Source organism: Cebidichthys violaceus, unplaced genomic scaffold, assembly GCF_023349555.1.
Source record: "Cebidichthys violaceus isolate CVI_PGR_0920_01 unplaced genomic scaffold, fCebVio1.0.p SCAF_12, whole genome shotgun sequence".
NCBI lineage: Eukaryota > Metazoa > Chordata > Actinopteri > Perciformes > Stichaeidae > Cebidichthys > Cebidichthys violaceus.
This window is the reverse complement of record NW_027176285.1, coordinates 4,158,787-4,230,875: the sequence shown is the minus strand read 5'-3', so window position 1 is coordinate 4,230,875 and position 72,089 is coordinate 4,158,787. Positions and strand designations below refer to the sequence as shown.

At 46.3% G+C, this 72,089-nt stretch overlaps 1 protein-coding gene across 1 annotated transcript; it reads left to right on the top strand.

Moving 5' to 3' along the window:
* The first annotated feature begins 14,404 nt into the window (after positions 1-14,404).
* LOC137868735 (retinoic acid receptor RXR-alpha-like) lies at positions 14,405-70,726 on the top strand. Its single transcript, XM_068705633.1, has 3 exons — positions 14,405-14,752; positions 38,706-38,819; positions 70,458-70,726. The coding sequence occupies exons 1-3, from the start codon at positions 14,725-14,727 to the stop codon at positions 70,724-70,726; spliced, it is 411 nt and encodes a 136-aa protein (XP_068561734.1). The 5' UTR covers positions 14,405-14,724.
* Positions 70,727-72,089: the final 1,363 nt, after the last annotated feature.

Below are 72,089 nucleotides of genomic sequence, written 5' to 3'. Positions count from 1 at the left end.
GTGCAATTGTGCAAATGCAGATCCCACTGCTCTGACTGCATTAAAACAAATACAGTGTGTTCTTTATACGATGACCTAAAATTAGGTTTTTAAAAAAATCACAATATAAGGCCTCGCTCAAAGAATCAGCAGATTTGGGTTGATGGGTTTAAAAAAAGTTGCTTTTAAAGTTCTTCATCCACGTTCACTGAGGATGTTTTTTTTTAAAAAAAAAAAGCTTAGAATTTTTACAAAAAAGGATTGACTTTACTCAAAATCTTAAAAAAGAAAAGTAATTCACGACATAATCACTTCTCTATTGCATACTTGTTTTGATTCATTGATATGTGATGCTACAGGAAAATATGTCAGAGAAAAATAAAACATGCTGTTTGATAAACAAAGCATGAAGTTCACGCTGCATACTGTATTTTTTTTTTTGTTTTAATGGGGGGGCGGGGGGGCCCCAACTGTGGACAACTTTGTCCTCTGGCAGCCCTTGTTTGCTTACTATTAAAACTCCTGCATCTAAAGAGTTGGGGATGACCTATCGCATTCCATAATTCATGCATGGAGCTTGTGAATAATTGATGTTTCTGCCCCAGTTGACGTGGTGCCAGAGGTGGAAGAGAGCACCGCTCTGTGTATCTCCGCAAGCCAAACGCCGATGCCACAGGTAGTCACAAACGCTAAATAATGAGCCATTGGCGCGACGGATTGCTGTTTTTCATCAATGTCTTGTCACTTTTCCCTGTGAAGACCTTTTTTTTTTTCATCATGTGGATCAAATTTGCCTCGATTGAAAAAAAACTGAGTCATCGTTTAATCTGGGCTGCTCTTCCCATTGGACCAACTGTCCATGTTAATGTTTTATCGGGCCTTTCGGGCTCATTCATCCCCCTCCTTTGTGTGGATGCCAATGAGGCATCAGGCCATGGGAACCCAGTGTTTCTATAAAGCCAGCGGCTACTTGCTGCTGCTTGTGAGTGCGTGAACATGAGCTTTATTAATAAACAAAAGCTGACGTGCTTGTGGCCTGAGAGCCTACGAGTGATGAGACCCGCCTTACAAAACATACCAAGGCAGGAGTCGTTGCCACAGTTGGTGTCATTAGCAAAGAAGCATCGAAGCCCGAACCGGCCTGGGGCTGCTCATCAGTACTTGTCACCGGGCTGGCTTCATTAGTCACCGTCCAGATGACAGGGAGGGGCTCTTGTAAAGGATATCTCACCCCCCCGTGGAGAGCCAAGTGTCCTCGCAAATAGGCTGCTGACCTCCAGAGCGTCTCTGGTCTTGAGGGGGCAGAATGGGATGAGGGGCTCGCGGACTGCAGGGCATAGCCAGTCCAGGGCCTCTCCTCTCTGGAGAGTCCTGAGAGTTGACCCGCCCCTGACCCCCATCCGCTCGATGAAGTTAGCCGACTAGTGACTCCTGCACACTCCGATGAAATGGTAGATTCCCCAGAAGGAGAGAGAGAGAGAGAGAGAGAGAGAGAGAGAGAGAAAAAAAATAGTCCGGAGTCCCTCTGAAGGAGAATGGGATACCCAGCAGTGACATGCTAATCCGCTTGGTTAAAAATTCGGAGTTGAGGGGGGGATGGAGAGGTTTGAAAGGCAGAAATGAAATGCAAAAAAAAAAAGAAATCTTGGCAGCTTTTTGATGCCTCTGCCTTTTGATTCCGTCTCTCCGCCGCTCTATGTAAATGACAGCAGCCCTCTCAGAGCCGAGGTTTCCCGTCCAACGCGCGGACGTGTGATGGGTGATTGCGCTTTGATGTTGCGGTTCTGAACCGATCGTCAGCGAGACGCAATATACACACAGGCGCTTTTTTTTTTGATATTCATTTAATACACCTCAGTATCCGCACATTCACTGACACCGAATTAGAAAGACTTTGATGATTAGATATAATCAACAGCTTTTGAAAATAAATGGGTTGGCGGATGCTGACTTATAAATTATAAATTCAATAGCCATTCATAACATGGCTCATTTTTTACACATTGTATGTTGACCTGTGTCTGAGGTTGTAGAATGTATTTTGTTGTTTGGTTAAATGGTTTGTTATGTATGAGAAACATACTTAAATAATAGAAACAGTATTATTAGAAAGGGCTGGGTATTAAACCTCAATGCTTTCTGGGCGCTGATAAAAATGTTTCCTTGGAACAAAACTTTGACAGAAACAAAGAATGCTTCGCCAGATTCAGATGCCAGGATCAGACGCCATTGCCTTTCCAGATGGTTAGGTGATTATCTCAAACTAGAGTGGGGAACGTATCTTTGAAACCTTAGTTGTTTTGTTTGTGGAAATTCTCTTTACAACCAATAAATCAAATGCTTTGACAAAAAAAATAAAAAAATCTGGGATCTGTGGCTGTTGCAGGACTGTAATAGGCCTGACCAATCATTTCACTCTTTGACAAGCTGAGAGACACACACCATCATGATGTGCAAAGGTGATTGGACAGAAGGAGACGAGAGACACACTTCTTAGATCTGGAATCAGTGACACAGAGAACATTGTCAAACCAGAGGCGTATTATTATTATTATTGGCTAATATGACTAATTAAATGGGACTGTTAATCCAGCATGATCCTGGCATTAGTAGCATTGACGGATTATTTTGTGATTAGATATTTTATATCCTATTAAGTCTGTATTACAAAATTAAGGAAATAAAGGTTCCAAACAGGTACTTACTGATGGGCTGAGGTTCTACCAAAGACCATTTGCTTCTGAAGAACCCTTTTATTTGAAGAGAGGTTTTTTTTTCAAGGGTTCTTTATAAGTCCATGGGTTCCATTAAGAACCTTTTTCATCCAAAGAATTCTACTGGAGGAAAGAGTTCTTCAAGTTCATGTTGTTAAAAGGGATCGCTCACAATCCAGCCCATAAACCCCCAAAATGTGATTGTGAATCACGATTGTTTTGGGTTGCTGTGCTCCACATCAGCCCATGCCCCTTGGGTTTCAAGATGAAACCTTTGCAATGTGAAACAGTTCTTGGTAAACCCCCTGGTTGGGTTCTAAATGAAACCCTTGAAATGCAAAAAAGTCCTCGGGCAGAACCCCCTGAGTGGGTCCTTGTCAGCACCCTTTGAGGGTGGAAAGGTTCAGAATAGAACCACGAGAGAAGGTTCTGGTTGGAACCATTACACCATAGAGGGGTTCTCAATAGAACCTATCATCAGGTCAGATGGTTCAAGGTATTAACCCTTTGAGTTGAATTCTCTGTAGAACTGTCTCACCGTTATAGCTGCAACCTTCACAAAAAGTCCTACCAGGAACTAAATGATGTCTAGTCCAAATAGTAAATGCTAAAGTATTTGTTTGGGAGACAGAGTAAGACTAACTTTAATTAAGGACAAATTGATGAAACCCCACAGGAATTCTGAGATGCATGGGAAGCTGTGATGGTTTGTGATTCAAAAAGAAGATATGTGAACCATGTGCTTTAATGTGACATTTAAAATGTTTCTAATGTGTCCACACTCACCAGATGTTCAAAAGCCAAAAAGGAGGGGGAGGCAAACAATGGCGAGTGAGAGCCAGAGTGACACAACATTTACAACGAACACCACATGTTGACAGCAATCCATCAGATACACTCATGCATCCCTGCAGCACAATGGCTGACTTCACTCACTGAAGACTTCCATATGGTGTGTGATCCATTCACACACACACAGCAGACTGCACTCTGCCCAAGAGGTACAATACGCTTTAATGTACGAGAGCCTTGGGTGAAGAAGGCTGGTCGCCCCTGATCGTTCACACTTTAACACCAAACCTTCTCTCATTCATTTCCGCCTTTGTGCTCGCCACAAACAGTGCGCTCAATCGCATTATCATTACAGAGCAAATCAGTCACATTAAGCCTCGCCGCTGTCAATTGCCTCAGCTGTGCACTGCCAAGAAAGCGTGGCAGGACATAAGACGCATGTGAAATGAGATTTGCATAAACAGTGTTGCTCCATCACTTATTTATTTTCTCCCCCCAGCTTATTCCAAAAAAAAAAAAAGATGCTGACTGCTTCCTGTATGCATCCCTGTGGGTGTATCAAACAGGTGTTGGTACCGCGGTCAGGGCTTCATTAATGGGAATGTTGTGATGATGACATAATGACCTCATCATGCTTTCAGAGGTAGGTGTGGAGGCAGGGGGATCGGGGGCAAAGAGGAGCATATTGGAGCAGGTGGCGCCTCCTTCACAGGTCTTTCCAGTGTAAATCATTACATGGCTAATGGGCTCATGACATCAGTGTTTTTTCTATTAGCGAAGGAAAGGTGGTGAAGATCGGAGGAAGTGAGTCTCAGTTGAATCATTTCTGATCACTTGGAGCCAACGGAGGAGCATGTCTCTGCCACACACAAGAAAATAACACGTATTTACAAAGAAAACAGGACATGAGGATTGGTCTGTAACACACAGAGTTATTATTTGCTTTTACCATCCTCATGTTTGTTTTGCTTTCTTTTTTGGCATGCTTCTTTAAACCTGGAATATTGGATTTGCTGGAGTACAGTCATTAGGGCTCTGCAGCTGTTTTTCAATGTGCTGTTGAAGTGCTGGAGAGCCAATAGAAACACACTCTGTTGTTTTGACAACGGTACATGTCGCACTTTATAATGGGGTTCATTCTAGTCAGTGCATTAACTCCTTTTGAACCAGTACCCAGGTAGAGTATACAAATATATTTAGCCAGTTGTGTCAACCACGTGTGTTTGTTTGTTCTGATTGAATGCCGTCATCATGTTACATAAGCCTTGTTATTTTACAATAAAGTAAAAGTGAAGATTCTCAGTGGGACTGGGACACAAAACAGGTTCTTTTCTGAAGGGCTGATGTTCTACCAAGGACCATTTGCTTCTGAAGAACACTTTTTTGAAGGAGGGTTTTTTCAAGGGTTCTTTTGTAGGAATACGAGTTCCTTTAAGAACCGTGTTCATCCAAAGAACCCCACTGGAGGATTGTTGAAAGCATGGATGTTAAAAGTGATCGTCCGCAATCCAGCCCACAACCCCAAAATAATTGTGATCGTGAACCATGATTGTTGTGGGTTGCACTGCACCACATAACCCCAGGCCCTTTGGGGTTGTAGATGAAACCTTTGGAGTATAAAAAAAGTCCCCAGTAGAAACCCCTGGTTGGGTTCTAGATGAAATCCTTGGACTATAAAAATGTTCTCGGCAGAACATGCTGAGTTGGTTCTTGTCAGCACACTTAGAAGGTGGAAAGGTTCAGGATAAAAGCACCAGAGAGGGTTCTGGTTGGAACCAAAACACCATAGAAGGGTTCTCAATAGAACCTCTCATAGGTCTCCCTGCAAGGTCGAACCTTGCACTTTAAGATATGATGTAGGTAAGGCAAGTTGGGATACCTGTAAAACCCTCTCAAAGGGTTCTGGGTGCAACCTTTACAAAAGGTTCTACTAGAAACCAAAGAAGTATTCTCCTATGAGGACAAGCCAAAGAACCCTATATTGTTTTAGAAGCACCTTGAGTATCAGCATTTCCTACACATTGCTGATGCAGTATTGTGTACAAAAATATCGATACAGTTAGATATATACTAAACATATTACCAAAATCTTTAGTATTTTTGATGATATGTCAAAAAACCCTTGACGTGGTCATTGTGAACTTTGGTAATGAACAAAATATTTGGTTCATTTTAATAGTAGTTCTTTAGGCCATGTTTTTTGTTTTGTTGGGTTGTATTAACATACTGTTTCTGTCCATCTCTTGTTTGTATGAATCAGGTTAGCCGAAATACTATTTGAAAGACTCTTAACATTTACGAGTGCTGTGCCAATTGTACACATCCCTGTGCCATCTCACAGTATATACAGGATTTCCCGTGTTGATGCAGGTTGCTAATGCATTGTCGTTTAGCAGTCACGTACACACAACTGTCATTACAGCTGCAGCTTCACAGCTGCTTCACATTTAGAATGCAATCCCTCAGATTCTTCCACACCATGCATTACTGTAATCTCACAAGTGTATTCAATACACCACTGACTTGGAGGCAAGACATTGGGTGAAATCAGACCGTCAACATATACAGGAAATGGCACCGACAATGCTTTATTTAGGCACTGTTGTGAAATGAATGAAATTATGAATCAGGTCTAAAGTTCAAAATTAAGTAATTTTCAATGTCAGATGACAAATTATATCTTTGAAATCAAAGGACCATATGGCATAGTCCTCATCTGACTTCACCGGTCATGACATCAGATTAAAAGCCTTCAATGTACTTTCAGAAACCTCATCACATAATTTAAAGTAAACGTGAATACAATGTTCAGTTTGCTTTTGTCCTGTTATGCTAACAACTAACAAATTTAACAGCCAACCAGGCGTGCCACTTGGAATAGTTTACCACTCGGCATAAAAAGTCAAAAGTCTTTATTTTTATTCATTTTTGCATCAACGCTCCAAAAAATGTTACATCAGTGTCCCCGGCTGGAACTCAGAAAAAGAGCCTGACTGTGTGTGTGTGTGTGTGTGTGTGTGTGTGTGTGTGTGTGTGTGTGTGTGTGTGTGTGTGTGTGCAGGCTTTTTTATGCACATGCTGGTGTGTGCACTTGTGTCTGTCGATACATGGTGGCTGGGGAACATGAGGTAGTGTGTCCTTTTGCATGCAGGTGGGCGATGATGAGTGTGTGTGTGTGTGTGTGTGTGTGTGTGTGTGTGTGTGTGTGTGTGTGTGTGTGTGTGTGTGTGTTTTTGCACTGGGCAGGAGCAGACTTCACAGGCATGGGGCTGCAGGCTGAAGGCTCATGTTATAGTCTGCTGTCACAGTTCACTGAAGGACCCGCTATCCTCTGTCAGCACACACACACACATGTGCACACACACACACACACACACACACACACACACACACACACACACACACACACACACACACACACACTTTCATCTGAAATTTCATAGATGCATTCGGGCAGCTCAATGACAACACGTCTCTATTCCTGCTCTAAACCTCCCAGCACTGAGCAAACTTCCTTACTAAGCTGCAAATTGGCATTCTGGGACTATCGCTTCACTCATCTCGAACGAGTCTTTTGTGGTTTGAAAGCCTTTTGAAAACTTTTTTTTTTCTCTTCTGTCTGTGTGTCATTGGGAGACGCGAAGCACTTTCATAAAGAAAAAATGTAAAAAACTTCAAGAAAAAAAAGCGTTGCCTTTTATACTAGCACAATTTTTTAACTCGATGAACGGCTTTGTTTACATTGTTTGTAACTTTTTTATTTATGTGCAGTCTGCATAGCTCCAATACAAAGTCGAGGGTATAGTTTATTAGTTATTTTCTGTGTTGGGAAGGAATGGCAAATCTGGAGGGTTCCAATGCCTCTGAGGTGTGAAGGAGGCCCTGTGTTTTGTTTTTTTTCCCTGCAGCGTGGCCTCTTCTTGGGGGATGGAGGATGGAGGCTGTGTGCAGAGGGTTTGTGGACAGAGAGGAAGAGGGTCAATCATGTTTGCAACAGGACAGGCTTCCCCCCTTGAAGTGGGAGACAGTGGTAGGAAGTGTCCAGATTTATGGCTCTCCATAGCCGGCTCATTGTAGTCGCCTTCACCGTGGCAGTTGACCGGCGAGCAGCAACAGAAGGAGAGCGAGAGAGAGAGAGAGAGAGAGAGAGAGAGAGAGAGAGAGAGAGAGAGAGAGAGAGAGAGAGAGAGGAGCTGTAAATCACAGTGAGAGTGTGGCTCAGACACACACACACACACACACACACACACACACACACACACCCGCATACACAGACACATCCAGCCCTATGCTCACAGTTCACAGGCGGATAATGTGTGAAGGAAAAGGGACGGCTCTCCGGCAGCCCGCTGACTAGATAGAGCTGTTCTGGCACGGAAGGTTTATTTTTCTTGCATGACTTCAACATTAAACCATTAACATATAAAATAAAAATAAGGGGTACCCTGTGTCTATTCTGCTTAGGCCGCACAACTTTTGAATGGGATTATTGGAAAATGACTGATTTTACTCTCTGGTACTACCTGGATCCAGAACTGCATCAAAATACACATAATGACATATATGGTTGCCATGTTTTTTTGGAGAATAACTAAATCCTGTCTGGGAAAATTTGGATGATTTGTGCAAAATTTTAGGTGATGATCTGGAACGTTTATATGTGCACATGTTATCAATATTTGCATTTAGCGATGACACACAGCAAAAAACATTGGACTTGAAACAACCAACAGTCAACATGATGACTACAATCGTCCCCTAACCACGCTCGTTATTGTAACCATGACAACAAAACATGACTCCCTTAACCTAGTAATTGCTTGACCCAAATCATTAAACATCATCTTTGTTTTTTGTCTGATTTCTAACAGTTTTGGAAGATGCAGACAAATGATGTTCAAGATCAAAAAAACACTTCCCGGGAGGGCAAATGGTGTATTTTTACCATTTCATTTGAATGACTCGTTGTTTTTTCAGCTTACTTCACGTACCGAAAGATGGTTTTGTTACGATTGGATGAATATTGTTAGAGTGGTGAGAAAATTGCTTTGCCAAAAGTCAAAGTGGCAGCTCATCAGTTTTGGCAGGAACGGGCTTGGCGTGTAACGTCTTTCTGGTGCCAAGATACCAAAAAAACAAATCTTTTTCTTCAGTGCAACGTTCCACCGAATTTCGCTGGCATCTCCCAAGTACTTTTTGATACTCAAGCTGAGACCGACAAACACAGGGCTGAGTCCTATAAAAGATGGTATGTGTGGGATGTCTCACTGGCAGCAACATGAGGTCCGGTGAGGAGGGGTTAATGCAGACAAATAGCGTCACTGTTCCTCTCTGCAGCCTGTGGGCTAACTGGGCCTCGCGCACACACACACACACACACACACACACATATGTCTATCCCCGATATATATCCACAGGCCTCCTTTCAAATACAATCAAAAATGACTTTGATTTCAGCAAAGGAAAATGTATTATCTCACTCACATCCGCCATGTCTGACTCACAGAGGTCTACTATTAGCTTATGTTCTCGCGTGTACATGTGTGTGTGTGTGTGATTGTCACTGCTGATCTGAAGGTGTCCCGTTTACTCCACTTCACTCTAAAAACGGCCCTCGGTCTCTTATGATCACCATTGGGTCCATCTCCTTCACTGAGGGTTGCTGGACATCTTCACGAAACGCGTGTACGGACGGCGAGAGGCGGCCCACAGCCCGCAATCCGCTCATCGGAGCTCAATGGCTTCAGCAGATTGGGGGTGGTCTCGTCATATTCCGACCGCTGTGCCCACATGGACTCTGGCCCGGTTAGACCATCCATCCTTGTGGCGGCTGTGAGCCCCCCCCCCCCCTTGCTTAACGTGCGCTGTGCCCTGTGTGTACACAAGATCTCTGGCCTCGGCGGGGGGAATGTTTACCCAGCTGAAGTCCAACAGAGTTGCACTCTCTCCCAGCTGTACTGTACTGACTGCAGTGGAAGTCACTTAGGACACATCTATTGACCAATATCAGACACGTGCAGGCTTCTCTGGGGTTTCATAGCTTCATTAAACATCTTCATGTGTCCAGTGTTAGAGTTGTTTATTTTGGCATTTTTCTGCCTCGATGTAATTGTAATGCCTGCTGTAATGTTTCCAACCCATACTGCACATGTGCATTTGCTGGAGCAAATTAAAGCACATAAGGGGAAGATTAAAAAAAACAGACACACCCAAATACAAAAATAGACATTTTACCCCACCTCCAAATCTTTCAGCCTATAGGAGTCAACCGTTGTGTTGCAAAGATGCGCTCCGATTGCAAGTCCCAATGCTGCACTGGATTAGGAAGCAGGATCAGCAGCAATGCAACGCAAAGCAGCTGAGCTTTGCAAAGGCAAAACTGCGAGCCGAAAAAAAATAAAAAGCTCTCTGTTAAATGTAAATCAGTGACTCAGGTGGAACTAGTCAGTGACGAATAACCACTGTGAGTGGTGGTTTCAAGCACACGTTGGCGAGGTATGGAGGTACAGAAATGCAAAACGTTCTGCACACAATGGAGAGAAACAATAGAATTGGTTGTTCAGCTGTCAAAGCAGACCTGGCTGCTTGGGATAAGACAAATCTTATGTAATGTGCTGCAGACCTGCCTACTTCAACTGCAATGGTATTGCACGAGTGTGATAATAAAAACCTGTTTTCTGAGTTTCTGCACACGGCAGTCTCGCTGGTGACAGGTCGGCTAGAAATAAAAAGATAAAAAGGTAATTCTGAAGGTGGCACTTAACAGAGGGGAGCGTTTCTATTACGTTCTCTCAATGGAAATTCAGATTTTTTTTCTGCAGACTTCAGGTGTCCCTCACCTTCCAATGTGAACTTCCATCGCCTGTCCTCTTTCAACCACCAGACCAAAAATAAAATAAAAAAAAACCAAGGGAAATGTTTGACTACACCTTCAACCCTTCGCACAGCCATAATTCAGCCTCTCAATCTGTCGGCTGCAGCGGCGCAGCAGCTCCATCATCGCGCAATAATGCCGGACTCGGTCGTGGGCGAGGAGATGATGCTCTGCAGGGGACGGTGATTCTCCCCATCCCCGCGACACGAGACCAGCCTCTGCCAAGTGCCGGCGAGATTTATCGCCGCGTCTCTTTGAATGTAGCCAATTTCGCTTTAATATGATATTAAAGAATGATGCATGCCTGAGCGTCGGATGTTCCCGCTGAGGGAGTCGCGCCTGCACCGTGGCGGCGTTCAAAAACCCGGCAGATACAGCTGATGTAATGTTCAATATTGATAACAGCCCTGAGTGGAATGGGCTCTGATCATTTAGGGAAAAATATTCTGCGTTTTCTTTTTTTTTTAAAACTACCATTTCCTGGCCCCGGGCCTGGATTCGTGTCATCCATCAGTTGGGTTTGATGGGCAGATATCCACAAAGCTCTTATCACCGCCGCTGAAATGAACTCTGTCTGTGAAAACAGAGCAGAGCAATGATGTGAAATGTGCTTCAGGGGCGCTTCATTTGAAACCGGGAATTGTGTCTGAGATCTTTGTATAATAGGTTTTCATTTTTTAAATGAAAATGAAAGATGGAGTCTAAAACATGGCTGCTGTCACTGAGTTGTGTTTTAGTGGACCATACCGATGGTTCTGCATGTTTTAGCCCATTTCACCGTTTCAATTATTTTAAAATCGGATGTATTTTTTCTACGATTACGCAGTCATTGCATGGTAACACTGCACTGAAATTAATGGAAACCTAGCCTAGAACGGATGGAAAAAAACAACCAAAACAGTTTTCTCTATTTTTAGATGAAAAATAGCCACGTTTATGGCCGTGTCTGCGTGTGGTGGTCCCTCTTCCTGCCTCCGTGTGCGTCTCCAGCGTTCAGTGTGTCAGCTCTTGTTGATTTCCGCAGGGGAAGTTGCCTCAGTGCTATCCTCAGACAAAGCCCTGACCCAGGGGTTAAGGAATGTGAACCCGGGGCCGTGACGATCAAGACTCTCCCTCGGGGGGCGGACAATGCTGAACACCTCAGCAAACGCCCTAATGATCTCACATGCTTTTGTGTTCCTCGTAGAACGCTTTTTTCTTCTTCTTTTTCTCAGAAAAACAAACAAAACAAATGTCAGGCATGTCCTCTTAATAGAAACCAAATCAACTATTCGCCTGATTACTTGCCTTGAGTAGTTTCCTCTATTTGGTTTATAGAGGATTATCTTAATTTGAGATTTAAAAAGAAAATTGGATTCCAGTAGTGCTACAACTGTATGTCGACTTATCCAAAACAGTTTTGATAATCAATCGAATCAATCGCGTTGCCCGTTCGAAGCGGGCCGATTGCTTGCTTTGCCCGGCCGGAAGTGCTTCTCGAGAACCGCTCGCAGCTCGTCGACTCCAGGGAAGTGATGAAGAGTTCGCCTGTGAGTTTATCCGGCAGCAGTCGACTGCTTTCAACTGCCCGCTCTATGGTCCCAAGCAATACACCTGCCAAGTGTGGAGTAGATTGGATGAACGGTCCTCGAGATGAACGAGGACCGACAGAATGAGACTGCTTGCTGTTTGTTTGTTGAATTCCATTGGGCTTTGGACCAATGGTTGGACAAAACAAGCTGTTTGAAGGCATCACCTAAGACTATCACTATCTTCTGACATTGCATTGGATGAATAATTGACTGCGATGAAATGCGGTGTATATTTATCCGAACATTCCTCAGGATTGGACGCCATTGTCATTGCCGCTGAAAGAGGCCATATTCACTTTTACGGATGAGCTTGTCGTGAATGGTCCAAGTACAAAGGCGACCAAAAGGCCTCTTGTCTCATTTATCACCCACTTTAAGAGAGGGCGAAAGAGGAGGAGGAGGAGGAGGTTGGCTGTCAAAGCAACCATAGCCAAGTGTATCCTAATGGTGGTCTCCCACCCCCTGAGGCCCAAAACACGTCGCTTAAAGTGGAGGGAAACACGGCGCAAGAGGAAGAAAGAAAGAACCGAGCAAAGAGCTATCGCGATTAAAGAGGTAGGTTTAGACTCCACGCCTCCTCCTGCAGAGGTGTGAGTCGTTGAGGAGAGCCAACGACGGCTTCCAGAGGATTTATGCGGGTGGAGGTGAAGGGGTCGGAACGCTATTAATCACGGCCCAAAAGTCGAGGATTAAATAGCTCGTTGTAGATCGGGCAGATGAGGGAACGCGGCCCCGTGGAGGTGTTTGAAAAGGCCGTGTTGAGTCTGTCTTCTATTACAGAGCAGAGGCCCCAGGGGGCCAAAACAGCCTCGGGAACCGACGACTAATGGGATGTCCAATCGCTCCTCTTCCCTCCCTCCCTCCCTCGCTAATGAGCATTCACCCCGCCGATTATGTCGCTTAACATCGCCGCGCCAACGCGACACCCTTCGACGACTGACAATTGTTTACTCGGAAAGATAGATGAAGGACGCGTTCACACAACAGCGAGGCCTTGAGTGGAATTATCACTCCTCACACATCTGCACACTGACACATAAAAAAAGCACGCACACACAAACACACCTTTGAACAGTGCCCAATCAGATTTAACTTTTATCTTTTTCCTTTTTTTTTTTTTTTTTTGTGCAACTGCCTTTGATCTTTGATGTGCCGTGCATTGCATTAATTATGCATCTCGCCCTCGGTGCAAATGTGGTGAACACCTTCGAATGCTTATCAGGAGCGGGCTCATCGCGGGGGCCTGGAGGATGGCTGCAGGAGGAGTATGCATACCCTACATCACGCTCCCATATAGTGCACTGCATAAGGGATTTTACAGTGTGTGTGTGTGTGTGTGTGTGTGTGTGTGTGTGTGTGGGGGGGGGTATGTAAACCCTGCATCTGTGGTGCTCTCCTTCGATCCGGGCCAAAGAAGGGACATTTTTCACTCTCCTGGAACACGCGCCTGCCTCTGTGCAGAGGGCCTGAGTGTCGAAGGGGAGGAGGCGCGCATAAGACGGATGTGGCTTGAATTAGGGCATAAACTGTCATGTCCAGAACAGATACAGCAGCTTTTCTCTTTTTTTTTTTAAATTTATTGTTGGCCATGTTGGCAGATCACACAGTATGAATCAAGCAAGCATTAGCAGATGTAGAATGGGGGACTTTTGAGACAAATATAAATATTGTAACTGTGAAAAGATGTTTAGCTTGCACAACTTTATTGGTCTGGATTTTTTGGGGGGTTTTGTGCAAAAGATTTACAATAGCGTATCGTTAAGAATGGATTATGATAATTAGTTTAAAATGTTTATTTGGTAACAATATTTTCAATCTTGGTTGTTTCAAGGGCAACGTTTTTTACTTGGAGACACAAGAAAAGAAAACAGGCATGCTTTGTAATGAAAACAGTACATCTTAATCTCAATGCACAAAAACATTCTTTTAACACTAAATTGCAAATATGCATTGCAGAACTTTGAACGTCAGTCCTGGATTTTGAGGTCATTATTTACAAAAAAATCAATAGATCAAACTGTGTAGGCGAGTGTAGCTGAGAGAGAGAGAGAGAGAGAGAGAGAGAGAGAGAGAGAGAGAGAGAGAGAGAGAGAGAGAGAGATAGATAGATAGATAGATAGATAGATATGTGCTAATTCCTATAGGCACATGCAGTTCTAACATCTATCTACCGGAGCCAACGGCTCTGATTCAACAGATGTGACCAGGTTATAATAACAGCAGATACGCAACGGAAAAAGAAGAAGGAGCTGCTGCTCAGCTGGAAAAGTGGCTCCGCGTGATTTTGGAAAACCTCCGCCGTCCTCGAAGGCTATCTGCAGACTGTACATGCGCTGCGTGTTTACTTTCTTCATGTGTTGCTAATTTCAAAGTTCACGATAAGACTGCCCCGGCCTCGCATATCTGCCGTGTCGCTGCAGCTCGGCTCCACGTCGGTGGGAGTACCCCCTGCACGGGTCCCTTTTTTTTTTTTTTGCAGCGCACATCCAGTAGTTGGAGTTGTTACCACGGCGAGCGCGAGAGGGAGAGGAGAGCGCGAGCGCAGCAGCTGAGTGAGCAAACAAGAGGGCAGAAACATTTCGGTTATCTTTCCGAGACTTATCACGCGTCGACCTGTCACTTTTACCGCTTCGTGCCGAGTCTTAACTTGAAAGAGGACCGCACCAGCAGCAGCAGCAGCAGCGCCCTGGTCTGGTGGTCTGGTCTGCCCGGGCAGTCCGCCTGCGAAAAAAAAAAAAAAACCTCCCCGAAACGCGGTCGTCTCAGCGGGCATGAGCTAACCTATCAGACAGTCATGGAAACCAAACCGTTCCTGTCATTGGGTAAGTTTGTTTGTTTAATGACTGAGACATTTTTAATGTGTTGGTTATGATGGGACTTTTCTTTTTTTATCGGCGGATTAGTGATAACGTGTCCTCGCGCTGTGCCCCCTTTTCTTGACAGCGCGTGCCAGACGCATCAACATGTTCGGAGCTCTTGCCGAGCGGACGTTGTCTTCTTTTCGCTCGTAACTTAAAGTAAAAGCAGACATGCCCTCTCCGTGTTGCATATCTAAACGTTGCCGTGCGAGCCGATGACATTTCGCATTGATACGGAGTGACATCTCGCTCGGGAGGAAGCTGCGCGCATACCTCGCGCGCGCTGCAATTAAATGCAGGCTGGATTTTTTTTTTAACTTTGCTCACAACTTTTGTTCTAATGAATGTCGGGAGATGGGTCAACGTATTTTAGCGTTTGCTGTGCGCGTTAAAGAGAAGGACTGAATTGTAACATGACTGCATGAATAGAGGGGTTTGAACTTGCACGAGCGGTTTCTTTTTCTTGTTGTTACCCTTTTAGCTCGCGTTGTCTGATTTTAGATAGCTTGAATGTTGCGTTTACGTTCTTTGCGTGCTTTATGTCGTCTTTCATGTGACTCGGTTCAACGTGCTTCCGTTTGACTTTGAAGGTGCAGGCTGGCATGTGGTTTTAAAAATGAACCCAAAAAGCATACGAATTGGGATTTTTAAACTTGGCCCTTGTGCTCAAACAAAGTTGCTCGACTTATTGGGGAACAGCCTGAGTTTGTCTCTTCGAACTAAATATTAGCTCAGGTACAAACAGGTGACACGTGCAGGTGTGGGATAACTGCACCAGGACCTCAGCAGTCTGTCTTGTGTGGATTAAAAAAAAATGCTTATTAAATCTGCAAAAAGGATCATAAACTATGCAGAGGTTAAATGTACTGAATTTGGGAGTATTTGTTGAGGGAGTGCAACTGTCACATTTATATGTTTCCCTCGCCAAGTGTCACAGGAAAGTACTTCAAGGAATAACGAGGGCCTTTTACGCAGCTGTCATCATTTCAATTAGTGACATTTGAGTTTCCAGAAAAATGTTTGAATACATCTATGAATTGATTTGAAAACCATTAATTCAAGTCATCAAGGGCTCCTTATTTTTTCGAAAGATTCCTCTTCACACACACACACACACACACACACACACACACACACACACACACACACACACACACACACACACACACACACACACACACACACATACTGTCACACACACGCCACACTGTAAATAATTAATGCTGAGCTGCTACTGTGAGTTTGTCAAAGTGAACAGAGCAGACCCTTGTCCCCCCCCACACACACACAGCAGAGACACAGCACAGAGCTGTGGGCCAGACCTGTTATTGTGTCTGCCGCTCTTTTCATGAGGGCGTCACGTTACAACCTCGACACGGTATATCCTCGGCCTCGCCTGGATGCACCGAAGGAGATTTAAGGGGGGGGGGTGCACTTCTGAGATGCCAGGGCGGCTTTCTTCTGTTTCAAAAGGGGGGGGGTGCGTGTGCGCCGACACTGTCGCCCGCAGCGGCCCTTTTTATGTGGCTGTACAGAAACACTCTCAACCCGCCAGCGTTTGCACACACACCGACGACGGGTGCTGTTATTGCAGGTGCACCGTATCGCGTGTCCATGCTGAAAGTGCTTCAAGTTTCAGTGTGTCTGAATGTACACCAGAGTAGCTCATGCCAGACACTTCCTGATCCGGAAGGCTCGACGCTGTAATTGTTCAGATGATTAGGAACGCTCCTCCGCGTGTGCTGCATCAGCAGCTCTTCCGTGGTCCTAATCTTCGGGCCTCGCCGTTTTATATTTAAAACCTGCTCCCATCAAAAGGTCCACTTGAGTGCCGATTTGTAATTGGCCACTTCAAGGACGCCAGCCGCTATCTGCGAAAGTCCTTGGAACGTATCGATTAGCCCGGTGTAATTATCTGTCGGGCCGCATTAGACGACCTGACGTGGGTATACATCTCTACAGTTATGGATCGGTTGTCGGCTGTGATGACCACAGCCCCCCCCCCCCCCCTCCCTTTGGCACCTTGTGCTTGGTGCTCTGATATCTGACAAAGCTGTGAAGACTGAGGGGACGACGTTGAGAGGAGACTGTGTCCTTTTTAGTCGGAGCAATGTGAGGCTGGTCGTGACGGTCTGTCGGGGAAATATAAACGGAGAGCGATTGAGCTCTTTAACTTTAAGGCCAGTCAGATCCATAATCTTTTAAAAATGTGGGTGATTATTTTAAAGGCTAATATGTGGGCCCCTTAGGTAGTTCTCCAAAAGCAGGTTTCACCGGCTCAATGTTTGTACATTCTGGGCTGGCTTTATTCTTAGTTTTTATCCTCGTCTGAATCGGCGGATCTGAGGATGTTACAAAGTGTCTTGTTCGGATTGTAAAGCCCTCAAGAGACAAATTGTGGCGATTTAGATCCAATGAACTTGAAGACTATTAGACGAGCGTGTGAGATGTACAGCCAACATTCATATGTAGAGAAAGATTAAAGAAGACAAAAACACGTCAGACCCCCCCAAAAACTTAAAACACATTAAATTAGCTGTTTTTAATCAAACACTTATATATTGAATTTAAAAAAAAAAAAAAAAAAGAGCTCAAAGCTACAAAATTTCCTCTTTTGACAGACGATTGGCCACATTGTTGAAAAGTGCACACTCACTCCAAAAGCTTGTATTTATCACCTGCTTCAGAGGTGTGTGTTGTCTTTCCTGAATCCGGTGGAGCTAAACTCTTTGGTGCTTTCGGTTTAGGGGAGCATGAGGTAACACACACACACACACACACACACACACACACACACACACACACACACACACACACACACACACAGAAACCAATGAAGTTCATGGTCTTTGATGAGAAAGTGAGAATCATGATGATGGTGTGTGTGTGGGAGAGACCGACATTCCTTTTCTGGCAGTAACTCAGGAACAAAGGTAACACAGGGAGAGTGTGTGTGTGTGTGTGTGTGTGTGTGTGTGTGTGTGTGTGTGTGTGTGTGTGTGTGTGTGTGTGTGTGTGTGTGTGTGTGTGTGTGTGTGTGTGTGTGTGTGTGTGTGTAAGAGAGAGAGAGAGGTGGGAGTGGGCTGGTGGAATTACATTGCCAAAAGCATTTGGCCAAGTTTGTCTTTTTACTGCCGTCCAGTTTTGTGTTCCTGATGTGACGCTTTTGCTCCCCTTTTGAGAAAAGGGGCTGCAGCTGTCATTTTTATTGGAGGAGTTTTATAGCGAGACTTAATGGCTTAAAGTGACAGCTCTCTCTCTCCCCCCTCCCCTTTCTCTTTTTTTTCTTCTCTCTCAATCTCACCCACGAGGCCTTTTACTGAAGCAAATCAAAGAAAAACTTTATTCCTGCCCACCCTCCACCACTTTCCCACCCCTCACCCCTGCCAACATCCAAACCGAACTGTACAAGCTTTACGCTCCAATTACAAACACAGCGAGAGTGTGTGTTTTTTTTTATAATTACACTAAACCGTAGACGAGTTGTTGTTTTTTTCTGCCGATCATTACAAAGCATGAGTCGTTGGCTTCAGATAAAACGGGAGCACATTTTGGCCCATCATGCTCTTCCCCTCCGCAGCCCCTCGCTTGTTTACGTTCTAAACATAGCACGAATCAGAAACTTCTGAGAGGCCTCTCGACGCACAGAACGGCGGGATGACTCGGATGGCTCGTTAATTATTTGTAAAAGGAGCTGCTCGCTCGCAGGAGGTCTTTATTGATACCGGCCCATGCTGAACTTTGCACCCCGAACCTTGACCTCTGCTCCTCGCGTGCTCGATCATTCCAGGAATTCCCCTTCGGCGTTCAATCTGTTGTTGGAAGTGTCTAAAGACAGTAGCATGACGATCGTTCTTTGTTTGTCTTACTGTCTGTGTTCCTTTTGACTTTTTTTTTTCATCCTGTGTGTTAGGTTCCAGGATTTGTGGAGATAAAAATTGGTGATGCAACTAAGAATTATTTTATTTATATTCTTAAGAAATGTGGAAACCGGCCTTGATTTCATGCCAGGTTCATCTTGCCAATACTTGCTTTTTATTGGCTAATAGGTACGCTTTTTTTTTTTTTTTTTTTTTTAATATTACTATCACCACATCTGCAGGTTGCCTGAGAATGTGTGTAGTATAAAAACATTGGCTATTATAAGCTACTTTGAGTCCAAGGTGACATCCTCTAAAATATTTAGTGTACACAGAAAAGCAGCAAATAAACACATTTTAAAAGCTAGAACCAGGGCATTTTTTGCGTGTTTGCTAAATTTGAAATGATGATAAACCAATTTTTTTTCGGCGTTTACACTCACAGTTTGGATTTGTCACTACTCAGCGTTGGGGTCATCCAAGCACCTTTGTTGTCGGCGTTTTATTGCGGGTCCTCCGAGGGTCTGAATGGCTTTTTTTTCCTTCTGCGGGCGGGTAGTATTCAGGCTGCTGTACGCCGCTCTTTGGAAGTGGAAGTGTAGATTGCTCTCGTAATTCGCATCGAGCGGAAAGGTGGGTTCACCGCGCCACAGCTCTCCTCTCTGTGCTCCGCGTGCATCACGGCGACCCTGAGACGGAAAGGATCTGTATGACGTGTTGTGACGTTTCAAAACCCTGCCAAAAAAGCCAACACAGAAAAAGGAAACTGTGGCTGTCAGAGGCTGACTCCTCAAGTTGGCGCGTTTTCAATAATAAAAACAACCGCCGCCTCTTCTTCTGTGATCGCCGCAATGCATGAAAATATCTCGGCTGTTATGATGTGTTTTGTAATTAAGCTATGAGCACATAGGCTTTGATGGGTATTCACTGGAGAGGGATGACGAATGGAGTGAATCCCAGCTATGTTATGCTCCTCCGTGTCATTATATTTCCGTTATGCCCACTTTTTTTTTTTTATCCACGCTAATTATAATTGGCCCCGATGAGAACCACAGATGTAGTAAAAAATAAAGTGTTGATTTATTTCCCTTTAAAGTAGTTGTGTAGAGCATTGCAATAGGAGTGAATAGAATAATTTTATTTCCCGCATGCAGATGACGGGGTCGCGGAAGTGGAATTAAACTGCAGCGGATCATTGCTTTACATGTTGTAATAATATGTGTCAGTGTGCTGCGTGATCAAAAGCTGGAAGGATGCGTTTGATGTTGCTTCACAGAAAGAAACGGACTCCAACTGTGAATTTTTTTTAATTTTTTATTTAAACTGTATATTCAGGTGTCTACACACAGAACCCCCCACTGTCTTTTTCACACACGTGCTGACAATAGCCAACACACACACACACACACACACACACACACACACACACGTGTGTATGTACATGTAAACACTAGCGAGGTAATTAAGACGGTGTCTGTGGCTGCTCCATGGTGGTTTTCTTTTTGAGGTCACATGGAACCAGAGGAGGTGTCCCAGTGTGTCCTGCCGTTATGTTTGTCTGTCACCTTGCCAGATGATGGGGGGGGATTCCACGCACTGCTAGACACGGGGCCACGGAAATCCCACAGCATGCAAAACACACCTCGGCCGTGTGTGTGTGTGTGTGTGTGTGTGTGTGTGTGTGTGTGTGTGTGTGTGGGCGACAGTGTAAGCAGGAGGCAGCCGTTTTGAGAGGACAGGGTAGAGGTCATGTGCATTTACACCTGCATGCCAACAAATGCATATCTGGACTCTATATCTTTGCATATCAGATGAATTGCTAGCTATCTTTTTTTTGTATGTTTTTAAGATTTAGGTAAAGAGCTCGATGAAGAGCGTTTCCACTAATGCTCTGGCTTTCACAGTTAAAAAGGTTTGCCATTATCATCATGGCGAAAGTTAAAGTCAATCTTGAATGTTTTTGTATTTACAGAGGGAAGAAGATTCTTTCTTTTTTTTTCTTTTTTTTTGCCAAGAAACACTCAAAGCTTGCTAATGATAGCCCCCATATTTCTTTCCCCAGTCAGGTGGAGGTTTACACTGGCAATGAGAATGAGATCGGACCCCAATGAGCCCGCCTCAGACTGCCAAATGTAGTTGCTAGTTGAGAGAGATCCGCTCGATTCCAACGCACTGAAAAGGCTTTTATTCCCAGAATAATGACTTCTTTGGGAACAGCCATAATTTAATTTAGAATTTGATGGAATAAGGCACAGTGCCCTGTGGGCACGAAACACAAGTAGCTTATAATAGCCAATGTTTTTATACTACACACATTCTCAGGCAACCTGCAGATGTGGTGATAGTAATATTTATAAAAAAAAATAAAAATTAGCCAATAAAAAGCCAGTATTGGCTGGATGAACCTGGCATGATCATGGGCCTGTGATGCTCCCAAAATGAACATGACTTCTCTGAGGCGTTCTCTAGGGATGCAACGATCAGATATTGAATATTGCTTGCTTGCTTTGAATGATAAGTAGCCATTCAGTCAATTTACATTTCTGTATTCTGTTCCATTTTGTTTTCGTTGCCTGCCCTTCCTTTTCCCCTCCCTCGGAGTCAGCCCTGCAATGATCGAGCGCCGTTGAAGCCGTTCAAAAAGATATCAGCTCGAGGATTTCCAGATCCCGTAAGAGCGAGAACGTTTCTTTTTCCGACTTTCACGTCCTCCTCGCATTAAAAAACAACTCGGGATTCGGGTTCAAACTTCGGGGAAGCGGCCTTTCAAACCGGTCCGTGAGATTAAAGGCCACGGCCGCAATTACGATACGCAGAAGATCCATTACAGGAGCTACCGAACAACTCTTGATTACGGATACCGAGGGACGTTGGCGAAGACACAAAAGCACTGGCACAGGTCACCTCAGAAATGAGTGCGAGGCATAGATACGTGCAGGGTTGCAACTTTTGCCTTATTTTCACAGGCTGCTGTGCATGAGAGAGAACAAAGATAACATGTGAGATAACAGGGTTCCTCTGTGGGTTTTCTCTCTCCGCCTGCAGTAGAGAGAGAGAGAGAGAGAGAGAGAGAGAGAGAGTGATTAACTTTTTGTTGACGCCTGCAGGCCTAGCACGTTCGTACATCCGCCCAGACTGTGGCCTCAAACCACACACACACACACACACACACACACACACACACACACACACACACCCCCACAGCTATATGTGTGTGCACGCACAGGCTGACATGTGCAGCACATGCAGAAAGTCTGCACAGAAGTGTATAAGTGTGTAGGGCTCTGTCACCCATGCTTAGACACCTCATTGCTGGCCGTCTGGTTTCAGGAATGTTCCCGACGACAGGAAGGGTGTTCTTTTAAGAACGGAGGGGAGCGGAGCTTACGATATGCAAAAAAACAACAACAATAACGCCGGCTACTAGATATGGTATGTTGAACACACCCGTAACAAGCAGTGCTGCAAACGACTGAAAGGAAAAGTTCCATTTCTTGCGTAAGTGTCCGTCCCCCCCCTTCCTCTGCCCACAGCGTTCAGTCTATTTGAGTTGGATTTATTGCCCCGTGAGGGAAACTTGCTTTGCAGACGGGGTTTTTGCAGTAAAATCACAGAGTAGAGCCATGTAATACAAAAACAATGAGGCCATGTGATATTAAGACAAGAGTTTAAACACATAATAAGTGGCCCATCTTCGACCACGGTAAAACCAGAATGCAGATCTTTTTGTTTATTTAACTGAGCTCCACTACTTAGTCACTGAAAGTAGGAAGACTGAATGAATGCAGAAAGCTCATTAAGTGGTGACTGAGTTCATATTAGGTGTAGTTTTTATTTAACCTGCTTATTAGAGTGAGAAAACCCTCCGAGGAAAACGTTATCCGAGTCCCGTTTGGATTTCTCTCTCACTCTCTCTCTCTCTCTCTCTCTCTCTCTGTGTGTGTGTGTGTGTGTGTGTGTGTGTGTGTGTGTGTGTGTGTGTGTGTGTGTGTGTGTGTGTGTGTGTGTGTGTGTGTGTGTGTGCTATCAGAATTTAGCGCAGACGCAACCCTCACCTTGTATATAAATCTGCCGTTTAGGGGGGAAGCGTTGAGCAACCAGGTTCACTTGACAGACGGGAGGGAGGTGCAGGTGGCGGCCGTGCCTTTGTCGTTGGCGTTGTGCATACCAGAGCGCTGACAGTTACTCGCGCAAAACAAAAAATCCTGTCTCTGACAAGTTCAAGTGTCACACTTTGGACGCTTTCTTCTGTTTCAGTGCGGACCGGGGGGGAAACGGGAGAAGGCTGCAGATTAAACCGGACAGATAGAGGGAGCGTAGAGGGCCCTTTATTGTCAGGGCCGTGTGTGTGTGTGTGTGTGTGTGTGTGTGTGTGTGTGTGTGTGTGTGAAGGCGCACACACAAGGGCTGCATTTCACCTTTAATTTTATTATTGTTTAATGTGTTTTTTTTCTGTTTTGTTTTTTTTAACCAGTTTATCATTTATGAAAAAAAGATCCATAACAATTTCTGATTGGTTGCCCTGCGTGATATTTTACTCAAACATAGAAAAAGTGCAAAATGCCCAACTTTGAGGAGCTTGAACCACACTGTTTGACGTGTCTGCTTGACTTATGCTTGATTTATCCACCAGCACGCACGGTTTGCGTAACCTTGAGCGTCACAAAGGGGTTTTGGTATGTGCGTCTGCTTGGGCACGCACATGTGTCAGCGTGTACCAGCCTGCACACGCGTGCTTTCAATGTGCCATGTGTAGCCGATGCTACAACATGTGATATGTGTACGTGGTGGTGGGGATAGTCGCCGACGCACTGACTCATGAAGCGGCGTCTCTGGAGCGCTGTAGAGTTGAGCAGCTGAGAGTCAGTGAGCTGTCTGTCTGGGAGAGGGGAGGGTCAGGGGTTGTGGCTGGGTCACACTCTGGGAGAGGTGAGGTGAGGAGAGGGGAGGGGAGGAGGGCAAAAACCAAACCGGATCGTCGTGGAGAAAAGGGAAGTGGGAAGCGTGTTATTTTCATTTCAGGTCCTGCTTCATTTTGTGCATCAGAGCAGCTATTGTTAGTAACAGAGTTCATTGTTAATTGATCCAAAGAGCGATTCAAAACAAGGCACCTCTCACTCTCTCTCTCTGACACGCACACATACACACACATGTGCTGTGATGAATGAGAGTGGATGTTTATTACAGGATCCTAGTGGATGCTAAGGTGCCCCGGGGGCTATTAAAGGCCTCTCTTAAAAGGCACTATCAGAGGCACACTGATGAGGGCTGCTTGAGAGGGGGGGGGTTGTAGAAAGAGAGTGAAAGGGAAGAAAAAAGTCCCTGGAACAGTGAGCAGAAGGAGGGGACTGAACAGGGTGAGCACATCTGGATTGCCTCAGCAGAATATTTGTGCAACATCTGGAAAAATCGGCTGGAATTTAAGGGGTCCCCTCCTTTCATTTCGGTTATATTCCCCCCTCCTATTTTTTTTTTTTACTTCGTCTTCTCCTCTGTCCTGCTTTCAGCATCTTCAAAGTTGCTCGGCCCGACCCGGCAGGCGCGTAAAAAGGCTCCTGCAGTAACGCACGTCGACCCCTTGCAGACTTTTATAGCGGGGGCCAAATTGGGCCCATGTGACCGACTCCCCTTTGCGCAGGGCCCGGGCTAATTAAGTGGCACAGAAGTGAGAGGGCTGTGGACCCAGACCTAGACCATTCCTGGGACAAGCACAACCCCTCGTAAAAAAAAAAAAAAAAAAAGAAGAAGAAATCCTCCACTTTCTGCAGACGGTAAACTTTAAATCCCAGCGTAAAAGAAAAAAAACAACGTCTTTGTTTTGTCCTCGACCGGCACCGACGTGGACTTTTCTCGTACGGCATGAAAGAGCCACCGTGTATCGTGATCACAAACAGGCTGCCTTTGTGTGCTTTCAAAAAGCTTTTTTCAAGTATTGGTTTGTTGTCGCCGGGAAAAAAAAAAAGCACGCACAAAGAGTGTGTTCATGAGCCTCCCTCTGAGGCGTGAGGTCCCCAGAGGGATGACAAAGTCCCCGTATTGTTTCAACACCTACAGTCAATTTGTACTCTGCGTTCTACCGCGGGGGGGGGGGGGGGGGGGGGGCACTCGCTGTACATTTGACCGTCTCCAAGGCGTGAGCGAGCCCTACCTTCATTTGCTGATTTTTTTTCTACGATTCACACGAGCCCCCCCTCCCCCCCGGCGCCTCCCGTCTCACCTGGGCGAGGTCTCCTCGTGGGCCGGCGCGCGCTGACAGGGAGGAGAGCGCGGAGGTACATGCTAATGCGGCGCTGATCAAAAGGGGCGCATCGCTGTCTCCCTCTGATGGGCCTACTGATGCTCCCCCCCATGAGAGCTGCAGTACGCATAGGCAGGAGCAGGGCAGTGATCAGAGGGAGAAAGAGGGGATGGAGGATGGGGGGGGGAGGAGGAGGAGGAGGAGAAGCAAAGAGGGGGATAGATGACATTGAACAAGAGAAAGATGAAGAGCGACATCCAAGGAATGTGATGCAGTTATTATTGAATCAATACCGTTCTTTTTTTTTTTTATCAATTGAACATCAAGAATAAATGGGTTTCCATTGAAGTTGCCTTCTTTATCGGGTTATCTGGATGGAGGAGGCAAACATGCACATGGTCCATCATCTCTCTTTCTATGGTGACACTGAGCTGATTCTTCTTCTTTTTTTGTTATTTCCCATGTTGCTCGGCTGTTGGCCTACATCTTTCCGCATGACTGAGCCGACAAGTTGGACTCCTTTCTAGGAATGCTGATGTTGATACAGTCTACTGTGTGTGTGTGTGTGTGTGTGTGTGTGTGTGTGTGTGTGTGTGTGTGTGTGTGTGTGTGTGTGTGATGGACTGTGCATATGCAGAGCAGTGTTATGTAGTTTATCTGTGTGAGGATGTGTGCTTGTATCCGTGCAGGTCAGTTGAGTCGACATGCTGTCATGTAACGATTTATTCACATAAAATATCCAGCCGACAGGCCAGTTGTAGAAAAACTGTTGGCAGCTGAAACATTGATATAAGTGCTGCTACTAACATGATTGTTATTATTTTCTATGAATCAGTGGATTAATTTTTTGGATTAATCAGTTAGTTTATTCAATAAAATGTTATAAAATCTTGAAAAATAAATGGCAGCTACAGTTTTCTCCATTACCATTATATAAAACAGAACTTTGGGAAATTCTTAAATTGTTAGTTTCATACTTGTATTTGGGGGTTCTACTAGAACGTGTACATGCGTTAATGTTCAAAAAACAGATTATTTCCGCATTCACTTCTATCTGAAACGACTAATCGATTAATGGATTAACAGATAAACGAATCGCAAATAAGTATTTTGATAAGCGATGAATTGTTCCGGCTCGTCCTCACGCCCGTCCATTGATCCAAATCAGCCTCGCCGTTCCGGACCCGACTCTTTTTATTTTTTTTGAGAGGATGCACCGTTGCTCAGCTCTAAGCCAATCTGACGGTCCGTCTCTCTTGGTCAGTAATTGTTATTTGAGTAAAGAGCTTTTTCCCCGGGAGGTAGATTTAGTATTTTTGGAGCGGCCTTCTGCCTCGCTGGCTCATGGCGTCTCGCGGGCGTCTGCAGGTAGACGTCATGGATGACATTTCAGCGGGAGGAAGGACGCCTCGAGCCCCTCGGAAGGTGCCTCGACCTGGACCTCGCCACAGTATCATAACAAACCACAATCTTTGGTGTCTATGCACCTGGGGGCGTGTGCCGTCACTCCTGGTCTACACAGTAAAACTTCAAATAAATCTCCTCAAGTTAACCAAAGAATGTAATATTTAACCTCATACATGCCTCTAATGAATACCAAATGATTGTTTACTTTGAAGGCAAGAAAATAGTCATTGATCTTAAATGTGGAGAGTGTGTATACAGCAAAGGGCAGACCTGTGGAAACCATTTATTTGGGACGGAAGAGCCGCATGTTGGTCCAGGGCCTTCAGTGGCGTTGCACCACGTTGATTGGCTCGTATCCGGTGGGGAATCTCCGGTTAGGCTTCACTCATTGAAATCAGGAGTAGGCCATGCTGGTGCGGGTCTTTAAATCGGAGGAAAGCAATTCATGCGGTCGGGTGACGGGTGGATGATTTATGCGCGTATCAGGATGACGTCAAAGCCGGTCTCCAGTCCAGACAATCCGGCACACTTTCCCTGTCACTTCTGTAAGAAGTCGAAACACGCGAGATCTTTTGTTAATTTTTCTTTGTAAACATTTCCCCGTGCTTTGCTTTCACGGAGGATAATGGACAGCGCATGATACAGCCATTAGCCCGTCACAGTGGGGCTATCTCACACCGGAACCGTGTTCCCTCCTGTTATGATCATTTTCATGCTATCTCAGGCTCCGGCTTTGTTTCCCCGTCTCAGAGGGGAAAAAACTCTTTAATGCGCCCGTTTTTTTATTTTGTTTTGTTGTGCTCGCTGAAAAGCCTCTCTTCCGACCCAGAGCGCAGCGTAGCATCCCGCTCTGCTGCGCCGAGCCTCATCCTCCCCCGTGGAAAGGGAAATAATCTATGAAATGAGAAGTACATTTGTTGTGTAAATGACCACACGCTGTAGGATATTTAATCCTGCCTGCAGTCGGTCCCAGTCATGTGACTTGACCTAGATTTGTCTGCCCGTCTCTCCTCTCTCTCTCTCTCTCTCTTTTGGTGCTCTGCTCTCCCTCCTCTCCTTCCTCCATCCCTCTTTCACTCTCGCCTCTCCCTCTCCATTCTTCTCCCTTTTTGTCCGCCCCCCCTCATGCTGGCTTTTGTTTCCGTTTCTTTTTTTTATCATGACTGATCCAAGGATTTGTCTTCCTCCTCTTGGTGTGTTGATACCTGTAACTATTACTCTGTCCTTTGCTCATGTGCTGAAGACAAACCAATTTTATAAAATCTGTCATGTGACGGAGGTGACGCTCTAACCCTAACCCATGAGTACAACGCATCACAAATAGCACGGAGTAAAGACTGATGTATGCGCATCAACAGAAGTTATTAACAATTTGTGAGCTAACATCAGTTAGCTTTTGGTTTAAAACAGTTTTTAAAGAGATGAGGGAGCCTAGATCCAGTCTAGTCTGCACTTCATTCCAAACCCGAGGAGCCCAGGGACCAGTCTCTCGGAGCCTCATTCTCTTAACTGTGTCACCCAAAGTCTTAAGTTGCATAATCACCGTCAGAAAAGTGTTCTACTAATCTGAAAAGCTGTCCCCCTTCTTTTTACTTGGAACCGTCATAGTCTGACACAGACGCCAAATGTCTTCTTTTAATGCTTGATTGTTTTCCTGGCAAGTTGAAGCTCTGTTCTTCCAGTCCAGCCAGTCAGCAGGTTCACTATCCTGTCCTTTAAAAGTGGACCAAACTAAAAAGTATTTGCTGAGGGTTGTATTGGAAGGAGAAAATGTACGTTTTTCATCTCGATAGCTCCCGCTTCTATACATCGCGGATGAAATATTCCTGTCAACGTTTTTTCACTGATCTACTATGTGCATGAATCCCTTCAGTTCATCAGAAATGAATTTTTTTTTTGGACTTAATTAAGCATATTCTATGTGTTCTCGTAGGCCCAGATTTCAAACACACTCATGATATCATCTCATGATGCCACTTTGCTTCCACAGCAACCTTCACCTCCCAGAAAGATCAGGGAAAAAAGCCAGGCAGATTATCTTCAACTAAACACTGCGGCCACATGAAGAGAAAAGAAAAAGGGAGCGGGGGGGCCGACTTGCGAAACATGTCCTTCTGCATCTGAGAGCGGGGCAGATTGTTGAGCAGATAGGTGAGCGCTGTGGCTCAATGGACGTCGCTGTAAGAACAGCTGCAGGCTGCTCGGCACGGTCTCCGCTGTAACGATTGGGTCGCCTCTCGGAATGCGTGGCATGCGTCCATTCCTGAAGAGCACAAGGGATCGCCCGGGCTGAGCGGTAACACCGTAACCCACAACAAGCCTCGGCCACAGCCGCCTGTCTCACTGCACGCCTCGCCTCTGGGTGGCTTTTCACGCATTGTTCTACGTGCATCCTCACGAGCTGTTCTCCCGGCCGCCACCGCCGGCTGTCACATGCTCTTGTCTCTCTGCAAAGGACCAATTGGTGATGTAGCGTGGATGGTAAAGCTTTCAGTGTCGAGGCGTGTGAAAGAAGAACTCAGTGCTTTTGTTCAGTGAAATTACAATGACAGTTCCCCCCCCCTCCCTCTCTCTCTAAATCCACTTCCTTACAGCACAGAAGACGAACAGTGGCGTTGTATTATATTCACAGCTCAAGGCTGGACTGCTACATTGTCAGAGAGGAGGGTGTATCTTTTATTTGTTAAGTACATTCTAGGGGGGAAAAAATGTATTAAAATTAATTTAAGATTTCTTCTTATAACCACTCCTGTCAAAATAATTTTTTTGCCATGAACCCTTTTGCAGGATTTGCCCACTTAAGAACAACCAATATGGATGTTGTGCCGATATTGCCGGATTCGGTATCGCCGACAATGAGGCCAATCTATTCAGTTCAATTCTACGTTTGTGTTATGAACGGTATGAGCTGGAATTTGAATTACTGTCGCCTCTAGATATTTCATTTTTTTTTAACACATTTGTATGGAAGGAAAGTTGTGTGGTTTAGATTTTCTTAGTCCTCATGTATTTTAGATTTAAAAGAATCTTGCGTCAGCCTTCAACACACTGGCTAAATAAATATAGTGCACGGTTAAAAATATACAAAATGTGCTCTTGCTTGTAGCTTAGGTGCCAGATGGTTATGTGTTTATTTGTAATAGCCAAGGTACAGCAGTGTGAAGCCATGCCATTAAAACGGGACCCGAAACGTTGACACATGAAGGTTCACTCGATGAGAGAGCCCATGAACTCTTCTTTCCAAAACTTGACTTTGCTGTTTGCGCAACGGTTTCCTGTCCAAGTTCTCCTCGGCCCGGCCCGGCTCAAAGTCAAACACAGAATCGGAGGTGTGCACTTTACAACCAATTTACTCTGGATTCAAAATCCTGGAAAGGATTATTTCAATATATATATATATTTTGTTCCATTCTGGATTCTACTCCCTAATGGAGCTTTGCAGTCAACAGGCTGGAATCCACATTGCTGATTTTAAAAAGCCCCCATTCATATCTAATATCTCCAGTTTAAAGAGGCATTTTAACCAAAGAGTGCACTTAATCCCTGCTTTTAAAACCGCCCTGCGACCGGTCTGTCTTGTGTAGTTCTTATTCGACAGTATTATGAATTCTAGTGTTTTTATTGTCCTTGTTTTTTTTAGTGCATAGCCATGCGCAGCAGCTGTGGCTCCAGATGTTTTCACTTCAGGTTTCTGAATTATATACCACTCTGTGTTAATGTTTCACGCAACAGGCTCAAACGCACCGTTTCTCCATGATAAGTTTGTGTTTGAATCAAGCTTTCAGGAATGCAGCTGCATCTCCCTTTCAATGTTTCTACGAGCGTATAGGAACTAGCTGTTGGGCGGCGGAGAGCAGAAGACGTGGGCGGCAAAGCTCCCGTTTTGTCCTGTGTGTCTCATGCCCGTTTGCATCCTCTGAGCGTGGACGCATGAGGCATGGAGGAGGTTAATGGGAGACTCTGTGGAGTCAGTTTTAGCGGGCTCCGGGTTCTTCCACCAGGGGGGCAAAGGTCGCCTAGCTGTACCACACCTCACTTGCTGCCCGGGAGCAACTCTGCACCGTCACGCGGGAATATTCATCTCCGTGCTCTGAAGCCCAGCTTCATTTTTAACATCAGTCGCTGGAGGAGCTTCTCTTTGATCACTCCCAAAACGTCAGCCGCGCTGAAGGGAAACCGAGGTCCACGGACTAAGGCCAGAACCGTATCCGATTGCACCCATCAATCAAGGCTAAAAATAGCCGTTTCCACGCCAGATTAAAGCAGTGCAATCTAGGGTGAATCCCTCAAAAATATTGGATGCATTTCCAGCTGAGATCCATTAGAGGACGCACATAAAGCAAAGTTTTACACCCCCCCTACCAGTCTCTCTGAGGGCGATATTTCACGGCTGAGAAAGGGCCAGTGTGCGCTGTGCCAAAGGGCTGTTGGCGCGGGCAGATCGTCCGTCATGTGAACGGCTACTGTAGAGATCGGCGGAGGGATAGATTTTTAAATGCTTCCTTGTGTCCATTCCCCGGGTGAAAGGAGCCTCTTTCACTCCCGCCGCTCTCTACCAGTCCAATCACACAAATTTGATTAGAGCCGTTCGCTCTAGGAGCTGCTCTGGCTGCCGGGCAGTGAGGGCCCCTAGCGCCCCCCCCCCCGACCCCCACCCTCCGGATACAGACTCTGACGCGCAGCACAAGCCGTCTTTGAGCCGGCCCGCTTCTTTTCTTCCCCTCTAACCTCATTTACCACACACACACATACACATACATACATACATACATACATACATACATACATACATACATACACACACACACACACACACACACACACACACACACACACACACACACACACACACCACTGTCTGTGGCCGCTCACCAGCGGCCTGCCTTCGGCTCCATCGCGTCGCAGAGAGTGAGACAAATGGCTGTTATAAATTATCAGGAGTTGCCGCTTCGGTGTCGTATAAGGTTAACCCCGGCGCTGCGTAATGTTTTACACAACGTTCGCAGAGGAGGCGGGGCTCTGCGTCTCTGTGGGAAAAGGTGAACATGAGCCACGGCCAAAATACATCCACGTGTCATTCAGCACTGGAAAACTCTTTTGTTCATAGCTTCATGGCCGTTGCGTCTGCAGGTGCACTGTGTGTCTGGAAGCAATCGGGGTTCGATTGTTTGCCACAGATGTACATGTGAGAAAGATGTCAAACCAAGATTTAAAAAAAAAAAATCTATAGCGACCAATCCAGTGGCTCGTGGAGGAGGCGGGTTTCGGATGTTCACAACGGAAATTGAGCCCGTGTGCGGAGCTTTGTCAGTGGCGGATTTATTTTAGCCACAACCACAACCACACTTTCAACTAGTTGTCTCCAGACGCGTGTTCTGTGCACAAAGTGACAGAGTTACACCTCTGGCTCAGGGAGAGTAGTCATAACCCCGGTGTCAACCAGGGTTTCATTATGACATATTTCTTTAAAGTGAGAGGAACATAAGTCACCGTTCAGTATGAATAAGGACAACATAGAGTTGAGGCGATGGTTGTTTGGCACAATATTTCAATGCAGTTTTGTCCCTGTTTCTTGTTGGGGACAAAAAAAATCCTGAATTTTAAGTCAACAGAATTTATCTTTTTAAATTTCAAACTTAAAAGGTCTAATAAGAAGAGTTCCTGAGAAGTGCCTCAGGTTTACAGATAGACATGTGCTGCTCAACAATACCGTTTTTTACAAAGGTCATCTTTGTCAGCTCTACCTTTCTCTGCAGATGCCTTGCAGCTCCAAAAGCCCCACCAGGGCAACTGCACTTTCACCGTGTGAAAGTGCAGACTCAGTTTCAGTCAAAGTAGGAAGGCATGTTTTTTTTTCGTTACAGAAAGGTGCTCTTGTTCATTTCAAAAGCGCCTCAGTTTAAGTCTCGCAAAAAAACACAGTGGCTTAATAAGTCATTCAATAAAGCTGTCCAGTTAAACTTTTTTATTGCCAGCGCAGACCTCAAACGGCAGGTCGGTTTGGTGACTCACAGCTTGGGGGAGGGGGGGCACTTTTTGGGGGGGTTTCCAGCAAAGCGAGGGCTACTCGTAGCGTCGACCTCCTCGCCATTTAACGCAGAGGTTTTTAAAAAGTTTTGCCGCGAGTGGTTCTGGTGTGTTGTGGCTGTCAACCTGAAAACATTATGTCTTCCAGGCAAGGTCTCCATGGGTATCTGTGTCTGCAGATTTCCTCTAATCTTCCATTGGTGCTAAAAGGAAGCCCTCAGGTGGCGGATGTTGCCCTAATTCATCCAAGGCCGAGAAAATGATCGCTCTAAAGAAGCCACAGCGAGAAAGCCGGTTAGCATTCCGTTCCTCTACGTACCTCTACTTGTACCTCGATACGAGGGGCGTCCTGTTAGGTTTGACACAATATACCAAATTTAAAAAAAATGCAACATGCTGCAGAGGCCTGAAGTCATCTGGTGGGTCACCTTATGTCCCCCCATGGTAGGGCTGCTCAGGGGCCCTTCAAGGTCTCAGTAATGGCGTCTACCTTCAACCCCGAAGGTCGTGTTTCACAAACTGAAAGAAGGCGATCAACCCAGATAAACATGTAAACAACAACAAAATGATTTGCGTGTGTGTGTGTGTGTGTGTGTGTGTGTGTGTGTGTGTGTGTGTGTGTGTGTGTGTGTGCGTGTGTGTGTAAAGGATGTCTATTTTTCCAGCAAATATGATCGAGTACGATCAGCATGTAGGTACTGCCTCCGGTAATCTGCACGAGTTTTGCTTTGTTGTCACGATGCATCTGCTCGGGCTTTGTTCTGGTTGAGATAAATAGCAGCTTAGAGGCATGTTTAAATTTATCTTCTTTTTTTTTCTCCTTCAAAATGGATCTCATCGAAAGGGGAGGGAAGACAGTTTGCTGATGGAGCAGATATGCTCAGAAAGCAGGTCCAGTGCTTTCCCGGGATCACAGAGGGATGAGGAGTGTTTTGATTATGAGCCGACGGGTCCTGAAGTGTCTCTCTCGGCTCTTTACAGAGCGCTCGCTGAAGTGAAGAAGTGGAGAGAGCTGCTTCAGAGCGGTAATTGTTGTTGTAATGAGACGCTGGTGCAGTGGATTAGCTCTCTTTAGGGGGAAAGCTAACATCAGACGATCATTAAGTCTCCTGCTCGGTGTCTTTTCATTTATAGGAAGACGGCACGACACGCTGACAGGGAATGTGTTCGGCACACTTACAGAAAGCCTTGACTTATGGGTGATTAGGGCTGCAACTACTTCTCCTTATTGACTAGTCTCGCAGTGATTTTTGAAATTTATCATTTAGCCTAGAACATGTTCCCAGATGCTAATGGTGAGGTCATCAAATTGCTTGTTTTGTCTGATTTTGTCTAAACAAACTAACTTCTGCATTGGCTTCACTTTTAGGACCTAAAAGTGAAGCCAATGCAGAAGTGTCTTAAACTTGCATTCTCTCTAATGGCCATCAGGGGGCGACTCTCTGGTTGTATAGAAGTATAGAGGTCTCAATCTCTAGTTTCAAGTCTTCTTCAATACAGCATGATGTTCATTTAGTAAATGATGGTCCATTTAGGGAAAGGGTTTTCAATTAATATTCAACAAGGTCCAGTTAGAGAGAATTTCCTCATGCAAAGGTCCGGAACATCACAATAATGTCCAACTTGCACTATGATTTAGTACCATATACAGCATATTGATGCAGCCAACATTTGTGTTATGTAGTCATCATCTGACTGTCAAATCAAATAAAGTTCAATTGAATGATGTCTCGACAATATTTATGGAGCTGGATGAATTATAAATAATACATAATCTAATAATAAATCCATGTTCGTCTCTCATTTCAACTAAAATAAGGGCTGCATTTAAGAATAAATTACATAATGGAAAGTTTTTGAAAAATGTGACTACAAATAAAATAAAGTAATTCATTTTAGAAAAAAATTATTAAATTCAGTTTATTCAGGGTGAAGTGATGTCAACCAAGGAAACCACGATATTATATTTTTCTCATCTTGTGCATGGACTTTATCTGTGGTTATTAAACTACTTGTTTCACCTTTATTCCTCTCTGTTTACATCATCGTTGGTGTGTGTTAGGATTCTGATCATATTGGGCTCTTGGGTTGTTTATTATCTGTGACTTCATTTCAGATGTGAGTGGGTACGTTTGCTCAAAAGATTAGTGCTTTGTCTCATAGTGACGCTTCACATTACAGCTTTTAATAATCGCCACTAACTTATTAATGTATTATTCTCCAACTACTCGGTCTGTCACCCATCTCTCCTGTGTGTGTGTGTGTGTGTGTGTGTGTGTGTGTGTGTGTGTGTGTGTGTGTGTGTGTGTGTGTGTGTGTGTGTGTGTGTGTGTGAGAGAGAGAGTCGGGAAGTTTATCAGAATACACATATTTGATTGGCTGAGCAGCATCACGTCATGTGATTTACAACGCATGTAATTGGTCGGTGTGTTTCCTGGAAAGCTGCGCCGGTTAAAATAGAAGCGCTCCGTCAAAATGTAATAATTCTCAATTATATGTCCGGTTGTACTCCACCCTTTTAATGTCACTTCTGGTTGCAAAAAGGCAAGATGGCGACGGCCAAAAACCGAACTCAAACGCAAACCGATGGAAGATTCTTATACAGTGTATGCTAAAAAAAAGAAAAAGAAAAGTAACCCTAACCAGCAAATGGAAGGCATGTTTGCTTGATAAATGGTTTTAATGGTTAATCAGTGTTCATTCATTGTCAAGTCTTCCGTCCCGCCAAATGCTACGAAACTGATCTCTCAAGGACATGTGGGCAAACACTGGAGTCCCCCAGGCCGTTGTAGAGGACGGACAGACGGGAGGGGGGGGGGGGGGAGTGCAGAACAGTCTTTAACAGGTTCTCCGTTCCTCATGTGGAGCTCCGAGGTTCTGCTGCAGTACACCGCTGAAGGTGAACGGCGTTCACGACGGTGACCGCGACGATTGATGGCTCTCGTTCTGGTCCGTCTTAGCCCACGGAGTCCCATGTGGGAACGGCTTTTTTTCCTCTCTTCTTTTTATTGCACCTGGGAGATGCATTAAGGGCACAATGAACTTTGACCTTGGGCTAGATCACCCTGGCAACGCGGGGCACGGACAATCGCTGCCCTTAAAGAGAGCTGCGAGCTCTTTTCAGCTCGTATAAACGCTTGAATGCGTTGCATTCAAAAGGCTGGAGTTTGTGGGCTCTTGTAAAGTCCTGCGAGCGCTTTCCCTGATGTGAGAAACGAGAACGGACCGTTAATGAAAACCCTTCCCTCGCTGCTCTTATCGGTGGGGTTTGTTATAATGCCGAATGTACACACCTTTGTTTCATTAGAACCTTGTCATTAAGCCATTCTTTTATTAGCCTTATATCAGTAATAAAAGGCCGTCTTTCATTAGAGGAACATCTCAAAGTCCTGCCTTCATTAGCACGAGCTTGTAAACGCTGGCTGCCATTTCATTAGCGGCCTATCTTTAATGAGGAAACCGCCAGCGTGTTTACATTGCTCTGATCCCCCTCCCCCGATCGCCGCTAAGGATAATGCTGATTGGCCTCCGAGTGGGGGTGGTGGTGGTGGTGGTGGGGAGGGTGTTTGAGCTCGTCCCCCCCCCCCCGAAGTTTGGATCATACAGTTATTAAAGCCGATGAGATCCTCGCTGCTCAGAGGCGAAGAGCAAGATCAAACGTTCCTGTAATCAAGGTCCCGCTTAAAGCACACGGGGCCGAGGCGCATTGATGTGGAGGACTTAATGACGAGACGTGCGGCGGTCTCACCGCTCGTGACGGCAGATCCCGGGAGGAAGAAGAACCTGCGCAGACATGTCCGAGCCACCGCTCGGAAAAGCAAAGCCCCTCCTCTGAAAATGATTCACAGTCACACGCCTCTGAAATCCAAATATTTGCTCTGTTTGATGACTCGTTTTCTAATTTGATTTCTCTGAAAATGGTCATGTATTTTACATTGACATTGAAAAAAGATGGCGTGTGTTTTACTTCAAGTGAAATCTTAGAGGGAACACCATACTTTTAACGTTGCTCCAATGTATGGCTTGCAGTGCTGGACTCTTTTTCTTCTTTCTTTTTTTTGGGGGGGGGGGGGGGGGGGGGGGGGCTGCTGTCTGCTTGGTTTACTCCTGATCTTTGGAAAAGTCCAGTTTGACTGGGAGCCTGGGCTCACATGTTAATGCCTTAATGTTCAGCGACACTGCTCCGAGCTCCATGCCATGTGTCATTGTTTGGCCTTCAACCCCCTTTGTGCAACCAGGAATGTGCCGTGTTCCTGGAGAACTGATTCATTTGGGAAAGACGAGGGGGGGGGGGTCTGATGTACAGATGATGGAAAGATGGAAGGGTTGGTCGAGAAAGCTTGGAAGAAAAAGGCCGCACGGACTAATTAATCAGACTTACATATGCTTTATGTGTTATGTGAAACATCTGTGCACTAGCATTCTGGATAATGTTATTTGTGTGCATCACTACCATCATCATGGCCATTGAGAATCTTCTATTGGGGCTGATGATACACAGATAAACCCACATTTTGGCAAGTAATACTGAAATATTGATAGATTGCACCCGAGCAAAGGTGAAAAACATATTTCGTAGTGTATTTGCAGTGAAGGAATCCCTTTTAAGATTGACAACAAATGTACTGCTTTGTCCGAACTTAGTCACAAACACGGTCTTGACTGGAATCAGCCGTCTCTGGAGCTGTTATTATGTAGCATCAAAACACGTAGATTGTCATCACCCACGCCCCTTTCCAGCATGCCATAACTCTTCGTGGTACCAACGATACTGTGTTTAAGCGTTGCTGCTGTTGTTTTCATTCTAATTTTCTTTTCAACGTCTGATAACAGCCAAAGCGTTATTATTGTTAAAGTGCTCAGTAACACGGAGATGAGACGAAATGACGAGATGACGCGTGTTTGCTTCTCCTTTAATGAGTCTTATTAAGCCATTGTTTGCTCTCGCCGGTCCAGACTTGCTTTTCCTCGTCAGTCCCCCGCTTCATCCGCAATGCCAATTCAAAGCTCACACACACACACAGACACACACCTTTTTTTTCTTCCAGCATCCACATAACCACACACACACACACACACACACACACACACACACACACACACACACACACACACACACACACACACACACCCTTATGAGCAGCAACGCATCAGCATCCCAGACGGCTTATCATGGGGAACTAATTCAATATCCCTCCGCCTGTTTTTAAATGTCACTCTCTGAGCTCATCCGGAGTGACATGTTTTTCATGGTGGAAATAAAGGCGCTTTATTGGGCTCAGAAGGCGGTGACAGGAGGGGCGGTGGTGGGGTGGGGTGGGGGGGGGGGGGGGGATACTCCGTCTGCCGCTCTTGACGTTTGCTGGAAATCTAAAAAAGGTCCTCATGAGGATCGAATAAAGTTTGGGATTTTTTTTTCCCCATCAGAGATGTGCCGATGAGATCCGCATGATCCGCCTAGACGAGGACGGAGCGAATCTTCGTCTGGCGCCACGCACACGTTGCTGCTCTGAGACCACAGTGTCAACTGTGACGTGACATGCCAGCCGCATGCCACTTTTAAGTCCACAGCACCTACAGGGACATTCAGGACAAAGAGGCCGTTAGAGGCCGCAGGATCAGAGTAGTTTCATTGTTGGATTCAACTTTGTGGTGTATGTACTTTTTATTTTTTCAATGTGTAATGCTTTTACTGAAGAGATATTCCAGCAAAACCTTTCTACTGTAGGTTTATTTATTGCTCTTGCTCTGTGCTGGAGAATGTCACTGACGGGTGAATGCTGGTCTGGAGGAGAGGGGGGGGGGGGGGGGGAGGGAGGGAGAGGGGGAGTACAGCCTACTCAGTCGCCTCATTGTGCCGGATAATGACTTCCCTATTGAAAATGACCCCCCGTGACCCCAGAGACAGACAGTAAGTCGGCCTCGTCCAGCCCTCCCCCCCCGAGGCACCCTCAGCGTGATCTGGCATTTTGCTCGGCACGGAGCCGCCAACCTCGGCCCCCTTCCTCCTCGGCCCGGCCCTACCCGGCCTTCTGCTGGGGGCTCCGTCTGCGCTCTCTGAAGCCCTCACCCAAGGGTGCAGCAAGCTGGTGAGGTGTGTGGGGGGGGGGGGGATCAGAGCCAGGACCAGCTGGCTAGAGAACTTTGAATGTGAGAGGTTGGCCGGGGTCTGACGGTGGCCCGATGCTGGCCGGGGTTTTAGTTTTAAACTTGCTCTTCACCCCAAACGAAGCTGGAGTTTGTCATATCGCCGTTGTCCTCTTTAACGTCGACTAGAAGACTTTTTTGTGTGTGTGTGTGTGTGTGTGTGTGTTCTTTCTGTTTTATTCCGTCCCCATCTTCTCTTTTCTGTCTTCTCACGTTTCCTTCATGTCTTTCATTCCAGGGTTCCTGAAGCCCCAGTGCTCGTTGGCTCATCCCATGCAGCGAGGTCGCTCGGGCGAGGCTTGTTCCTGCTTCAGCGGCATGTGTCACCTCCACCAGCGTCGCCTGTCCACAGGTAACACTCACTGTGTAAAACAGCCAAGCTGCTACCCGGGTACTTGTCGGTAAAATGTAGGAGAATGCTTGTGAACTAGCTTTTAAAAAAAAAAAAAAAAAATAGCATCTAACTTGATTTAGTTTGTTTTAAGACATCGAAGGCAGTTCAACATGGTATTTTTTTAAGTATTGCTCTGCCGCACACACACACACACACGCACACCAACGCCTGCAGTCAGAGGTGTGGCTGGGGGCTGTTTTCGGAGGAAGTGTTCAGTCTGGTTTTCCTGCTTAATGGTATCTTTGCATGCGGAGCCCCGGTGACGGACAAGTTAACAGTTTTGCTTCCAGATCGGCCACTTCCTCCAAGCAGCCCCCCCCACCCCCGGCACCCAGCCCCGACCCCTCCCTCGACGGACATCAGTGGATACCCTGAGCTGAACCGTCTGCTATGCGACTAATAGACTGTCGGCAGAGCCGCGCAGAACATGTGGTTGATGCAGATCCAATTTATTAACTTCTTAATCACTTCATCCTGCATCTGTCCTCAAACTCGAACCTCTCAGTACCTGGAAGAAGTAGCAGTACGTTCAAGCTTGTTCTGATGTTTTGTGTTGGTTCTGAAAGGATGTCTTTGAGCAGAGCTTTAAATACAGATACAGAAGACCTTATTTTTGTATTTATTGTTGAACACAAGCATTTGCGTAATAGAAACCGTGTGCTTTTGAATTCGCTCAGAGTTCTGCCTCTTTGTTCTGTTTTTGGGAGCACTAGCGATTAATCGCTCCTTTCTGCTTTGCTTGATATCAATCATTTCTGCCCTACTTGAAGTGCTCTTAGCAGTAGGATTCGCTCCTTGAAGTGGTTCATTGGATTTTTAAAAAGGTACAAGAAAATATTATTCACTGTTCTGTTGAATCATTCTTCCGGTGGTCATGTAATGTTCTCAGAACCAGGACAAATGAGGGAAAACACTTCAAATGTTCATGAAAGGGCCTGAAAATGATTCAATGTTCTTTTTGTTTATTTTGCAAAGACGTGCTATTCCTCTTAAGGACTACAAAGACATCCCACCTCAAAAACATCCACTGTTCTCTTTTATAATTCCTAAATAACAGCGAACATCACAAAAAATCTGTCCAATTAGAATCTGAAAAGCAAAAGAGATCATTTCTTTCTTTCTTGCCTCTACCAAAACAACCTTTAGGTCTATTTTGGCATTGAAATAATTCCCTTATATCTGCCAATAGGCTATAAAAAATCAGAAATAAACAAATCATACAATCAAATTTACCAATAGGATTACGACCAACTCCATTACTGCAAACATTTCCTTGTCTTTTCATTGTTTTTGTCAAAGTTTTGGCCTCAACAATCACAAACAAGACCGTCTTCAAATGGACAGCATATTGCTATAATATAATATATATATTCGATACCCAGACTGTGTTTGCCTGGTTGTTGCACGGAAACGACAACACTTATATTTGTCCAACATGTATAAAGAAATGGCTGCCGTTTTGTGTTCTTCCTCCTCTAAGAATAAACTAGACAATGTTAAAATCCTCCTACGTTTCTCTTTGGGACCTAAAGGATCTATGTTTCTTTGAGAACCCACCACCCTCTCTCACAGGCATGCTTCGCTGTTTCTCGGACGTGTTTCGGCACGATCGGCGAGCCGCACAGCCTTTTCCACCAAACCCCCCCCCCCCCCCTGTCTTTTGTGTATTTTACTGAGCCATCTTGATTGATTGCAGCATTTTTTACTGTCACAGCCTGCAGTAAGGGCGGACGCATTTCCTGAACAATTAGGAGCATCTGGATTAGAAGTGCAGTCTCGCCCGTAAGCATGTCAAAAGTTTTCCTCCTTTGTGTTGTGGCTATTTTAAGAGCCGCAACACACTGGGTTACAAGACACCTTAGATTGTTTTGTCTACCTTGGATCCAGGGGCAAACGGAGGAGGAGTGAAAGTGTCGAAAAAGAAAATTATTTTGTTATCTTTTCTTGGTAATGCAGCCAAGAGCAGAGTGTGCTTCTCGAGAAAGGGAAGTAACCGTTAAGTCACGGCAGCAGAGGCTGGACAGCCTCAGACTCTGGAGTCTAAAGTTTACCGACCCTGTAATAACCCTGGTGTCTAATTATGGAACGTGTTACTATAAATCCACCAGTGTCCCCCCAGAGCACGCGGTCGTCCTCCAGTCTCAGTGTTCCAGCTGCCGGACAGCAGGCCGCAATGACAAGGGGGGGGGGGGGGGATGGGGTGCAGCGGTGACCAAGCGAGAGGTTTCCGGGAAAAGGCTTGCGAGCCTCGCCCCCGGGGGGAACCGTATTCAGCAGCGATCTGCCGAACTCCGGGCCGCGCACTGATGTGGCCCGGCTCTGGTTTCGGTGGTTTTACATTGTTTGGGCTTTAAAAAAAAAAAAAAAAAAAAACTCTTACTGGAACGGGACTGTGAGAAGCGCAGTGTTCAGGGGACCTTTTTTTCCCACAAGATCATTCCAAAAAAGCAAAAATTGAGTGTTTTTTGTTATGAGAATAAAGAGTCATGATGGGGAAAAACGTTCTGTTCTTTTTTCTTTTTTTTTTTTTTGAATTGCGGTGTATGAGGTGAGAGCAAGAGAGAGAGAGAGAGAGAGCATAAAAAGAGAGACTGCATTGAAAACAGGGCTTTTTGAAAAAAGGCTCCTTACAATGCGGGCCCTTGTGCTGTGATTTGGTCTGTCCTCGACGAGCTGAGCGGAGGAATGGAAAAGATTAGCCGCAGGAATGTCTGGGGTGCCCTCAAACGGAGCGGGGCCGCGTGACTGGCCAATGGGAGCGAGGGCCTGCGGAGCGGCGGGCTAATTTTTTCCTGATGAACTCAGCCGCCTGCTCCACAATGCAGTCTGATTGCCGGGGCTGAACCCACATATGGTCTGTGTTTGGAGGGTCCAAATGACGGGACCAATTCTGCCTCGGGGAGAAAAAGGGGGAGTGGGGGTGTTGGACGTAGATGATTATTACTGGCTCCCCCTCTTTTTTTCTTTTTTTCCCTTCTTTTTTTAAATTTCATTGGGTTTAGATATGGCGGTGTGCCGGAAACGCCCACCACTTGCTGAGGTTTACCCAACCAGGTGCACTGTTAGCTTTGGATTCATCACTCTTCATTGATGATGTGTTGTGCACATAAATAGCGATTGTGCCCAAAGCCACTTTAGTGTTTGCAGTGGTCCCACCTCATTACAGTGCCTCAGAATTATCTCACTGCCTCGCAAACCCCGCCAATTAATTTGGAGCCCATTTACTATTCAGAGTACTTGGAAAAGTGGCCCCTAGAACCGGGCCAGAGTAAACTACAGGAACATGTAAGTGCCCCAGAGTGTGTGTGTGTGTGTGTGTGTGTGTGTGTGTGTGTGTGTGTGTGTGTACACACACATGCTCATTGTTTTGTTTTTTTCTCTGTGTGGCGTTTTTCAGCATTCGCGCGGCAGTAAAAAAGCCATGTGGTGGAACTCTGGAGAGAGAGGCTGCATGTGTTTGTAGACCTTGTGGTCACACAGCAGGGTTTGGGACCAGAGGTTGGGATGGGGAGACGGAGGAAGCTAAAGAGAGAGGTTGGAAGGGAAGGGGGGGGGGGGGGTTAAAGTGGCTCGGGGCTCCTCATATTTCCCATCGTGGGGTCCTGCAGAGGTGAGGAGGGTCACGGAGAGGGAGCTCGTTAGCCTAGGCCCGCTCCGCGCTCTAATTGGCTGGCCGGAGTCGGCGCTCTCGCCGGCTGCTTCCTGTTAGGGTCAGGAGCCATGAGGGGCCGGAGGACGCCAAGCTGCCGATTATGAGCCCTGGCCCCCCATTCAGTCAGGACACACACTGCGGGTTATTTTTCATACACAAACTCCAAGTTTCCTGACTCATCTTAAGCAACAACCAACTAATCTCAGCATTTTATTTTAATGATGATGGGGGACTGGGGTTTGTCATAACTGGGATAAGAGCTGCCAAACAGTTCTGTTAATTGGCTGTTAGCTCATCCGATACTGTGGGATGTATTGGCTGGGGTTTACCAAGATATACAAACTCTTCCTGCTGCTCTTTGAGGTCCCTGACATTTGAAGAATGCCTCGTACATTTGTTGTAAAACCGGGATGGGAAACACAAATGTAATCTCGTGAAATGATATTATCAGGAGGAGCCTTTCCTGGTCCCTTATACGTAAACATGAGCACAATGATAGCGTGCTAACATCCGGCATGATTAATATCGCTCCCTATTCTGTGAGCTTAATTGAAATCCACCTTGTTTCAGCGTATTTGTTAAACTTCACTGCAGTTAGTAATAGTAATTTACACAACTTTTTAGTTTACATTTCAAAGCAATATATTAAACTTTATTTCTAGTTATTGCTGATTGATTATTCTTATTAGTATTTTTGTGGGCAGCACAATAATCACCATCGATGTTTCTGTCCACCTGACGAATACAAGTGTATTATTTGCTCTACTTTTAGCTCCGTATTTTGGTCTCCACCAACTCCCGAGCGAGAGATTGTGCTCTTTAGCTGCTGAATTCTCCACTATGTTCACCAGTTGGTCTCTTCTAACATTGACTGTGTGATTTGTAGCATGCAGTGGTCTCAGCAGAGCTTTGCTGCTGATTCTCGAAAAGTTGGGGGCTGCAAAAACAAAACAACAAAGTGAAAGATGCTGAAATTCCCTGTAGAGCTTAAGGGAATTCAAGACTCTCTCCTGGTTGCTAAACGTTACTTATCTAAACTGATCCGTTGCTGTAATGAAAATTATGATTAGTGTAGTTTTAAGAACTTTGATAGACCTTAAAAGTTGCCGGTATTTATTTGTCCAACAATCAGAGTGTCCCTATATCTTCACCATCATTTTTGTGTCTCTTTGTACTACTACCTGACGAACACCGGCCTTTTTAACTCACGGGGCCTCCCTGATGAATACCCATAATACCTGTCCATCATGTCATGTCTGCCCCCCCCCCCCCCAAAAAAAAAAAAAAAAAAAGTGACACGGCCCCTGGTGGCCAGCTGCCACCCTGGCAGCAGAGATGGAGGTCTCTGCGCTGGCACAGAGCGATGGCAGCCGTCCACGGCGGGTCACCAGAAATCAGAGCGACTAAGCCTTTGATAACTCTCTGAGCCTATAATCCCCCCCCCCCCCCCACCCCCAACGGCACCATCGGTGAATTGCTATCTCATTGTTACAGCTCCAACTGGGTTGCAGAGCGAGGTGAGCAGGCAGCCAGTGACGCCGGGGGACAGACAGGAAGTGGTCGTCGTCTCCGCAGGGTCATTGAGGGCGGTAGAGAGTTCAGGGTTGAGAGTAGAACTTGAATCATGGTAGCGCAAAGGAAACAACATTTAAATGTAAATTATCAGGAGTACAGCATAATTGAATGCTTAATGAATTTGTGAGCGGAATACAAATGCATCCATTGTTCCTTTTTGCCTCTTAAAACCAGAGAGAGAGAGGAGGTCTTTGTATTGTTTCAAGCAGAAAAACAGTCGCTTTTGTTTTAAAATGTGTTTTCCCCGTCGCATCCTCGGTTATATTTAGCGCGTCGGTAATGTATTCTCTCAGAGGCAGTGTACGCCGATGAGGTGAAATCTCTCTTTGCCACAGATTCCAGCTCTCCCCGGAGTTGATCCTGACCCCTTGAGTGAGGGTTTACAGTACAGCGTGTGAGGCTCTGCATCTGGAAAGGGAAAGAGAGAAAGAAAAAGAAACCCTGCATTTTTTATTAACATCAATTAAACATGAATAAGCAAGTTCTCATTCTTCGGGGCCCCATGTTGCCTAACACAGAACAGTATGTTAATCACAGAGAAGCGCGTCGGGTACGCCGCTGAAATACACGGGCAAATTAACAAACGGCATGAATATAAATGAATACGTGCGTCTTAACCCAGATTCCTCGGTCCCCGGTTCCCTCTCCGGTACCGGCTTGACTCGTACGTTCTATCGGCCACGCTGACTTTGGTCTTGGTGGGCTCTGGTCTTGGCGGGCTCTGGTCTTGGCGGGCTCTGGTCTTGTTGACCCTGCAGATAAACATTGCGTGATTGGGATGTAGAGGAATATCATTTATGTCACATTTACAAACGAATAGTTAGGCTGGCTCCCTGCGCTCCGCTGTGCAAACAAACAGTGGGAAATGTCTTCTTCTCGTGCTAAAAAAATACACCGCAGGCAGGGATAAATCTCGAGAAACAAAACGGAGGTAAATGTATTTACTCTGATTTAAAAAGAAGAAAAAAAACCTGCCGTATGGGTTGTGATGAAGAACAAGAATGAGAATTGCCATCAGTTGCGGTGCCTCTTTTGTTTTTCTTCTTTTCACTTAAAATGATGGAGAACCCCCCCAAAAAAAAGAAAGAGTTTGCGTGGAACATCTGGATCAGCTAACAGCAGCAGGGCCAGATATTTGGACAAGGCCAGACCAAAGGGAAGAGGCCAATTTTCTGTGATTTATTTATCGTGTCTTATTTTCTCTCGGAACCATGCTTTTCCTGGTTGTTATGCTTTGCTTGCGACATCTGACGCTGCTTTGGCAGCAACGAAAAACAACAGCACAAGAATGCGGGAACATTTTTCTTGGCCTTCTGCAACTTGTAAATGTCGCTTTCGCAGTGCGGACTTTGGGTCACGATGTTTGTTTTCTCGTGGTAAAAATACTTTCTTATTTCCCTTAATGCTACCCCCCCCCCCCCTTTACACCATAACGTTACAGCAGAGTTCCTGCCCGTTCACCTCGGCCCACTTCTTGTTTGTTCACTGGCCCGTGAGTTAAGTTGGCGGTGGGGGAGCTCAGGTGTCCTTTTAGAGTGGACTGGGAGCGCGATGCTGTCAGCGGCGGCTCTGGCTGTTCCTCTTCTCACCACGGTCAGTTGCCTCCGTCCTCGTCGATGGGAATGTTGAAGGGCAACGGCAGCCACAGATCATCAGCCTGTGTGTGCGTCTCTAACCCTCCCCCCTAGAAGAGGGGAAGCAGGGGAGAGAGGGAGAAAGAGAGACACACACAGTCAGGGATGTTGAGAGAGAGAGAGAGAGAGAGAGAGAGAGAGAGAGAGAGAGAGAGAGAGAGAGAGAGAGAGAGAGAGAGAGAGAGAGAGAGAGAGAGAGAGAGAGAGAGAGAGAGGAGTTAGCAGAGGAGAGAGAACAGAGGGGACCGGGGGGACTGACGGTATTTTGATGCTAAAGTGATTTGACACGCTTGGCATTATAGCTGGCTCGACGATGAGGTGGTGGTAGGGGGATGGGGGGGGTAGCGCAACTGAGCGCTTGATCCGAATGTCACCGAAGCCGATCTCATGAAGTGGAAGGTCAGAAACGCGGCACCTGCCGCCCTGGCTTTGCACAGGCTCCGCCCACTGTGCACACCGGGGATATTGAGGGCTGTGGGGTTAGAGGACAAAGGGTCAAAGAGGCCCGGGGACGAGTGAGGTGGTGGTGGTGGGAGGCAGAGTGGCAGAGCCCCTGACCTCCCAATGTCACATGTCTCCGCCGCACGGCAACAGGCCCACCCGAGTGTGCTAATGGAGGCCGGTGCATGCTGGGATGTGAGAGATGAGAGCGGGGGGGGGGGGGGGGAGTGTTTGCAACTTCCACGTGCTTCCCCCTCAGAGAGACAGTGTCTTGAGGTGCATGGAGAAAGGGAGGGGAGGGTGGGAGGTGATGGTAATTCAGTGGCTAATGGAAATGTCTTGTCGGGAACTCGGTGTTGGTCTGAGAAGCCGGGCGGCCCTGGAGGAGCAGACTGTGGCCGCTGTGGCGACACTGAAGCCCCGGTCCAATTTTTACCAAACAAACAGGACTACTATTGAGAGGCTCTATTTAGACGCCTCAAAGTCTAAGCGAGGACCATCGCGGTTGTTTTGGGTCGGGGCGAAATCCAAAATGGACTATAAATATCGCAGTTAGTTTGGCCGTGATTTCTTGTTGAGATCACTAGCATTGCATCGGCCTTCGCCTTCATTTTCTCTTCCCAAAAAACTTTTTGGGAATCAACCGAGGGGTTTGTTGAATCTGATCACCTGACCGCTCAACAAATGACTTGGAAATGGTATTTATTCCCAACAGAAACAGACTGGAATCATCCGTCAACCCAGCCGTGCTCTCGCCCACGGTGCTCCGGGAGACCTTAGACTGGGGGGGGTGGGAGGTGATGGTGGGGGGGGGTACTGTTGCAGAAAGTTGACCTTTTTAGTTGTCTGCCCATGCAGACGGCTTAGTCAATGGGACTGTGTGAGTGAGTAGACCCTGTGTGAGAGAGACTCCACAGGGGCATCGCGTCCACAACTCCATTACAGTCAGCAACATCGAGCTAATTGACGAACGTGTTTGTGCACTAATGGTGGCTAGACTTCATGATGAGGATGTGGAAAGAGAGAGTCATATATCCACAGAGGGCGGTGTGGACAGTGTGGGGCGGGGGGGGGGGGGGGGGGGGCAGGCAATCAAAACTGGACGGCTTAGCGTTGCCATATCTCTGGTTGTTGTTTATCTGATGCTTCTTGACTGTGTGGTTCAGTTGACCAGACCTTTTATGAATCACGCTGATGAGATTTCCTGGTTCACAAACCTTTGAGGTGACCAGAAGGGCAGCGTGATGTGAACAGGGACCTAAAAGCCAAACGGAGCGGGACCCAGCGCCGTGTGCCGACAGGTGTTCCCTTTACGGCGTAGCTGACGCGATCAATCGATCGACGGTCATTTATCGAGCCAAAACGGCAACTATTTGAAGACGTCACCGTGAGCTCTGTGACATATTCACTAGCCGTGTTTCCAATTACATATTTCATTGCACATTTTGAAGTATCGCATGAACAAACAAACAAAAAAAGATGCCAACATTTTTTTCTTTTAAACCTGCTCGGGGTGGTTTTTGGCTTTATTGAAAAAGAGTCGATGCGGTGAATGGATAATCGAAACAAATAAATTCTGATGTAGCGAACATTTAACTGTCAGTACTGACCAGCTGTTTCTGCTGGTCAAATATCAATAAAGTACGAATGCTTGTCTTTGTCTCCGGACGGAATAAAACATGACCAAAACCCGCTGACATGACGAAACAATTAAAACATAATCCTGACGACACCTCTTCATTTTTCTAAGGGTTAGATGGCCAAGCTGGCTTTTATTATTACTGTTATTATTTATTATTTACCTCTACTTCTACCCTGCTTAGTGTTAGATTACAGCCATGTGGAGCCAACGAGTTAATACACTCCAAACCTCTTGACAATGGAGACGCAGCTTGCTCCACTCACGTTCTATGTATGTCACAGATGTATCTCACACTCTCACCTGCTCTTGCTCGGCCTCCCCGCCTGGCAGCAGGAGGCTCGCCCACGAAGGAGCTAATCATTTACAGTTTTGCACTAAATATCATGAAGGCACGTGGAGGCCCCGGAACATTTAGTCCCTATCTGTTAATGCTCCTCAAGTGAGGATCTCATCTCCCGGGGAGACGACGGCATCGGGGCGAGGGTTTAAATACCAGGGAGGAAAAACAACGCTGCGGGACACAATGTCTTTGCGTTTGCCGGAGCGATCGGTGTGTGGTTATGAAAGTGTGGTTGTGTCTCTCTGCTCACATGTCACCTGCTGGGCTTGATAGAGTCTTAGATGTAGTATGCGAGCAATTAGGAAGAGCAAAAAAATGACTTGTTGATTTGTAACCCACCCTCCCGTGTAAAGAGTTCATCGCCGTGTGATTTTATGGAACGTCCATGTCCAAAGGCAGAAGCAGCTGCCTGTAACCCAAGCAGAGTGTGGGCATGTATTTGTGTTTATTAAACACCCTCCCGGCCATCTGCTCCGTGTATTGTGATACACAGCCGGGGCACGTGCTTGCGTCCAGAGCCTGTTGATTACGCAACGGCGCTTTGCGGCGTCTCGCCCGACGCCGACGCCGGCCACCCGTTTCATTATTCAGACGTTTTGCTTGACGACCGGCGAGCGGACAGACGACATCAAGTGTCGAGTGCACACGTAGGAACGGAGAGAGAAAACATATGTTGTCGTCGTTGTCGTTGTTGTCGTTGTTGTTGTTGTTGTTGTTTGTGACGCGCACACATCCCTTACAGAAACGCGATTAGCATGCGAGCCGAAGCGCACGCAGAGAGACCGTGACTGTTGACGCCATTGTGCCTCATGCAACAACAGACCGCTGTGTTTTCCTGTCCTCCATCTGTCAGCCCGAAGTTCACCGGGGTTAAAAGAGCATTTACGGAAAAAAACAAACAAGTCCATTAGCGCTGACGACGCCTCGGCGTTATGCGATAATTCAACATTTGTTTTGTCTCTCGCTGCTTGTCCGAATAGTCATTATGTGTGACCCCCCCCAACACATTTAGTACGTGGGCGTGCAGAAATGAATGCCAGGGGATAAGCAGCGCCGTCGGTTCCATAATGATCATAACCTGAGAAGTACCACATTCTCTGTGCAGTGTGCTTAAAAACCCTCTCATAACACAGCTCTTCAGCTACTCGTTATCTCACCCACATGAGTTATCTCCTAAAGACGTTGATACTATCTGAAGAAGAGGGACCAGAAGTTGACTTTGGCCGGCTTCAACGGCTGTGAAAATGATCTTTTATCTCGTAGAATTACATTATATGTAACCACAAACCAGCGGTGTTTGCGCGTCAGCAGAATTCAAAACGGAGATGTAGATTTTTCATAAAACAAAAACGCTTCTCTTGCTGCTAATGCTAATTCAACAACAAGATGTACTGTGCTTCAACTTTATCTGTAACAAGGTTTATATGTAAAATGTGTGTGTATATATATATATATATATATATCATTGATAGATTATAGAAGAAAGTTATTGCTAAAAAACGTTTTAGCTTTTAATTAGCATCTGCAAACAGAGAGAAAGCAGCAAACTGCAAGTGCTAGACTGTAGAATCCAACCTTTTTTTTTAAACACCCTAAAAACCATCTAAAAACAGAATGATGGCCGAGTGATGTACAAGATGTTTGACGGGGCCCCAGCGACCACCTCGCGGCTTGATCCCCTCCGTAACAGTCTACCCGTGAAGAGCAGTTGAAACAAAAGCAACATTATATTATAAAAGTGCATTCAGGAGTCTGAAGATGGAATACTGACGCGGCCTCCTGCAACGGCTGTCTCGAGGTCCCCTAGTCCCCGCCAGAACAAAGACGGCAACATCAAAACCGGCATCAGACATTACCCGGAACAATAACATGCCTGTCAGATCTGAAAACTTTCTCCCACTGGCCATCAAGCATCCAAAGACCCAATTTGACAGACGCCAGGACGGACACATCGGGACAAGCGGGGCCGTCTTCATGACTCGTCTATCCTCAAAGATCTTTTGCGACGACTTGTTACTGAAGCGAGCGACATGAAAGCAGGCCCAGAAAACATCTCGGCACACCAAGAAATTCACAGAACGTCCAATGGATTTCAGGCTCTGGAAGAGTTTAACAGCAGCAGGGACGTTTTTACAGATGGTGCCATATCAAATATTGAAATATCCCAGGAAGAATTGACATACCGGAGCATGCAGGGAGGAACAGATTTTGCTGAATAAGCCCTCTGAACCCCAAAACCCGCTGGCAGGATAGAAAAGCATGTTTTCTTTAAACAATCGCCAAAACTACAACATTTATCCACAAGCTGTGGAAACCGCCGTTATCCACAGATTGTCTTCTTTCCGAACCGCCCGTGACGCTTCCGTCAGAAAAAGCATCCAAAATGAGTCTTCAAATTGTTAAAATCTCATCCCGAATAAACCTTTTGCTTTGACCAGATCCTGTAAACGACATTAAACTCTAGGAAGCCATGATTTATTTCCCTGAGACTAACGGTGATGAAAATTCCGTGAAACTTCCACTTGAACTGCAGGCGGCTTAACACGGTGCATTGAGGAGAGCACAGGAGAGGCTGGAAGTAGAGGTTGTGAAAGTGTCAGTAGTTTAATATATATATATATATATATATATATATATATATATATATATATATATATATATATATATATATATATATATATATATATATATATATAGCATGTAGAGCCTCACTGGTTAACACTTGTGGGCACCTGTTAAAATGTTGGATGTATAGATTCCATTGTTTTCCAATTTTTGTAAAATTAATTATATATCTATATATATATATATATATATATTTATTTATACTGCCTAAAAAAAAAAAATACCTTTTTTGATTCTCTCTAGTATTAGCCACGATTGTGTTGTTTCCATAGAGGTGCAGGTCTTGCATATTGCAGTGAGAAACAAGGCCACTGAAGGTGAACTGTTACGGTCCCGACATGGACATGGGTGTGTGGTAAGAGAAGAGGCTCTCTGCTTTCATTGAGGATGTTTGTCAAAGTATTCTGCAAAAGATGCAGTAAGTGTGGAGCAGGAGGCTTCAGGAGGGAAAAGGTCGACATGAAGGCGACTGTAAACAACGTCTCTGGTGTTTTCTCTCCACCCGAGGCATATGCTGACACTCCTTATGAATCCTTCAAGGTGTTTTATCCGCCGCTCCACACTGTACATCAGACTGCACTCTCAGTCGGGGTGATGCAAGCAGCCTCCTTCCTCAGCTCTGTCAGTCGAGGAGGAGGAGGAGGAACGCGTGGACGTCTGGTCTCATTGATTAGTGTGGATGCCAGTTTGTATTGCGCTTGTTTACGTCACATTTGGAGCATCCCTATTATGTTGTTGGCTCTCTTTTCATTTTTTTTTTTCTTCCTTTAGTGGAGTCTAAAGTTTTGGGGAATTCAAGTTTTCCTTTTCAGTAGTCAAACACAGCATTTGTCTAATTTTCGATGACGGCTGTTTAAATTTTGCTTCACATTTGCTGCTGCTGCCACCATTCAGACGTAACGGACACATGCGTGTTACGTAATGTGGGATCGAACCCCCGTACCTGTGTACAGGATGAGACGGTGTGACACTGTGGTAGTTCCTCTGCATGTTTACGTCCGTGTTCTATGTTACAAGTCCCCTAACGCGACAAAACCAGGAAGACAAAGGGCCCTGCCTTCCTGTTTGTGTGCTGCTGGGAAGTGTGGGTGGGGTGGGGGGGGGGGGGGGGGGGGGGATCAGGAGCACACGCAGTCATCATGAACGTGGAAATCAGACATGACAAGAAACTTGCGTTTTATTGATCTTCTTTTGTTTGAGGCACCGTCATGTTTGTTCTTGCGTCCTGATGCCTTTTCAGTTTTCTTTAGAATGTTGTGCCTTTTTTCAAATCAAATTTCTGGCAAATTTCTGGCATTTCCACTAATTGAAATTGTGCATAAAAATACTTTCATCCCTTCTTCTTTCTCCCCCCTTTCTCTCTCTTGACTTTTCTCCCCGTCTCTCTCATTTCCTCTCCCTCCTCCCTGCCTCGCTTTCCTCTTTTATTTTTTTTCTGCATGCGATTAGCCCCGAATCATGTTTTCCAGCGGATGTCCTCTTCGGCCAACTAAGCCAATAACTGCGTCCTGCGTGATTGATCCTGCTGCCTGTCTTGTTTACACAGTGTGCGCTCGCCTGCGCCCTGACGACAAGTTGACCTTTCACACCCGGGGTCAACCACGGTCCCGATCACGCGCAAGACATTCAGTTATGTGTAAGTGGGGGGGGGGGGATTTGAAGGAACCAGGGGGTGTTTTCCTCTGATGTTCACGTTCCGTATAGTTTCATCTCCCCTGGCAGAAAGGGGCTCACTTCTTGAAGGGTGTGTGGGGGACAGAGGCGGCGTTGTGCAGTCGGCGTCTCCTGAATCCACTGCTCTGGGTGATCTCGTGACCCCCCCCCCCCCCCCCCCCCCCCTCTGGTGAATTCTGGAGTTCAAAGGTTGTCTCTGAAGCTTGTCTCTGAGATGAACTTCGACATCACAGGGTGAAAGGTGTCAAGCGGCCCTCTATCGGTGGTGCACTGGACACACATGCTCTGAGCGGCGTGGTGATTTGTGAATCCGGTGATGTTGAAAAGCTTCAGCCCGTTTGTTTCTTCCCTTTAATTATTTTTTAATGTTTCAAACGTTGAAACAATTCGCCGCGTTGGGTTGTGATGCGACGTTCTCTCGTTCCAGCTTCTCAAAGCTGTCGACATTTTAAGATGACCTCTTTTGGATTTTGGGCTGGAACTCGACTCTGTAGAACTCTTAGAACGCATATTTATAGTCTAAACAATCCTTAAAAATCCTTGTTGTGTTGCAGTTGTTAGTTGTCCATGCAACCCTGAATCTGATGGGTGAACACTGATCTCTCTTTCATCACACGACGGCCCCCTCGCTATTCTGCCGACTCTGCGGATGACAGCCGTTTGACCCCGGTGACCCCTGGCAGCCACTTACCCGCTAACCAATCTGGCCCTCGATAATTCGCTCCTGTTGTGACAACAAGGACGACTTCGGATCCCGTTTGCTGTCAAGCGGCAGAAAGAGGGCCGACCTCCCTTTGCTCGTGGCCTTCCCATTAGAGTGCTCGTTCAGCTATGTTTTCCTCCGTACCATCCTCCATCATTCTCTTCTGCTTCTTTTCTGTTGTTTTTTTTCTTTTTTCCCTCCCAGCACTATCCCTGAGGTATGGAGGAAATGGAGAGAGGGAGTGGAGCGAATGAAAAAAAATAATAGAGAAAGAGAAAGCTGAGATATTCTACAGGGGATTGTGGGAACCCAGTGATAAAGGCGTGCATCTTAATCCATCCTAAGGCCTGTCTTACGGTGTGCTATGAGCTTTTATGTGATCATTAGAAGTGTGGGCTCGCGTGCACGGCCCGGGTGCGAGTGTGTGTGTGTGTGTGTGTGTGTGTGTGTGTGTGTGTGTGTGTGTGTTGCGTGGCGTGGCGTTTCCGCGTATTTGATATGCTAATGTTTTGCTTCATCGTGCAATCGCTCCGTGCAGAAGCTCCGTCCTTTGAATCTGGCATTTCAAGGCTCTTAGAGATCTCCAAATATCTTCAGTGGGAAACACCTCTTTGCTCCGACAACAAGACACGGCGAGCGCATAACGACTTGTTTTATGGCTCGCGAGTGTATTAAAAGCACTAATTAATGCGCTGCAATTCTCCCTCTAATGCGGTGCACTAGGTAGAGCTCTCTCTCTGTGAGCTCATGCCCTCAGCTCCCTCGCTCCTCCTCGAGCTTTAGTGGAATTTGGCCGATGCGCGCCGAGGGGAGGCGAGGAGGGAGGCGCTCATCTTGTTTCAGCGCTTTATGAGTCCGACGTGTACGTCTGTAATTGCGGTTATGGGTGATTAAACTCCCGATGCCCCTCAGCATCCGCAGCCAGCCATCAGTCAGCATCAGGCCTGCTGCCTGCAGAGCTCCAGAGCGGATCGTCTGTCTCCACGTCTGTCCCTCGGACGACGTTGCCACACGTCCCCCCCCCCCCACCCCCCCCGTACCGTATTCCACACTCTATTTGAATGAGGTGTCATCTTCCAGTTCATTAGTGTGTCTGAATAACAGTAAAGGAGTCGGTTATAATAGTGTTGTAACAGTTATTTAACAGCTATTCTTGGTGTTGATTTATTGTGCCAAACATTCACTGGGTCCAGCTTCTGAAATGGAAGAATGTAAAATGAGATGTTCTCTATTGCAAAAAAAAAAAACAATCTTTGGTCTCTGTGAGAGTCTCCACCATGCAAGAAGTGACAGGAAGTCACAGGAAGTCACAGGTGTGCAGTCAGGCAGTTCTCAATCAGCGTTTGAAGCTATATCTTTGAAACATTCATAGATAATATCTGACGAAATCAATTCCTATGTAATCTACGCAATCATTAAACAGGAAGTATGAAGACCACAAAAAGTCCAAAAGGGCGGCCGTGAGAGGCGGTGGATGTGTCAAACAAAAAGACCTTCATGACCCGTGTGAGACGAGAAGTAACGCCACTTACTATTACTATTTAAGTCTAGATCTGTACATCCTGTGTGGGTGGACTGAAGACGTTCGTTCTGGAATGAAGAATCGGTTGATCATTTCATGGTCGGTGCGTAATGTGCCTCCATGCATGGGCGTTGCATCTATACGCTGTGTTTGCATGTGTTTGAATTCTATTTATGGCTATAAAAAGAAAATGGAAAAAAAGTACGTAAAAAAAGGAGGCCTTGAGGCTGCTTCCTGCTCTAATTGGCATGTTAATCACGTATCTGTGTGGTAGGGATATCAGTGTGCCTGTGTGTTAAGACTTATCTCCAGAGGCAACGTGTGACTGCGGGGGTGGGTGTGTGTGTGTGTGTGTGTGTGTGTGGGGGGGGGGGATGGGGGGGTCCTGTCGTCGTCCTCCTCCTCGCCGCCCTGCTCTGAAGCTCCCATGGCGAGAGTTTCCGTCAGCTGTAGAGAGAGAGAGGCAGCCAGGAACCCGGGCCCCGGCCTATCACATGGGGTTGAGTCCAAATCAAACACTCCAGCATGTGTGTGGTAATGAGGAAGCTGTGTATTTGTGTGCCTGTTATCTGTCAGTGGCCTCCTCCTCCTCCTCCTCCCTTCAGTTCGCCGACTTGGCTGAGCCCTTCTTCTCCTCTGTTGATGTTTGGATGTTTTCTCTTGTTCCCCTCCGACACAGTACCCTCGAAGGCACTGAGGAAAAGGGAGGAGGAATCCCACACCCCTCTCTGTACCCTGAGGACCCCCGTTAGTCACGGCAGAATGAGCTCATAGAGGAGGATGCGGGGGTCACGAGGGCAGGAAAAATAAGCTCCGTCAAAAGACCGAAATGTCGAAAAGAAAGAGAAGAAAAAAAAAAAAGAGTTCATGGAAGGAATAACTCCTGTTGCACCGCATTTGCCTCGACTTGACTGAGACCGAGTGTCTGGGTCAGGGTCAGCCCAGGTCAGCTGTGCTCGGTAATGTAGGCCGGGGGGGGGTAGAAGCTCGTGGTTGATTAATGTGTGACAGCACACGTGGACCACAAACGGCATGAATACACTGTGAACTCTTTCACACTGCCGCCCTTCTTTATGCGCTTTTATAAACACAAAATGAGTATTTGTCCAACAAGTTTCTGTTCGTCGACGTTGTAAAAAAGGCTGTTCTTCGAGTCGTTTAGTCGTACCTGTCAGATGAACTTGTTTTACGCCAAGTTCTGTAATCGGGCTTCTTTTTTTCTGGACTCGTGGGCGCAGCAAACTGCCACCTTCTTCAGATTTGTCTTTCTGTTCCTTGGGCTTGTGACATCTGTTGCTCTACTGTTGGTTCAGTACAGTCACTGAACATGAGAGAGTCCCCTATAAGAGCAACAATGTTTCCATGCTTGGTGTTTTGAGCCCTCATAATTTGGTAGAAAAACCCAAACTGAAGCTTCTTTTGAAAGTCATCAGGACTTTTCGGTGACGCTCATCACGATCCACCTGAGTTCCATTATTCAATCGAGGCACAACCCCGGTTTTAGGATGATGTATGAAAAACTACTGATGTCTTTGTATCCTAACTTAAAGATTGCAACTCTGTTTTCTTAAAGAGCAATGTTTGTTGCGTCCGTACACTCACCCTTTGATCGCACCACTATCTTTTTTCGATTTATTTATTTTTGGTGCTTTTTGCGTCTTTTGATCTACTTTCTCTTTTCACTGGACGGAGTTGAAGAAAAAAAAAATCCCCCTTAGCTTGGTGGAAAAACCCGAGCTGAAGCTCCTTTTGAACGTTTTTTCGCTGGACAGCGTGTGTGTGTTGGAACACTGCCAGTGAAAATGCAAGAGAGGGGAAGTCAGCAGACTGGCTGTCTTCTGTTCACTGTTGTTCAGATTGACTCTGTCAGGCCAGCCTTTGAGGCCCCTGATCCAGGTGGTCTGTTCTCTAGCCCCCCCCCCTCTCTCTCTCTCTCTCTCGGCCTCATCCATCCCGTACCCACAAACATGCCCGGCATCGGTAACATCCTCCCCGGTGCGGCGGTCTCTTACCCTCCACCAATCGCGAGCCTCCGCTGCTATGGCCACACCGGTGTGAGCCAATGAACAACACCTGTTTCTCTCCAGCATGGCTGTCCATGCCAACCATAACACCCGCTTTATTTGGCCTCTGTCCTGAAGCCAATCCCAACACGTAATTCCAGGGCATCCAGGCCGTGAGAGGCACGGGCAGAAAAAGAAATGTGGATTTTATCGCCGGGGAACGGACCGTCCAGAAAAACGACTTTCCCAGCACACATGTCGCAGCAAATGTGCGTTGCGTCATTGCGTCATCGGAAAAAACAAGTATCCTGCAGTAAAGCAACCTTTTGATAGGACTGAGGGATCATTGTTCAGTGGTGAGACCCTGGAAAAATGACTCATTTTCATGTTTTAAAAGGTTTTGTACATGCAGCTCCGAAGTGTGTGTGTGTGTGTGTGTGTGTGTGTGTGTGTATAGATATAGATATATGTGTGTGTTTTCTAGAAGTATAATAGGAACTGTCAGTGTCTCAGGAGTTACAGTGAAAAGCCTATTAGAAATATTGAAACACTACTTTGCTAACTAACTTGTAACTTAGTTAACTTGTTTGAATGGATATTTGGCAGTTATTTGACATTTCCTTTGACGATAATATCTGTAATCAGATGAGCTTATGCTACGTCTGCTTTGATGTAACTTCATTGAGCCTTTTGCTTCATAAGATCACCAGAATGCATGAAATGCTCTGAACTGCTTCTGATGGCTGTTTGTTTATCTGAGTGCGCCTCCAGTTTATTGGAGGATAATTCATTTATCTCGATGACGAGATGATACACTTGGAAGGAAGGCAAACAAGAAGTCGTGGGGAAAAAAAAGAAAAGGTTTTTGCACTGAAGCAGCTGATTATAAGTGTGTTTTCCAACGTGTTCTGTTGTGATCTGATTACAGAGCAACTTAAGAATCTCATGCACTTGATTAAGGGTAGAAGTCGGGACTTGGATTGATATAAAATAATTGCCGGGTAAGGGCTTGGATCTTGGATGCGCAAGGGGCGAGTTGCTCAGCTTCATTACATGAACCTCTTTTGAATGATAATAATGTCCTTCACATGCACTCCTGAGTCAAATCGGTTTGGTCACAGCGTGTACAGCTCTGCTGCACACTCCTCCGAAGCAGCCCTCCTCCCAGGGACTCCTCGGGAGCCTTCAGAGCATACAAAAGACCGGAGCTGCTGTTTAGCTCCATCACCTGGAGACGGACGGACTCCCAGGTGTTTGTGTTGCCGTCTAAACACGAGCGAGTGGTGTCGGTCACGTCCCCCCCCACCCCTCCCCCAGGCAGAACCAATGGGCTCCGTAATGAAGGAGAACGTAAACACGGGTGGAAACACAAGTAAAAAGAGGGAGAGACACGCAGGTATCTGTGGAGAGGAGAGGAGGGAGCTGGCAGCGCTCTCTCGCCAGCATGTCTTCCCAGGACATGAAAGACTCCGCTGCTCCGAACTGGGATTACCCCCCCCCCCCCCCCCTCTGGGGAGTCCCGCTGATGAGCAGAGAAGGCAGAGGGAAAGACGTGGAGGGAAATTGAAGGAAACGGGGATGGAAGAGAGAGAAAAAAAAAAATGAAAGGTGAGTATGAGAACCGGGGAGAGAGGCAGAGACAAACATCCAGATGCCAACTCCGCTTAGGGCCTGCTGATGCTCACGATGCTGCAGTTGACCACCTTTGTGCCCCCCCCCCCCCCCCCTCCAACCCCCCTCTTGAAGAATGGACCGTGCTGCTAATTCACCAGAGAGCCATGTCCTTGTTTGATCAGGCTCCATCCTGAAAACCATCACAGCAGGCTCAGACAGTGTGAATCAGTCGTGATCATTCTCCTCTGGCAGAAAAGATGATGATCTGCAATGCAACAAACAATCACACCAAATACAAAATCAGTGCGTTTCATTTTCTTTATTCTAGCGCAGCCATCTGTTTGAATACAAGATAAACCAAATCTCAAAATACTTGTCAGTTGCAACCATAAAATCAAGAATGTTTTTAATTATTTATGTGCATTTTTTTTGAGCAGTGATTTGTATTATTCACTCTTGATTCAGGATACGGACACTCTCCTTGAACATTCATGTTTCTATTGGACACATGCTTAGATTTTCCCACCTGGTTGAAGAAAACAAGACTTTTCAGACTCGATAACGGACAGAAACTCGCGGTGCTTTTTAGTAAGGAGCTCATCAGAAACTTTCCAGCCGAGGGAAATGTGCGTTTGAAACGGAGCATTCAGTAGAATAAGGCTGCGCTGTTGACACGAGCTGTTTGAGTTGTCCATGGGACTTCTTCTGTTGATAATGGGCCAAAAGGTAATTGATTTTGTGTGTACTGGACAGACTGTCTGTCGCTGTGCAGTGGAGCAACAGAAGGGGCGGGTGGGGGGGGTACAGCCGGGCGTCATCAGTCTACTGCGACTATATTTTTGAGATTTTGTTTATTTGTCTTGGATGCCCCCCCCCCCCCCCAGATCCTGTAGGATTTTCTGTTATTTGTTTGCTGTGAGTCGACGCACCGATCCAATCCAAAGTACACTCCACCGGTGACAATCGCACACAGAACACACTCATGCACACACTCCCCAGGACGTACAGCAATGTGTCGTCCCTCCCCCCCCCCAGCTTGCAAGGCCTCCTCCTGCAGCACGTACACACATAGTTTCCCCCCCCCCCCCCTCCCTCGACCGGTCCCCAGGGTCTCTCCGAAAGCCGAGATTCTCTCGCTTTCTCTCCCTCCCCACGGTCGAGTCTCTCTTATCTATGAATCTCTCCGTCTCTCTTTCTATGTGTCCGTCTATTGATCCATCCATCACATGCTCTCCCCTTCCCCTTTATCCGAGGCTTGTTCCCCAGAGGGAGAACGAGGGGAGGGGGCGCCAATGGGGGGGGGGCTGGGCAGCTCCAGCTCCAGGGCTGGGAGCCAGAACCTTCTCCAGTCGGATTTCATTACAAACAGACTGGCGCGTTACGGAGAGGGGGGGGGTGAGAGACAGAGGTTTCAAACGCGTTTAGTAAATCTAGTCAATGATTTCATGTATGAGAGCTTCTTTTGTCTCAGTTTTGTAACACCAACTGAGAAGGACTTAAATCACAAGAACAGTAACTATCTCTATGGGCTGTGATGCTGCCTCTACAAAGCCGGGGGGGGGAATCAAACACGCTGCACCCAACTTCTGATGTGTTTCGCCGATCCAAATGGAAAGCGTCCGTCACCCGCTGCCTCTGAACAAGTCATCAAGTGGCAAATTCCTCACCCCGATGTCACCGGAGGGAACGGACAGCTTGTTTTTTTTCCCCCTCCTCAGTAATTGGCGTAATTATTCTCCTCCACTGACTGATGGCTTCATGACCACTGAGCCATAGCAGGACGCCTCGTCCATTTTCCTCCTCTCTCCTTATTTACATGTGATCGTTTCATTTGGAGTACGACCTGAAACCTCTCGTTCTTTTAAGAGCTAGAACTTTAATAGTTTGGGCTCAACTGTCGGCCTCACCGACAGACTCCACACATTTTTTCTTTCTTGTAAAAATAAAATGGGGAAAAGGAAATGATCAAGCAGTCCCTGGTCTGACCTCCTGCCAGCCTCCCGTATAGTGTTGTGGAACTAGAACCTGGGCCTGGACAATGTTCCCTTATTTCCTTCCCTATGATTGCTCTCTGGTAATGAATGTCCTAATAAACAGTATGACGCCAGGGTTGGTAATCTTTTTTTAAAAACTCTTTTTCAATGTCAGAGCTTTCCACAAGCTGCTTGTTTGACAGCTGTGAGTACTGACAATAGCCATGTTGGCTGTTTACGTTCATTATGATCATTTTGGGGGAGTGGCTCTGGAGGGAGGCTCTGGAGGGACGGCCAGCTTTCTCTCTAGTTTTAGCAACTTTTGGAGCTAGCGCCGCTAGCTACTTTCATTGGAAAAGGGTTGGCAGCACTGGGCTGGGTGCCCTAGCGTATTCCTGCACATTTCTGAAAATTACCAACGCTAGCTTTAAAGATTCTGGACTTCTGGACTAGACTGGGAGCTGATTGGTTGGTTGGATTCCATTGGTTGTCATTTTCTCAGGTTTCTCTTGAGCCTTATTATATGTAATTCACACAATTAATTTAAGATGTGAGTAAATTCAAGTTGGCTGGAGATCCATGATTAAGTAATTTGATAACTTCACCGGAGCATGCATGATGGGAAGAGGAGCAGGCGGTGCGCTAACCCCCTGAATGAGCTCAACATTTTTAAGTTTGGGTTGAGTGCTTACCCAATTCAAAAGCAAGCTGTTGAATGTGACTTTTACCTACCTTTTAATAAAAAAAAATAAGGCATATTGTTTTCATTCATTTCAGTACAGAAATGCAATCTTGCAGAAAAACGTGTCACTTCCTTGAGAGAGGTGATGCATCATCGTGCCTGGTTTAATGTTGTCCAACTGAATTAACCAAAAGCAGATATCAGATAGCTCTCGTTGTGAAATTACACGCAATGTTGCGTTCTGCAGTCAGGGGGTGTGTGTGTGTGTGTGTGTGTGTGTGTGTGTGTGTGTGTGTGTGTGTGTGTGTGTGTATGCTCGGCCACGTGCCTTCAAGTGTTGTTTTGCAGCGGGCGAGCCAGATAAGGGCCCGTGTTGTGATTTTCATCTCTGGGCGCAAAAACATAAGAGGAAGCTCGATGAATCACTGCTGACTTGCTTTTCCCTCAGAGGGCCTTGACTGCACAAATATCTAATATTTTTTATTTTTTTTTAGCTTAATCTATAACAGAAAAAAGAGCCAACCTGTTTTCCTTAATGGAAGGGGCTCCGCGAGGATAAGAGGAAGAACACCGTCAGAGCTCTCACATAACCTCAAAAGTCTATCTTTACTTCATCTTGTTGAGGTCATTCAAAGCGCCTGTTGTTCTTTAACATCTCCGGGTTCATTCACTTAGCGTCCGCCCTGTTTGCTACTCGCTGAGCTGCCACGTTGCTGAAAAGGTAACGAGTGCTCAACACAGAAGAGCATCGGTTGCAAACGTAATCTCCCTCTCCTGAGGGCAGCTCCGCAGGCTGCGGCGGTAATTATCGCTCCGCGCCACTTCTTTGATCAACCCGAGGACGGCCAGCGTGACGCATGACCGTCCTTCGTGTGTGTGTGTGTGTGTGTGTGTGTGTGTGTGTGTGTGTGTGTGTGTGTGTGTGTGTGTGTGTGTGTGTGTGTGTGTGTGTGAGAGTGTGTGACACCTCCTTCTCTTTGTCTCGGTCTCTCCACGTGTTGCTCTCTTGATGATTTCAGACGTAGACGTATTAGGTGTAGAGATGGAGAGGTGCATTTCTGTGGTGGAAATAAAGCGGACTTGGAGATACTCTTAGTAGAGACGCAGTTTGCCAGGTTCTTGGCCTGTTCAGATTGTTAAATCTGACCTTAGAAGATTTATACATCATGACAGAGTTTAAATTATTTACTACTACTATACGAATACACAGTTTTACTGTTTTTAACGTGGTTCCTCCACGGCTTATTTTGGACAGATTGCGTTCATTGACTTCAAGCTACAGTCGCCAACTGTAATATTAAAAAAAGACGTCATGATTGCTCAAACTTGCGCTGTATCCTTATTGCAGTACATGAGGCGGATAATCTCCGAATGAAAACAACCAATCGGAGCCCAGGAATCTCTATAACGCAGCTGCCGATCAAACGTTCAAACTCTGCAGCGCTGACCAAATAAGAGTGGAGATTCTGCTACTGCATCGCTTGTTTCTCAAATGTTTTCAGAGACACATTTTAGTGGTCTGTTAAAAGCTGTGAGAAAGTTTGTGACTCGGCCGCCATGTTGAAAACAGTCAAGCCAAAACCAAGCACCGCCCACCGGCAAACGCTCTCATTTTACAGCTAACCGTTACACTGAAATATGTTTATGGAAACATTTTGCACAAGAAATAATGTAACATAATATCGATTTATATTGGATTTCACAAGCTACGCAAGCAGTGACGGACAGCTGCGTTAGAGACTCCTCGCCTCTGATTGGTTCTCTTTTTTTGGCCAGTTTTGGAATCTCGCAAATGTCACCAGGAGCACTATAAAGGAGGCAGATTATCTCTCATGCACTACTGTCATAGTGACAGTTTGAGCAAAAGTTGTATTGACCTTCACAAGCTTTAATGCCGGTAGATACTTCACCTAAAATGTAGCTTTGAGCACAAAGCACCCTCTGTGTTCGTTAAAAGTTTAGCAAAAAGCTTTCAGAGGAGGGCGACAGCAAAGAACTTTACAAGCTGCAGTTATGATATCATGATGAAGAAAATGAAAAACATGCATCTCTTCGTTGCTAAACCAAGCTGCCCTCTTTTCACATTCCTTCACATCGGTCTGGTTTTGGCCACAATGTGTCGAGCAGCATGTTCTGTTCTTTTATTCTGAAGTGTTTCCTGTCTGCCGCTCTCAGCAATATTTCCCCGGCCCTCGTCCTGCGCGGCTCAGCTCGGCTGCGAGCTCCCCGGGTGAGCGACGGCGTATCACCTCCGAGGCCGAAGAGAACAATTAAGACCATATCGGCAGATCAGAGCGCTAGCAGCCGGGGCACAGCCAGGCGGCAGCAGCAGCAGCAGCAGCAGCCAGTAATCTGTGGCTTAGCTGGCACCGGGCCACGGCCGGCCGCGGCTCCGTGGCTCCGTGGCCCCTTCAGACACCTCAGGAGTCACCAAGGGCACCGGCGTGCCTCAGGAGCTTGGAGAAGACTATAAGGGAGGCGGGGGGGGAATTAAGTCTTTTAATGAGGGCAGTTGTTTCACAGGCAAAAAGAATCAGGTTATATCAACACCGTATCAAATGATGGCTGTTAGCGGCCCACCTACTGTGAAATTACGGGTGGCCTGTTTTGGGTCTTTTCTGCCACTTATCCCACATTAAGGCCCTTTTTTCTTCTTTCTTTTTTTTTTTTTTCTTGGCTCTCTCTTTTAGCTTGTTTGTGGTTGCCGGCAGATCGGGGCCTTAACAGACAGTTGGATGCTTTTGATATGAGCCGTCACAAAAGGTGCAGCTCGAGTTGCAGCTGCTCCGTCCGATCATATCTCGCCTCGACAGGAGCCGCCGGTAAAGCGAACGCCCTCATCGCCGCGTGGCTTTCTGCACCTTCCCCATGCCTCGCTTCCCGTGACGAGGACGGAGGAGGCAAAGTGATAAGAACCTCTATGTAAACCTTCTGTTTGATTTTCTCTTTGACTAAGACTACGGGGAACACAAAGCCCTGTTTGCTGATGATGGTTTAATCGTCGAAACACACAGTGAATCACACGGACCCTCACGAGCCATTGAGTAAAAACGTCAGCCTGCTGTCGTCATGGTGATAAAGACATCAGCAGTAAAAACTCTCTAAAAATGAAGCTGCTATACCGACTCGTGTTATTTTGGGATTCTGGGTTTTTTCTGCAACCGACTGGATCTCTTGGGTTTTTCTTCTGCTGAATGTTTTTCTCCTCTTCCATCCCAACACATCCTGAGAAATGCTAATGACTAGCGTTTGTGCTTTAAAAGCCGACTCACCTGCCTCCTCCTAAAAACGTCCTTGTGAATAATAAAAAAATAAATAAAAAAAACCTGCCTGTCTCCTCAAATCAACAGATGGAAAAAAAGAACAGGGGGGGGGGGCTGCCTTATTGTTGACAGGCCACAGCTACACCCAGATGTCTCTCTCTGTGAGGAGCCGCAGTGTGCTCTGCGCTCTGCTAAAGGTGCATGTGACTCACGACTGCTTCATTTGAAACGCCAAAGTCAACCCGTGACATGATCGGCTTTTTTTTTTCTTTTTTTTTTCCTGGCTGCTCTCTCGCCGTCCTCAGCTGACCCGCTGCCAGCAGGGTGGTATATAGAAAAAGCCATTGTGCGCTCAAGGCTCTGCACGGAGCCCGTCTGAATATATATTGTTTTTGTTTGTGTGCATTTCTGTAGTGAAAAGCTCTCACAGAGTCTCCGAGGAGAACGGCGGATCGGACTGAAGCTGGTTGGGTATTAACCTCAAACTGGCTCGGCGTTACGACGTGACTACTGAACGTCGAGTATGCGAGATTCATGAGCCCCACCAGTCTTGGTGCGCTGCATCCCACGTCCTCGTGTTCCAACCAAATCTCCCCCGTGGCACCGGTGGATGAATAATAGAGGAGAGTTAGCCGCAGACTGAAAAGTGAGCATCTGTCTGCTCGTGCAGAGGCTTTGAGACTGTAACTGCGTGTTTGAATTTAATGTTTTCAAAAGAAGAAGATAAAACAAACCGGTGTCCAGAAATGAGGTAAAAGACGAAACAGGCCTAAGAAAGACAAAGGACGGACTCTGAGGTTTCATCTGCTCAGACTGGTGTGTGTGTGTGTGTGTGTGTGTGTGTGTGTGGGGGACGTGGGGTAGGGGTGGGGGTGCACTTTCCATCTATAATGCATATTACCGTTGGCAGAGGCAACACAAGCTAATGGGCGAGTTCGACCAACTGTTGGTGTGACTGTAGCTCTGCAGCCAGCGCAGTCGTTTGTAGACTCCATAAAAGCAGCGTGAAGCCATCACAGATCTCAACGGGAGATTTTCTCTGCTGCATTGACTCATTTCAGTCCTGAAGAGGTAAATTGATCGAGCACATTTAAGTTGAGTCATGAAGTGCTTTAAGAACAACTCAAGTTTGTGCTCAGTGCCCAACATATATGGGCTACAGTTCAGATATAGCTGTTATATAAACCAATAAAAAAAACAACGTTTGGAATGACATTATGAGAAGGGGCCAAAATGATTTTGTGGCGAATCCTTCTTCTTCTCTGTTGCATTCTTCATTGCACGACTCACTTCTGTTTTTCTTCAGGGGGGATCCTGGAGGTTGTGAACGACTTTAGTCGGGCGGGTTTCTGTTGCAGAGGTTCTGCTCGGTCACCTGTCACCACAGGCTCTGTTCAGCCCTCTGCTGCTGTTCATTCAGGACGCGCTCAACAAATAGTGTATCAGTGACTCAGTGCAACTATAGAGACCGCAGAACATCCTCCTCTTCAACCAGCTTTTCATTCAACGAGGCCTTATCCACTCTTTTTTTTTTTTTTTTTACAGTTTGTAAACTAGGATGACGTACATCGGTGTGCACGCACACGTACTAAAACTAATCCGTGTTTATTATGTGTTTATGGAGAGAACTAGCGTCTAACGTTAAACCAGCGAGTGTACGAGTCACTAGATGCTCAGAACTACACTATCTGTGGTCACGTCAAACGCCATGACAGAGATCAGAGTTTTGTAATTTATTCATTTATTCATTTTTAAAACGGGTGTACAGACTCAAGCTTTTCTTTTCACGGTGGATAGTCAACACGTTAAATAACTTGCAGCCATAGACGCCGTCGGTGTTTGGTTTTAACGAGCGACCTGGTGGAATTCTGTAGAAATGGCGTCCGCTGCTGGTACATTGATTTGCAACAGCGAGACATTTGGATGCTGGTAAGAGTTTTGATTCCGCGTTTAAAGCTCGCCAACTCGTCTGGATGGCTGAGGCAAACCGCCACTTGATGATGCCGGCTGCCTCAACGGCAAACTGGAGTGTTTGTCAGCACCTCCCAAAACGACCGTTTCCAAAAATGAGTGTTCTATGCTCCGCCAGTTCTGTAGTAAAGGCGTGGTTAGGTTTCGGCATCTAAAGCTTCCTTGTTGAATTGAGGGGATGGTCACCTTCATGGTTGAAAGATGTTGACGGTTTGAGGGTGATTGCATGTGAACAAGTCAGGTGCTTTGTTTGCTCAACCATTCACGCCAGTTGTTGGGGTTTTTTTGCAGTGGGAAAGAAAGTTCTTTTACGGTGAGCTTGAAGTGGATTTTAGCCTCTCTTCCATCATTACAACATTTCCAGCTTGTTGTTTGTCACAAATCTCAAACTTGCATCCACAGCCATCTCTCTCCGTGGCAATCGTGACGCCTCCAAACATTCCCTTCGCCTTCATTTCTGAAACCAACCTGAACAACTTATTATAGGTATTTCCTCCTTCTCCGCTGAGCCCATGACAGATGGCGTCATTGTTCTGGAGAGGACGGCCATTAATCACGGCCGCGGCCGATCGCCCGTCAGGAAGAAGGAAAAAAAAAAAGTGTAAACAAAGCTTGTTTTCAAGCGTTTTGGATGAACGCCACGCGCTGTCGAGCGCCGTCCCCTTTTCATCTCATCATCCGCCCTCATCTCGATCATCCATTTATCATATTCTAAACGCGCCAGGTCGGCAACAGCCGCGACACAAATTGGCACATTTTTCCCTCTGTGTAATCACACCCAGCGGCGGAACAAAAGAGCGAGGGATAGCGGGAGACGAGGGAGGGGAGCGTTGTTTAGAAATAGGAGATGCCTGTATGGAGTGCAGAAGTGATAAGTGGAGAACTCCGTCTGCGCCTGTCGGTAAGACGGGCCCTAATTTGCTTATTTGTAGCTGTCAGTTGGGCCTTTTGTGTGCCCAGCGCATCCGGGGCCAATCGACAGGCGGAGGCCGCGAACGACAGCGCTCACAAGCACTTCAACCCCTATCTAAACATGAGTCAGCCTTTTTCTGTGGCCAGCTGCCACTCGGCTCTCAGATGCCTCAGTCCTTTTTATCCCCCTCTCTCTCTCTCTCTCTGTCTCTCTCTCTGTCTCTCTCTCTCTCTCTCGCTCTGTCTCTCTCTCTGTCTCTGTCTCTCTCTCTGTCTCTCTCTCTCTCTCTCGCTCTGTCTCTCTCTCTGTCTCTCTCTCTGTCTCTCACTCTGTCTCTCTCTCTGTCTCTCTCTCTCACTCTGTCTCTCTCTCTGTCTCTGTCTCTCTCTCTGTCTCTCTCTCTCTCGCTCTGTCTCGCTCTGTCTCTCTCTCTGTCTCTCTCTGTCTCTCTCTCTGTCTCTCTCTCTCTTGCTCTGTCTCTCTCTGTCTCTCTCTCTCTCGCTCTGTCTCTCTCTCTGTCTCTCTCTCTGTCTCTCTCTCTGCCTCTCTCTCTGTCTCTCACTCTGTCTCTCTCTCTGTCTCTCTGTCTCTCTATCTCTCTCTCTGTCTCTCTCTCTGTCTCTGTCTCTCTTTTTTTATTTCTTTACACTCTTATCTAATCTTGCGAGCGTGTTTATTTGATGCTTTTTGCAGATCGTGCAAACGATCACCGTGTTCTCTCCAGACTGCTGGTAAAACATGTTTCACTGTCCGGTTCAACAGGTTGGGATGAAATTGGGTCCATGAAGAAATGCATGCAGGAGCGTGAATGTGACAGTTGTACTGTTTGGTGGAACAAACCTCTCTTTTCCTTTTTCTATTTATTACATTGTCCTGTTCCAGTCCAGTTTTTGCCGTTTTTTTTCTCATCTTGTCCTTTCCTTTTCTTTCCTTTTTTTCTCCTTGTTTCCTTTTCTCTCCCCTCATATCCTTGTATATCTTCAGTTCCTCCTCACCTCTCCTTATATATCTTCAGTTCCTCCTCACCTCTCCTTGTATATCTTCAGTTCTTCCTCACCTCTCCTTGCGTTTCCGTGTCCATCTTTTCAGTTTCTCCCTTCCTCTCCATGTTTCCCCTACTCTACTCTCATCTTCTCCTCTCCTCTCTGGGGAGGATTAGGACAGAGTCCTTTTCATCCTGCTGTAATCCTACACTGGCAACCCAACTCCAACAAGAATAAACACGCACACACACACACACATTTGCTGTGAGATATCTATATGTTCTTGGGGCTTTTCCCAAACAACATCGTTCACATACAATACAACCCCATAGTTTGCTTCTTGGTCAACTGGAAAAAAAGCATCAGACAGGATGTTAGACATTTTTCTGCTCTGGTTGTTGCACTTCAAAATAAAGCGGTGGGAGAGAGAGGGAGGGAAGGGGGGGGGTGGGGGAGAGAGAGAGAGACATACGGAATGAATTGGGGAGAGAGACGTAAACAGTCTGATTTGCCCCCCAGCCTGTCTCTGTCACCCCCTCGAGGTGGGGCCTTGCTGGGACTCTTGTCAGCTGAGCCCCCCCCCCCCCCGCAGAGACCTACAATGGCAGATTGGCAACCCTAATACCACTCTCTTTATCTGCCTGAATTAAAACCCAATTGGAGCAGGGTTAGGGGAATTGCTGGCTCAGGGCGAGTTATTTATTTATTTTATTCTTCAGGAATCATGTGTGTGGGCGCATTTTCAGAGAAAAAAAAAACAAAACTGTAATCAGAGAGAGAGAGAGATGCTCGAGGGGTATCAGTCGAAGGATTAAATACTGAACTGAAACAGCTAGATGCAGAGCCATTGTTAGCCCTTTATTAAGAAGGGGGTGTGTTTGTTTTCAAAAGGATGGTGGTGTGTGTGTGTGTGTGTGTGTGTGTGTGTGTGTGTGTGTGTGTGTGTGTGTGTGTGTGTGTGTGTGTGTGTGTGTGTGTGTGTGTGTGTGTGTGTGTGTGTGTGTGTGTGTGCGTGCGTGCGTGCGTGCGTGCGTGCGTGCGTGCGTGCGTGCGTGCGTGCGTGCGTGCGTGCGTGCGTGCGTGCGTGCGCGCGCGCGCGCGCGCGCGCGTGTGCGCTTACAGGAAGTGCTTGTGAGGCAAGCAGGACATGCAGGAAGTGTTTGGCTCGGCTGAGCTGCCAGCCCGGCGGCTGCTCTGAGGATTGCTGATGAGGCAGCGGACAGCGATGCAGAGATTTCCCGCCTCTTTTTTATGTTTACACCTGGCGAAGTCAGCTGGGGCCGAGACGAAACAGCTCGGTACTCTCGGCTGTCAATTCGAGCCGAGCCGTCCATCAGTTTTATCGTGCTTTGCGGAAAACAGAGGGATCTGGTCTCTTGCGAGAACGTGTGATAGACGAGCCACGCATGACATGTTCCATGTCCCCGCTGCAGAGAGAGGAACGTTGTAGCGTCCAAATGGGACGGCCTATGAGAGGAGAGCATGTTAGTTAATACATCCAATTTACGATCATGTAAGATGAGGAAAATCAGCAGACCATTGCATTTGAGAAGCTGAAACCAGCAAACGTTTATCATTCGACTTGAAAAATGACCTAATCAATAATCAAAACCTTTCCTAGATGAATTTTTTGTTGATCCGCTACTCGTTGCAGCTTTAAATACAATCCTCCCTACATGGGACACTCTGAAGGAAAAGCTCTGTAAGAAGAAGAAATAAGGGAGAGAGGACGAGAATCGAAGGAAAGACGGTGACAGTCACGGGCAAAAAGTAGGAGAGGCGGTGTTGAAAGGCGAGGAGGGAGGAAGTTAAGTTAACTGTGAGTGACACACCGCCGTACCCTCCGTCTGTCCTCGTTCTCCTCTCTGTCTTATATTTTCTGCGATGATGTGAGGACGGCCCGCTCTGACAAAGGACCTCTACCGCTAACTTCCCCTCAGCTATTATTTTATATTATATATTTAAATCTCCGTGACCCACTGCCCCACTCATCAACCACATCCGTTATAAATATACATCCTGTCCTCATAGCCCCCTGAGGCAAACTCTTCACCGAGGGGACGCCAACGTTGCATGAGAGAGAGAGCAAGAGAACCGCTGGGTTTAATTGTCTCAAAGTGTTTTTGGCTGAATTGTCTCATTTTTACATGGACAGCGCTCAGATTTAACAACTGCTTTCACACTTGACCAGATGTGCTGGATACTCGGTGTTAATGACTTTGTGAAAATATCCTTTTTAAAAAAATCTAAAGGTGTATGTGAACCACTTGTTGTAATTACAGTCTGAGTGCACATCGGGCAAAATCTTCTTAAAGTGAAAATGATCAAACCTCACATCAACAGCAAATCAAAATGTCACTCTTCTGTTTGTTTTTTCCCCGACCAGACTCGTCGGGCCAGCTGACCTCCTCGCCCCTGGGCTCGCCCACGTCCCACCGGGGAATGCACCCGTCTCTGCTCAGCCCGACCTCCATGGGGCCCTCGGGCTCCCTCCACTCTCCCATCAGCACGCTGAGTTCGCCCATGAACGGCCTCGGTTCGCCCTTCTCCGTCATCAGCTCGCCCATGGGTCCCCACTCCATGAACTCGCCCGGCATGGGATACGGCCCCAGCGTCAGCCCCCAGGTGAGGCCCGTGACAGACCCACGGATGTGAAAAGTGTATTTACTCCAGCTGCGTATTCACGCATTTTGTCCTCAAGGTTACGTTTTTCTACACGTGCACAAATATACACGGGCCAACCTGAAACCACGGCTACGAGAGTTAATGAACCTGACCTCATCCATCACAAGTTAGCACTATGATGGACTAGACTAGACTGTGAGAGCTCTGAATGTGCTACTTTGGCTGAGTAAGTTAATTAGTTTATTTGGTGCATGTTAGATTGAAGTTAGCTGTCTGTGTTCATGTGCACTTTGGGGAAATTCTAGTGCTTTCAACAAAGGGGTTTAATTTCAGGTTTCTCCACTTCTGTTGACACTTTTGTTTGTTTGAATTTTCATCTATTAGTAAACTAGTTGCTGACTTACCCTGAATTCAAAGTAGCTTCATATGCATACATATTTTTAATCTTTGGACGGAGCCAGGCAGGCTGCTTCCCCCCTCTTCCACTCTTTATGCTAAGCTAAGGTAACCCTCTTCTAGCTGTAGCCCAGTCAGGACAAGTGAAGCCAATACTGAAGAGTGTCAAACTTGCACTTACTTCTCTCTTGATTTATTCCCTCAGAAATGGTCTCAATCTCTAGTTTCAAGTCTTCTTCAGTACAGCATGATGTTCATTTAGTAAATTATGATCCATTTAGAGTCAAATAGACCATAAAGCAGGGTATGCTTCAGGGCGGGGCTACCTGGTGATTGACAGGTTGCTACCACTACCAGAGCCGTATATGGAGTCTATATGTCACTCCACCGCAGTCCAATTATGGTCACTTCCGTTCACTTGTTGCAAAGAAACAGATGTTGACGGCCAAAATGAGAATGATGACAAGATGACAATGTACAAACTGCCGAACTTGAGGATTTTAAACCAATGTGTGACGTCCACTTACCGTAGATCCAGTCTATGCTGTAGCCTAGACAAGCAGACAGACATGAGAGCGCTATCGATTCTCTCAATAACCTCTCGGCCAGAAAGGGAATAAACACGCGTCCCAAAAATGAACTATTCCTTTAAATAAACAAAGAAATGGGTTCATGAGGCTCTGCCGCCCTATAGACTAACCAGACTAACGTCTTACAAACGGTATTCACCCGTCTCAGAAGTGCAAATTACAGTTGCGCACACACACACACACACACACACACACACACACACACACACACACACACACACACACACACACACACACACGTATAGTTTTCCTAAGCCAGGCCCCAGCAGACGGAGGCCCTGCTATGACCCCATGCCACAGTTAATCAAGACCCATTCAGCAGGGATTCCACAGTACTTTGCTCTGTCACTCTCTCTTCTGTATCTGAGGCCCATGTGTCACTCCCTCCCGCCATATTCTAGCTGTCT

Excerpts from the sequence above, each read along its gene's own strand:
- LOC137868735 (XM_068705633.1), top strand. The coding sequence starts at position 14,725 with ATGGAAACCAAACCGTTCCTGTCATTGG. Across the intron at positions 14,753-38,705 it reads CAAACCGTTCCTGTCATTGG|GGTTCCTGAAGCCCCAGTGC; the intron begins GTAAGTTTGTTT and ends CTTTCATTCCAG. Across the intron at positions 38,820-70,457 it reads CCAGCGTCGCCTGTCCACAG|ACTCGTCGGGCCAGCTGACC; the intron begins GTAACACTCACT and ends TTCCCCGACCAG.